General features: G+C 45.4%; 1 protein-coding gene across 2 annotated transcripts; it reads left to right on the top strand.

The window, feature by feature from the left end:
- Window positions 1-14,446: 14,446 nt before the first annotated feature.
- On the top strand, window positions 14,447-58,600 carry VPS35 (VPS35 retromer complex component). Of its 2 annotated transcripts, none has more exons than XM_073560815.1 (17): window positions 14,447-14,582; window positions 21,270-21,368; window positions 27,959-28,055; window positions 28,335-28,458; window positions 29,562-29,744; window positions 30,093-30,306; window positions 30,402-30,485; window positions 30,889-30,998; window positions 31,533-31,629; window positions 32,286-32,434; window positions 36,000-36,207; window positions 36,283-36,438; window positions 51,819-51,941; window positions 52,899-53,078; window positions 54,645-54,884; window positions 56,132-56,275; window positions 57,218-58,600. In XM_073560815.1, exons 1-17 carry the CDS (start codon window positions 14,580-14,582, stop codon window positions 57,395-57,397), a joined length of 2,391 nt encoding a protein of 796 aa, XP_073416916.1. In that variant the 5' UTR covers window positions 14,447-14,579; the 3' UTR covers window positions 57,398-58,600. The 2 variants fall into 2 exon arrangements, with proteins under 2 accessions (XP_073416916.1, XP_073416915.1); XM_073560814.1 differs by lacking the exon at window positions 14,447-14,582 and adding an exon at window positions 15,186-15,221.
- The last annotated feature ends 13,489 nt before the right edge of the window (window positions 58,601-72,089 follow it).

Below are 72,089 nucleotides of genomic sequence, written 5' to 3'. Positions count from 1 at the left end.
GTATGGGCACACGTCGGGGATCGGAAGGGAAGTAGTGACGTTTTGGAATGCAGACATTGATGGAATGGTCTGCGGGTGTCATGTTGCCTTTGGAGAGCCCCTAATGTACCTAAACAGTGGAAACTCCCCACAAATGACCCCATTTTGAAAACTAGACTCCCTAAGGAACTTATCTAGATGTGAGGTGAGCACTTTGAACCCCCAAGGGCTTCACAGAAGTTTATAATGCCAGGGCATGAAAATAAAAAAATTGTATTTTTTCCACAAACATGATCAATTATTCCCCAATTTTTTTATTTTCCCAAGGGTAACAGGAGAAATTGAACCCCAAAAGTTGTTGTCCAATTTGTCCTGAGTAAGCTGACACCCCATATGTGGGAGAAAACTACTGTATGGACACACGTCAGGGCTCGGAAGGGAAGTAGTGACGTTTTGGAATGCAGACTTTCATGGAATGGTCTGCGGGTGTCATGTTGCCTTTGGAGAGCCCCTAATGTACCTAAACAGTGGAAACTCCCCACAAATGACCCCATTTTGAAAACTAGACCCCCTAAGGAACTTATCTAGATGTGAGGTGAGCACTTTGAACCCCCAAGGGCTTCACAGAAGTTTATAATGCCAGGGCATGAAAATAAAAAAATCGTATTTTTTCCACAAACATGATCAATTAGTCCCCAATTTTTTCATTTTCCCAAGGGTAACAGGAGAAATTGGACCGCAAAAGTTGTTGTCCAATTTGTCCTGAGTACGCTGACACCCCATATGTGGGAGAAAACTACTGTATGGGCACACGTCCGTTCTCGGAATGGAAGTAGTGACGTTTTGGAATGCAGACTTTGATGGAATGGTCTGCGGGTGTCATGTGCGTTTGGAGAGCCCCTGATGTACCTAAACTATTGAAACTCCCAAAAAGTGACTCCATTTTGGACACTAGACCCCCCCACGGAACTTATCTAGATGTGTGGTGAGCACTTTGAACCCCCAAGTGCTTCACAGAAGTTTATAACGCTCGGACGTGAAAATAAAAAAATCATTTTTTTCCACAAAAATGATATTTTTGCCCCCAATTTTTTATTTTCCTAAGGGTAACAGGAGAAATTGGACCCCAAAAATTGTTTTGCAATTTGTCCTGAGTAGGCTGATACCCTACATGTGGGGGTAAAACACTGTTTGGGCGCATGGCAGAGCTTGGAAGGGAAGGAGCACCATAGGACTTTTTCAACTCAGAATTGGCTGGAATTGAGATCAGACGCAATGTTGCATTTGGAGAGCCCCTGATGTGCCCAAACAGTGGAAACCCCCAATTCTAACTCCAACCCGAACCCCAACACACCTCTAACCCTAATCTCAGCCCTAACCCAAGCCCTAACCCTAGCCCTAGCCCTAACCCTAGCCCTAACCCTATCCCTAGCCCTAATGGAAAAATGGAAATAAATACATTTTTTTAATTTTATTATTTTTCCCTAACTAAGGGGGTGATAACGGGGGGTTTGATTTACTATTTATGGCGGTTTTTATTTTTGGCAGCTGTCGCACGCTAAAAGACGCTTTTTATTGTAAAAATAGTTTTTGCATCAACACATATTAAGAGCTATAATTTTTCCGTATTTTGGCCCACCGAGTCATGTGAGGTCTTATTTTTTGCGGGACGAGTTGACGTTTTTATTGGTACCATTTTCGGGCATGTGACATATTTTGATCGCTTTTTATTCCGATTTTTGGGACGCAGAATGAACAAAAACCAGCGTTTCATGAATTTCTTTTGGGGAGTGCGTTTACACCGTTCCGCGTGCGGTAAAATTGATAAAGCGGTTTTATTCTTTGGGTCAGTACGGTTACAGCGATACCTCATTTAGGTCGTTTTTTATGTTTTGGCGCTTTTATGCAATGAAAACTATTTTATATAAAAAATAATTATTTTTGCATCGCTTTATTCTGCGAGCTATAACTTTTATTTTTTTGCTGATGATGCTGTGTGGCGGCTCGTTTTTTGCGGGACAAGATGACGTTTTCAGTGGTACCATGGATATTTATATGCGTCTTTTTGATCGCGCGTTATTGCACTTTTTGTTTGGCGGTATGATAATAAATCATTATTTTTTGCTTCGTTTTTTATTTTTTATTTTTTAGGGGTTTGCTAAAGGGGTTAACTAATGGGCCAGTTTTATAGGGCGGGTCGTTACGGATGCGGAGATACCTAATATGTGTACTTTTATTGTTTTGGGTTTCTTTTATTTTCAAAAAATGAATTTATTGGGGAATATTTTTTTTTTTTTTTTACTAATTTATTTGGCGATTTTTTTAAAATTATTTTTACACTTTTTTTTTATTTTTTTTTAACTTTATTACATAGTCCCAGGTGGGACATCACTGTCCTGTGACAGATCGCTGATCTGTCACATCACAGATCACTGTGACAGATCAGCAATCTGTCACAGGCAGTGCACAAGGCTTCCTCATGCCTGCGCTTTGCTGGCACTGAGGAAGCCAGCTTCCTCCAGGCCCCCGAAGGCCCCCGTCGCCATCTTGCATCCGGGGGCCTGGAGGAAAGGAGTCCCCCGCAGCAGCGCTGCACATTGCGCTGCCGTGGGGGGCTCAGGGAAGCACGGAGGGAGCCCCCTCCCTGCCGATGCTTCCCTTTAACTCCCGCTACACCGCGATCATGTTTGATCGCGGTGTGCAAGGGGTTAACGTGACATGAACTGCACATGGCAGGAAGTCTCTCAGGCCTGGAGACTCGGATGTCCTCATGACGATATTGGGTCTCCATGGCAGCGATCGGGACCCCGTGTTATGCCACGGTGTCTCTGATCCAAAGGCAGAGGGGCTCATGTTTAATCGCAGTGTTCGGGGGATAAAGTGCCGGAAGCGGTCCGTGACCGCTCCTGGCACTTAGTTCTGGGTGTCAGTTGTGAGAATCAGCTCACACCCGGCCGCGATAAGCCGCGCTCCCCCCGACCTCGACAGACCTCACACGGACAGCGCTCCGATCAGTGTTATTCTATGGAGCTGTTCAGATAACACCATTCTCTTCGGTATTTCGGATGAGACTCACCTACTCAAGCCTATGGGTGTGCAAAAAAATCGTTATATCATATGTATGTTTTACATCCAATTTTTAAGGACACATTGGTCTTGGAAAGTTTATTTACTGGTGAATAATAACACAGAAGCCATACGGATGGAAAAAAGTCCGCACAGACAAGATAAGGATAATTAACAGGGATATGACAAAAAGGATAAAAATTATAACTTAAAACAATGAATATGAAATTTACTAGAAAGGTTAATGGCATCATCACAGAATTCTTAGACATTCCAGTCTCTATAACTAACAATGAAATCATCGCTAAAAACTGCAGAAAACTCCTCTTTCTTTGCAGTAAGACAGTGCTCATCCTCCACATGTAAGAAATCCAATCCGTACAGTCAATTCTTGTGTAGACGATGTACAAATAATATTATGGAAAACTTCACAGAACAGGAGACGGAATTAAAAGAAAAATTAACAAAAAGAGGGCACCCAAAAAAATGAAGTCCCAGAATCTCTGAAGATACGAAGCCCCAGCGACCTGCCCGATTCTAAAGAGGAAGAAAGAAGAATAGAAAGTCCGTTCGCTTTTCTTCTAAGCACAGTCCTTTATCTGCAGCTATAAAATCAGCCGTTTATAACAAAAAATTGTCATATAATTGATAATTATCCAGATTTTATATTAGAAACGCAATCACAATAAAAAAAAAAGATAGTTCAGTGTGGAGCCGCTTTAGTGATAGGAAAACCACCTGGGTAGAAAATCCCACACCAAAAGGAAATTAGATGCGGCAATTGCCCAATCTGTACTGACGTCATGATAGAGTCGGGCCTGAAGAAGCGTCACGGAGCGAAACATCGGTGGCCACATAATGTTTCCTGCCTGCACGTCCCATCTACCGCTGCATAGAAATAATGTATGCGGGCATTTCACTTCCAGATGAGATCATGTCCAGCAATTTTGCATATTGAATAAAGAAATATTTGTTTATTTCTTTGGTTATTAATCTTTGTATTTGTTGCTGCATCAGTTCTTGTTTTTTTCTAGTGTTCACAGTTTTTTAAATAGTTAGATGTAAAGGGACCTTGAGTAGGATCTTGACATATGCTAAGTATGTTACTATGAAAAACTAAACTTTTCTTATACTAGGTTATCTGACTATGTCAAACTTAGTCCTGCAGCAGCCGATGATAACATCGCTTACACTCTGGCTGATGATGTCACAATGGTGATGATGTCACAATGGTGATGATGTCACAATACTAGGTGTCTAGTAGGTTAGGGATTCCGATGTCACTGTTCTTACTTTACCTTCAGCTGTTGGAGAGTGAAGACTACTTTTGTGCACTTAGCAATTTCATTATTATTGATATTAACTTATCATGGGACGAAAAAGGAAGTGTGGTGAAAAGAATAAGAGGAATGCTAAAAGGAGATGCATGGAAGAGAATTTTTCCCAGAGAGGAGAAACTTCTCAGGCCATTGTGCAGGATGTACCTGTTGAGAAGACAGATGATCCCTGTACATCATCTTCTAGACATCCTCCAGAGAAAAAGACCCTTAAGAAGGGGAAAAAAAGAGGAAACACATCTCCTGAGAAAGGAGATGCAATCCCAAATAACAGAGGAAGAATGGTGGAATCTGAGAGTGGAAAAGATGCTACCTCTGAAACCAGGAGCTCTCACTTACATCATGATAGAGTTGAAAATCAAAGTTGTAGAGAACAACTTAAGAGAAAGAGGACATCTGACACTGAGACCACCACAAAGAGAAGACGTGAGAATGATAAATCCATCAATCAAGCTCCAGAAGGTAAAGTCTATAGTCATTTTGTCACAGGTTACATCCATCTAATATATAAAGCTCAAAGTGTGTATGTGTGTATGTATGTGTGTGTGTATATGTGTGTATGTCCGGGATAGGCATCCGAACCGTTGCAGCTACAGCCACAAAATTTGGCACAGTCACACGTCTGGACCCCGAGAGCGTCCTAAGCTATGTTGTGAGGCAAAATTTTAACCCCGCGCGTTCGAATTCACCAAACAATTTTGCCCCTATCTACATACTGCGGGAAAAAGTGTGTGCGCGTCAAGCCCCGCCCCTCATTATGATGTCATAATGCCCCTATTTGCATACTGGGGAAACAGTGTGTGCGTATCAAGCCCCGCCCCTCATTATGATGTCACAATGGTTGCCATGGCGACGCTGATGTCATCATAGGTTGCAAGCCCTGCAGCCGCTCATTATGATGTCATAATGGTTGACTATGAGATGGAGGATGTGTGATGGGTATATGGGCACTGGACTATGGGATGGAGGATATGTATGACGGGTATATGGGCACGGGACTATGGGATGGAAGATATGTATGATGGGTATATGGGCACGGGGCTATGAGATGGAGGATATGTATGACGGGTATATGGGCACAGGACTATGGAATGGAGGATATGTATGACGGGTATATGGGCACGGGACTATGGGATGGAGGATATGTATGATGGGTATATGGGCACGGGACTATGAGATGGAGGATATGTATGACGGGTATATGGGCACTGGACTATGGGATGGAGGATATGTATGACGGGTATATGGACACGGGACTATGGGATGGAGGATATGTATGATGGGTATATGGGCACGGGACTATGAGATGGAGGATATGTATGACGGGTATATGGGCACGGGACTATGGGATGGAGGATGTGTGATGGGTATATGGGCACGGGACTATGAGATGGAGGATATGTATGATGGGTATATGGGCACGGGACTATGGGATGGAGGATATGTATGACGGGTATATGGGCACGGGACTATGGGATGGAGGATATGTATGATGGGTATATGGGCACGGGACTATGAGATGGAGGATATGTATGACGGGTATATGGACACGGGACTATGGGATGGAGGATGTGTGATGGGTATATGGGCACGGGACTATGGGATGGAGGATGTGTGATGGGTATATGGGCACGGGACTATGGGATGGAGGATATGTATGATGGGTATATGGGCACGGGACTATGGGATGGAAGATGTGTGATGGGTATATGGGCACGGGACTATGGGATGGAGGATATGTATGATGGGTATATGGGCATGGGACTATGGGATGGAGGATATGTATGACGGGTATATGGGCACGGGACAATGGGAGGGTGGATATGTATGATTGGTATATGGGCACGGGACTATGGAATGGACGATAAGTATGACGTGTATATGGGCACGGGACTATGGGATGGAGGATGTGTGATGGGTATATGGGCACGGGACTATGGGATGGCGGATAAGTATGATGGGTATATGGGCACGGGACTATGGGATGGAGGATAATTATAATTTGTTATAACTAACCACAGTTAGTTACTATGCCCGGGCAGCGCCGGGCTCTTCAGCTAGTGCTTTATATAAAGTGTTAATTTATTTTACAAAATGTAACCTAATGACATAATCGTATCCCGTGCATCTTACCGCGTACATCAGAGCTCTCCACCTTCTATACTTGGGGCTCTCCAGCCAGAACATGGTGGTAACCAGGTTCATCATGGTTCAAAGTTCATGATAGATTTAAAAAAATTGCCAATTTATTGTAGCGTTCTACATGAGCACGACTGTAAGATTAATTGTTGGTTCTTATATCTGTTTTCTGTTCTAGGTGTAGTCGGTGCTCAGACCACCGGCCCTTCAGAGCAAGTGACTGCCTGTCTTTCCCTGAAGAGTTTGATCTTTACCAGGAAGCTTGGAGCAGGCGGCTTTGGCAAGGTGATGCTGGCGACACATCAACCCAGCGGACTTCAGCTGGCAGTCAAGATGGTCAAGAAGAGGGAATTGTTGGAGTATCCTGAAGACATCCGCATAGAGAGAGATGTCCTGGAAATCACTGAAGACAGCAGATTCTTCACACATGCCTATGGCACCTTCCAGACCGCGGTAAGAGACTCCTCACGTTCTAGATATTCTCTCCTTTCTCCCCATCATGTCCATTTGCTTCCATTAGATTGTAAATTCAATCTTTGCCTGTGTAAATGAAGGGACCTGCTGCTTGCTCTGTGTGCCTGTATGCCCTGGGCGCCATTACTGACGGCAATCATTAGAGGAGTTTGACTTCGGTTTCACCCTGGACACCTCTCTGGTGTGTGCAGGCACAGAGACCTGTCTTCTGGACATACAGTATAGGTCCCAGACCCATAGTAAATGTTATCAGGATGGATAAAATCTGCATTATTTACCACCATCTTCCCTCCTCTCGCACAGGACTATGTATTTTATGCCATGGAATATCTGAGTGGAGGCGATTTGGCTGCATTTATCAGTTCCAGAGGCCCCCTGGATGTCTGCACGATCAGGTAAGAGAGCAGCCGCTCTGAGACTTCTGTGGCCGCTGTCTCCCCTCATAGTTATTAGTGGTTCCGTAGAACAATTAATGCTGATAGGATTTTTTCTTCCTTTTTAGGTTCCTTGCAGCAGAAATATTGAGTGGAATAGAGTTTCTCCACAGTCGTGGGATTATTCACCGGTAATAAGTCATTTCTTGTTTTCTACGTAGGGAAAGATTTACTATGGGAAATAGTTAACTGTGCCGGAATTGTGGTGGTATTTGGCCAAAATTCTGGTGAACATGGCGTGTTCCACATTCATGAAGTGTTTTAGACACTTTTGGGGCTCACTTGAAGAGGGGACAAGGCTTTTATGGAAATGGGAATAGTTTGATGGGAATCCATGTGGCTTACAATGTCACAACGTGCAACTAAACTGTAACCAGATTTTTGTGATAATGATTGGCTCTAAGTAATGAAACCAATAGTGGTGTAACATCAGACCAAAGCCTCTGAAGATGCTCCTAATGTGTCACACAGCCACGGTGATGAATGTGGCGCGTTTTCCGACAGCCTGGTCTATGTCTACACCAGATAGGATTAGTGACTCTGCCCCAGTGTGTAGTGAGTGGTCCTGTGAAGCCCCCACAGCAACCCAAGCACTACAGCTGATCGACGTCTGACTCACAGAACTAGTTCTCTTTCTTTTTTTAAGGGATTTAAAACCAGACAACATTCTTCTGGACGGTGATGGACACGCGAAGATTGCGGATTTTGGCATTGCTGCTATGAATGTATTTGGCTCTCAGAAGATCAGAGGCGCTTACGGCACTCGTCGCTATATGGCTCCTGAGGTGACTATGTGACCACTAATATCTCTTATTATCCACCTGCAATTCTCACTTAATGTGGAGCTCGTGGAATCACAGATCTGTCACCACAGCGCTCACATTTACTAACGTTATCTAATAGATGGACTGTGTAAGGCCCCCATACAGATTAGACTAAAGTCAGCCGAAGCGGCCAATATCAGAAGGATAAGCCTAGGGCAGCACCGTGGCTCAGTGGTTAGGACTACAGTCTTGCAGTGCTGGGGTCCTGGGGTCAAATCCCACCATGGACAATACCGTGTTTGTCTGGGTTTCCTCCCACACTCCAAAGACATAGTGATAGGGAAAGCACTGCATGTACAGCACTGCGGAATAAGATAGCGCTGTGTAAGAAAAGCATAATAAATAAAATAAACCAGTTTACTGTGTTCTGGGGCATCTCGACTTCAGACGTAGCTATCAACCAAATGATCTTTTGCCCGACATGTCATATGTATGGGGGATTAGGTGTGAAAAAACTGCCAGTAACCATGGACCACGATAGTTTTCTCTCTCCCAGGATGACCAATGTACTAACTTACTCTTCTAATCTTATATTTCCACAGATGAATAGTCAACAGACCTTTAATTACACGGTCGACCTGTTTGCTTTTGGGGTCATACTCTTCCAAATGGCCACAGGATCGTACCCGTTTTACTTTGATTCGTGTGATAAATGTGATGACCCTTGCTATCCGCGCGCCACGGATTCTCAGCTCAGGGATCTCATTAAGAGAGTGAGTAAATAGACACTTCTACCTGGAGACATAGGAAGGATAGACCAGTCAGGAGATCTGATAACACACCGTACATTTCATCACCACTGTGTTGGGTATTGGGGATGGAGGATTTGTATGACGGGTATAAGGGCACGGGACTATGGGATGGCGGATGTGTATGATGGGTATATGGGCACTGGACTATGGGATGGCGGATGTGTATGATGGGTATATGGGCACTGGACTATGGGATGGAGGATGTGTGATGGGTATATGGGCACAGGACTATGGGATGGAGGATATGTATGATGGGTATATGGGCACGGGACTATGGGATGGAGGATATGTATGATGGGTATATGGGCACGGGACTATGGGATGGAGGATATGTATGATGGGTATATGGGCACGGGACTATGGGATGGAGGATATGTATGATGGGTATATGGGCACAGGACTATGGGATGGAGGATATGTATGATGGGTATATGGGCACAGGACTATGGGATGGAGGATATGTATGATGGGTATATGGGCACGGGACTATGGGATGGAGGATATGTATGATGGGTATATGGGCACGGGACTATGGGATGGAGGATATGTATGATGGGTATATGGGCACGGGACTATGGGATGGAGGATATGTATGATGGGTATATGGGCACGGGACTATGGGATGGAGGATATGTATGATGGGTATATGGGCACGGGACTATGGGATGGAGGATATGTATGATGGGTATATGGGCACGGGACTGTGGGATGGAGGATATGTATGATGGGTATATGGGCACGGGACTATGGGATGGAGGATATGTATGATGGGTATATGGGCACGGGACTGTGGGATGGAGGATATGTATGATGGGTATATGGGCACGGGACTATGGGATGGAGGATATGTATGATGGGTATATGGGCACAGGACTATGGGATGGAGGATAACCATTATAATTTGTTATAACTAACCACAGTTAGTTACTATGCCCGGGCAGCGCCGGGCTCTTCAGCTAGTTATTTATATTATTACTTGTGATATAATAATGGATCTTATATATTTGCAGCTCTTGTGTAAATCACCAGAGAAGAGGCAGGTTGTTTGCAGCAATCTAAAAGGACATCCTTTCTTCTCGCCCATAAACTGGGAGGAATTAGAGGCGGGAAGGTCCCGTCCACCATTTACAATGACACCTGTAAGTGCACAGCGTTATTTTATTATAATGTCAGCTCCTCGTCTGTGTAATGTGATAATATGTGTAAGAAATACTCAAATAATGAGTAACAATCCTACATAGGGTAGGGCAGAATGTGTTTATCCTCCCCTGCTGGTAAATGGGTGGAATTACAGAACGTGCCAGGATGGACAGGCTTTTACTTATTTCTCGAAAGTGTAATCCTTGTTCCCAATTCTTCAGAAGGCCACTTAGTGACTAACTTCGATCTGTTAGGCTGCGCTCACACTGTGCATTTTTTTCTATGAAAAATAGCCATAATGCTCTGGACATTTTGGGGGGAAAACACAAGATAAGGATGCACTATTGGTGACACGGAGTAAAAAGAAGCCAATGTGGCTGCAACGTGTGAACACAGCTTTATGGTGCAGTTGTCGCAGATGTGGAGACCGCAGATTGCCAGGCAGCGCCAGGAGTTGACTAAGGCCTGTTTCACATTTCCGTTTTTTGACGTCAGTCCAAATCCGCCACAGTGTGAAAAAACGGATCCGTTTTTTGATGGATCCGCTTTAGCAGCCAGTGCCTGAAATTTAAAGTAACATGAGTCTGGAAAAAAGGAAAGAGAGATTTTGCTGCCAAAACGGTTTTCGGGGTTAAATGTAATGAAAGGAAAATCTTCTGGGCATGCTCAGTATAAAAAGGCGGATCCGTTGGCGGATTCCATCAATTAACGGTTGGCTACGGATCCGCCACCCATAGGCGTCCATTATAACGCATGGCGGATAGCGGTGGGTCCGTTCCTATCTGCAGTTTTAACGCACACAAAAAAACGTTTTATTGTCCGTCCACTAAAAACAGCGGACGCCCAAATTATGACGGATCTGTCAAAAAACGGATGCAACGGATGACCATCCCTCAAAATCCGCCGCTAATGCGAGTCAATGGAAAAAAAACGGACTGGCCAAAAAAAAATGGCGGATCCATTTTTGCAAAACGGCGGATTTTGACTGACGTGAAAAAACGGAAATGTGAAACCGTCCTTATTCTCACGTTGCAAGTCCTGATACATGGTGGCGATTATCGGCAATCTGCACACGGTTACCACGGCTCATCCACAATCTGTACAGCTGTCCTCGGGAGGGGACGGATATAATGAAAGACTTAATGAATTAACCCGACTGATTTGTCTTTCTTCTATAGATCCCAGTTATGGAAACCAGCGAACAAATGGAATTGCACCAAGTGATATCCGGCAATGAAGCCCAGAAACCACCTATAACCCCGGAGGAGCAGCGGCTGTTCTGTGGCTTCTCCTACACCAGCAAGAGGTGGAAGAGCACTGGAAATACGACGCAGCCCCCTCCCCCAATACCTGACTACTGGCTCAGGAAGGCGTGCACCTGGGTGTGGTCTGAAGAAAGAGGCGGGGTCTGTTGGAATCCCACCCCCGAGATCTTCCGTCTCCTCTGTTACATATCAGGGACCATTCTCTCCTGCATTCTCATCTGGCTGTCAGGCTACTTGGAGACGTAGGACCATCATACTACAGGACGGCACGGTGGCGCAGTGATTAGCGCTGTTAGCGAGCAGCACGGTGGTCCTGGGTGTAAATCTGGGACTCCATCTGCACAGAGTTTGTATGTTCTCCCCGTGTCCGTGTGGGTTTTCTCCGGGTACTCCGGTTTCCTCCCACAACTCAAAACATACTGATAGGAGACAAAAATAAAATGATTAATTATTGACCATCATCATCCTGTATCTCGCGTATTTCTGTATTTATTACCAGTGTGTGATCTATAGAAAGGTGGTAACACTGCACATTGTCATGGGTGTCATATACTATTATCCTCTACATTACACATCTGTAGGGATTGATGTCCACAGTGACGTAAAACATGGACTTCTGAGTAATTAGGTTTTGGGCCTCTAGTGGTCTGTAACACGTAAACTCACTGGCCCCTTCCTACAGCCCCCCCTATATGTTGTCATTGCTTCCTCCTGAGAACGAGGTTGTGTCGTTACTAGAACGCCGGGTTTTCTGTTACTACGTGTGCTATGAGGATTGTATTTAGCTGTATATGTACAGCGGATGTTGGTTGTGAGTGTGTGGCGCCCCTGAGGGTTCAGTCGCCACAGAGGTACTGCACCTCCTCCTGAGGTGTACTGTCCCACTCCCCAGGTAAGATGGTGACACCTGACCAGACGCTGGTACCGACACTGAGAGGGGAAAGCTGACAGGAAGTTAGGGGGAGCATCCCCTGAGAGGGGGAGGAAGGCAGAAGTTCCCAGCAGGGGGGAGCGGGGAGAAGGACTCTCGACAGTGATAATCCCCGGCGGATAGTGCGAGGACGTGTTTGCAGCTGCCTCCTGTGAGCTGGAGCTGTTAGCAAGGAAAGAGGAAGAAAGAAGGATCAGTTGTTCAGAAGGAAGATAGATAATCACGGAACGTGAGGAGGAGAGAGACTGGGGCTAGTGTGGAGCCCTTCCCTAAGTTCATTGCTCCAAGGCCGGGCGCCGGTATCCGAGGCTGTGTGTGATACTAATGATCCTGCAGCAGAAACCGGTGGAATAGAAGTTGTGACTGCTTTATTCCCACCAAAGACTTGAGACACAGTGGCAACGTTGTGTGAGCCGGGACATGATTGATGGAGTCCCCGAAGCACGCTACAGCCGCCTGTCATACGAGTGGAGTTATACTGTAAGTAACATCAAGAAGGAGGCACTTGAGTGTAATTCAGAACTGCAAGGACTTTAGATTAGCGCTAGAGAGGAGACGTTCAGAAAAGGCACATTTGGAAGGGAGTGCTAGAAGGGATAATCCATCTGCCTGGGAGTTGGCTGAGCCCCTGACCTGGAGACTGAAGCGGCCACCTGTCTGTGCCAGAAACGCGAGTAAAAGAATTGGAACTGCATTCAGCTGTGTCATTGCCTTTCTCCTGCGTCAACCCACTCAGCACTGCTACATCTCTGTGCCTAACACTGCACCATCTACCTCAACACCCATTACTACTGCCCTGGGACTACAACCTTGCCTGTGGAGAGCTATCACATCTTTGCTGCGCCCCACCATCTGTCCCAGAGGATCTGCACCGCAGCGTCGGCTTAACCCCTCCATTGCCGAGCACCACAGGTGGCGTCACGAACTACCTATAAACTCTTTACTTCATTCAACCCCTTTTACATTGGACACCCAGGGCCACGGACCGGGTCACCGCCACCGCGACACGTCCCTCTGAGACACCGGCCAGGTACCGAGTAATCCCACAGCCCTGGGGGTGATCCAGGTGCATGGAGCGGGCCCAGGAGAGGAGACCGCGTGCTACCAGGCGGCAGCGGGCTGGACACACAGCTGACTCGCTTCTCTGACTGACTGATAGCACTCTGGGGTTATGGCTCTGAGTCAGGGACGCATCTTCCTGCAGCCTCTCTGACATTATCACTCATCTCCGCATGAGGCCTAATGTCCGTCAGTCACTGATCTAGTGTATGTCTGTCCCACCAAAAGTAGAATGCAGTTACATCAGTCGCCCAATAACTTGGCAGTGCAGTAACGCCCTGACTACACGGGTGGAATCCTATAGCCGCAGGATGGCGCCACACGGCAGAGAATGATCATGACATGCGCTGTACATAGCAATGAGAGCATTCTGGGAACGAAGTGATGTCTGCAGTAAGCCGTAATAACTGTCCCAGGATGTGACCGTCCCGTCTACACTCAGCCCAAAATGACACAAATTCTCCACATTTCTAGTGACCTCAATGGGTGATGGAAGTTTTCCGTTTCTCGTCAAGCACCCTCCCCTCCTCTCAGGGTCTACAATAGGAATGCTCAGGTGCTGCCCCCCCAACATGGCTGGACTGGTCATCTGGCAATTCTGGCACATGCCCAGGAGGGCTGGTCTGGTCCGCCTTGTCGGCTGCGCTGCTGACAGAATCGGTGTTCTTCCTTTCCTCCGCCCAGGGTAATATCAGGTTCATGGGGACGGGGATGGGCCTGTGTGATGTCAATGCCAGGGCTGAATTACAGCGCCAGTGCGGACCTGCTATGTGGTCCCGGCTCTTGGGATCGGTACAGTATAACACTGTGGCCCGGTTCAGACCCAAAACAAATGCGCACGCCATTAGACGTCAATGCTCATAGTGGTTATTTTTTCATTCTCAGCTGCGGTTTAGTAGCGTTATTAGTGTATGTCAGAGGTTCCGGATACCGCGCTGTGTGCACACAGGACACACCGAGCATACACCTGACAGGACGGCTCCAGTCTGACGCGCCGGGCAGAGCTGCCGCGTTCTCATTGGTTACACTCGCCGTCTCTCATCTATGCCTCCTCCAATCAACTCACAGCACAGTTGTCTTCCGGGGAGTTGACCAATGACGAGCGCGGTTTCTTAGAGAAGGGCGGGGCACGGGACTGCTAGGTCACATGACAGGAGGGAGAAGCTGAGAGGAGACGCTATGGTGGGTTTTGGGGTCTTTGACCTCCGATGTGTCTTGTGTACGGGCTGTGGGGCCACTATGGCGGCGCAGGGCGCTGTGCTACGGTCTGTAAGGGCGGGATATGCAGGAATGACCTGGGAGCAAGGCTGCTGGGCGGCGCTGGGCCTATATTCCGGGTTCGGGGGGCCATAGCTGTGAGAGTTGTATCCAGGTGGGTGCAATATGTGAAGTCTGGCTATAATCCGGGTGTACAGCAGCAGCTATGTGCTGTACAGGGGATTTTTGTATCTATAGACCCCCATATACCATGTACACAGCAGTATATAGGGTCTATAGTATAATGCATGCAGGCTGCAGGGTTCCCTGGCTGCAGTTATTCCATATACATGTCTCAGGGCGTCTGCATACAGGTTATTAATGATTTATATTATTTAAAGGCGCTCAATTTATCCCCCTCCCCTCAGGAGTGAATGGAAGTGTCGCTGCCCTGTTTTATCTCTCTGCACTGGTGAAATGGAACATACCAAAAATTCCACATTTCGGGGGTGACACATTTATAAGGCGACCCACCGCTGTTGGAAAACTACAGCTCTCAGCTTCTGTTAAGGAGCGGGCCTCGCTGGGAGTCGCCATATTGCAATGACCAGGGCTGTGGAGTCGGTAAGCCAAACCTGCGACTCCTGAATTTCCCTTACACCGACTCCACGACTCCCACACATATTGCTTATATTTAAGTGAAAAAATTATTGTAGTACAATGTGAACATCAGACATTTAATCATTTCTATGATCCAATAATCAAGATATTTATATAGAACAGAATATATATTTATTGGAATACAACTTTAGAACACAAATCTGTAATTGTAAATATGTAATACACTGTATAATATCGATTACACACATACAGTACAGACCAAAAGTTTGGACACACCTTCTCAATCAAAGCGTTTTCTTTATTTTCATAACTGAAAATTGTAGATTCACTCTGAAGGCATCAAAACTATGAATTAACACATGTGGAATTATATAATTAACAAAGTGTGAAACAACTGAAAATACGTCATATTCTAGGTTCTTCAAAGTAGCCACCTTTTGCTTTGATTACTGCTTTGCACACTCTTGGCATTCTCTTGATGAGCTTCAAGAGGTAGTCACCGGAGATGGTCTTCCAACAGTCCTGAAGGAGTTCCCAGAGATGCTTAGCACTTGTTGGCCCTTTTGCCTTCACTCTGCGGTCCAGCTCACCCCAAACCATCTCGATTGGGTTCAGGTCTGGGGAGACTGTGGAGGCCAGGTCATCTGGCGTAGCACCCCATCACTCTCCCTCTTGGTCAAATAGCCCTTACACAGCCTGGAGGTGTGTTTGGGGTCATTGTCCTCTTGAAAAATAAATGGTCCAACTAAACACAAACCGGATGGAATAGCATGCCGCTGCAAGATGCTGTGGTAGCCATGCTGATTCAGTATGCCTTCAATTTTGAATTAATCCCCAACAGTGTCACCAGCAAAGCACCCCCACACCATCACACCTCCTCCTCCATGCTTCACGGTGGGAACCAGGCATGTAGAGTCCATCCGTTCACCTTTTCTGCGTCGCACAAAGACACGGTGGTTGGAACCAAAGATCTCAAATTTGGACTCATCAGACCAAAGCACAGATTTCCACTGGTCTAATGTCCATTCCTTGTGTTCTTTAGCCCAAACAAGTCTCTTCTGCTTGTTGCCTGTCCTTAGCAGTGGTTTCCTAGCAGCTATTTTACCATGAAGGCGTGCTGCACAAAGTCTCCTCTTAACAGTTGTTGTAGAGATGTGTCTGCTGCTAGAACTCTGTGTGGCATTGACCTGGTCTCTAATCTGAGCTGCTGTTAACCTGCAATTAACCTCATACTGTTCCGCAGAATTTCATACTGCACACCTCAGCTGCTGCAGAACCTCATACTGCACGCCCCTACACTTGAAAATAAAGCCTGCACCTTAAGAAGATGTGGTGATGAATGCAGTCTATTTACTCCAACTATCAGTTGATGTTGCTGTTACTGAAGACGAGCAATGCCTGTCCTGGGCGTCCTTTTGGGCAGCTATGAGGTGTACCTGACTGGTGCTAAAAAAAAAGGGTTATTAGTCTGTGTGCTGTCCGGCTTTCATTCTTTTTGGTACAGATATGATATGGATAGACAGATATGGATAAATGGATATATAGATAGAGTAGATTTCTAATCTGCTTTGCTATTGAAAACATTGAGCTCAAAAACCTTTCAGGTGATGCGGTTTTTTAAAAAGCTGATCTGCTTTTGCAACTGAAAAACGTATCCTCAAAAAACGCAGGAAAAACGCTGTGTGTGAATGTAGCCTTAGATCAGGAATAGAACAGTCATTTATAGGACATTTCATAACTTTCCCAAATTCCTATGAAAAAATATTCAGCACCTTCTGCATTGAACTACTGTACCCAATTATATATTTTAGGAGTCGGTCCATTTTATACCGACTCCAACTCTGACTCCACCAAAATGAGCACCGACTCCACAGCCCTGGCAATGACTGTTAAAGATATTGATTATTATTATTTTTTTACATATTGCACAATCTGGATGATGTAGGATTGACTGGTCTGGATATTATTATTATTTGTCTTAAAGGGGATATCCACGAATGACTCATAAAAACAATCTTTTTTTTTTTTTTTCATTGGTCCTGTTCCAGCGATGTGGGTGCTGCTGTTCCTGGCGGGTGACCTTATACTCAATACTCCGTCAGTGCGGAGGGACGGGCTGCAGCGTTCACGTGATAAAACTGTGTCACATCAACCACCGGAAATGGCAGCAGAGTATAAGCTTTTCTTATTTTACTATGGTGGTTAAGGGGTTAATCAAAATAGTGGACAAACCCTTTAAAGGATTCGTCCACTTTTTTCATTGTTTGTTTTCCCCATTAGCATAAAAAGTTTAATACTTTGCAAAAACTTTGCTTTACTATTTGAACAGTTTTGAGTTATTTTGTCTTTCATTTTCAAGGCTGCTTAAAAAGTGAAGAAATGGTAAAGACTTAAAGGTGATCTGTTAGCAGATTTTTGCCGCAGAGACCCTGATTCCATCGATATGTCACTAACTGGGCTGTTTGCTGTAGTTTTGATGAAATCCCTGTCTTTCATCCGCTGGAGATCATCACTAGAGGACTAGTAAAGCGTCTATCCTGTAGTCCATTCGCATCTCCACCGCTTATTGGCAGCTTTCATAGTGTACACAGAAAGCAGCCAATCAATGGTGTGGGCGGAGTTATACAGGGCTCAGCATTCAGGGAACTGATAGATCTGTAACAGATAAAACATGGATTTTATCAAAACTGCAGCAAGGAACCCAGTAAGTGACACATCGCTGGAATCAGGGTATTTGCGCATACGTCGGATAATAAAGCAAAAATCTGGTGACAAATGAGTTTTTTTTTTTTCTTCATATTTTCCTATGTTTACAATTGCAGTGTGCTGCTAAAACTACAAGTGACTTTGCAATTTACTTGTTTGTTGTCTATCAGAGCTCACGATCTTTCCTCTAGAGCTTGTAAGCGCTGCTCTGAAGGTGGCCAGCTCCAGTGATTGCAGCATCAGTGGATGCACAGTACGGGCCAGGAGCACCACAGTGATACTCCGAACTGTCAATCAGGAGGATGTGTAAAAAAAACAAAAACTTCCATTGGTTCCCCTGTTGCTCTAGCTCAGATCTTGCAATGATGTTGCGTATGTCATTTAAAGGACCGCTGCAGCCAATCACTTTCCTCATTAGTCGCACGCTTAGCAGAAAGCATCAGATAGTGAGAAATGTTGCACGTACCCACACTGCAGACGTGTCAAAAGCGTTTCCGTTCTTCTGAGTGGGTTGTTTCAGATTAATGGGAGAGGTGCAGCATTTTCTGCATGCGATTTTTATAATATCTCATACGCGGTGGGGAAACGATCTTGGCACAGTAGCAATTTGCACAAATGGCAGACAAATAACTAAAGCAGCCTGATTACGTCTGAGGACCTCTATCAATGTCCCATTGGGGCAGACGGGGTCTGTAGAGTGTCGGCCCCTGTCCCTCATGACCCCTGGGGCAGGGTTGTACTTAGGAAATCTGCCCATAGAGCCACCATCCCTGTGAGAACCAGCCTGAGCACGGCCCACCATTCCCCCCTACAGTCACTCACCTATGGGGCCTTAATACTAAAGGATAGAAGTCACTGGAGTGTTTCTATACTCTACAACAGTCACTCTAAGGTTGTGTTCACACGTATTCGTGTTTGTTTTTTCTTTTCATTGTTTTTAATGCAAATTTTAGCTGCGCTTTACATTACCAGGAAAGTCTGAGATTTCAGATTTCTCATTCACATGGCTGTTTTTTTTTTTTTTTTAAATAGTTCTTTGTATTTTGTGCAAAGCCTTGGGTTTTGCAGAGTTATGTCTTTTTTTCAGCATTTTTTACACATTGAAAGTAATGGATGGTGAAAAATGCTCAAAATATGCATGTATCTTTTTTTTTTTTTTTTGCACTAAACTTTCCTACACTGCTTTTATGCCGAGAGAGCACCTTATGCTGCAGAGAAAACGTCACGTGTGCGTGGTATTAAAGGGGTTTTCCAGGCTTTTGATTTTAATAACCTATCCTTAGAATAAATTATTAATTTATCAGCTCAGACACAAGCTGGATATATACAGAATACTGAACTGTACTAATCCTGAGTTACATCCTCTGTTATACTCCAGAGCTGCACTCACTATTCTGCTGGTGCAGTCACTGTGTACATACATTACATTACTCATCCTGAGTTACATCCTGTATTATACCACAGAGCTGCACTCACTATTCTGCTGGTGCTGTCACTGTGCACATACATTACATTACTGATCCTGAGTTACATCCTGCATTATACTCCAGAGCTGCACTCACTATTCTGCTGGTGCAGTCACTGTGTACATACATTACATTACTGATCCTGAGATACATCCTGTATTATACCCCAGAGCTGCACTCACTATTCTGCTGGTGGAGTCACTGTGGACATACAGTATGTAACTCAGGATCAGTAATGTATTATACCCCAGAGCTGCACTCACTATTCTGCTGGTGCAGTCACTGTGTACATACATTACTGATCCGGAGTTACCTCCTGTATTATACCCCAGAGCTGCACTCACTATTGTGCTGGTGCAGTCTTTGTGTACACACATTACGGTCCCTTACATGTCACCATCTGTCAGTTCTGTGCGCTCGGCCTCTGCTCCGCTGTATTATTTTGATAGTTTTTGCGTGTTTTTTGCTTTTCCTCCTCTCGGGTTCCTCGTGCCGTCTGCAGAATAATCCTGGGACAATCTTGCTGTCACAGATGACAGGCTGCACAGGCTTCTATAATGAATAATGGTTTGTAATTACCCAAACCCCAGAAATATTTAGTTGTCTTTCCTACTTCTAACCATTGCAGTCTCCGTCATGTGGCGGAGGCGGCCATTATTAGTGTCTGCCAGCCTTAGAAATATACCATATAGATCACGTATTATGACGCACGGTGCCGGACATTTTGCTTATGTTGCCCTTTGTCTGGATGGGATTGTCCCCCATGATTTTCTTACAGGCTGTTTAGATTTCTACAGACTGATTACCGTATATACTCGTGTATAAGCCGACCTCCCTAATTTTTTCACAAAAAACTGGGAAAACTTAGCGACTCAAGTATAAGCCTAGGGTGTTTAGGCCTGTGCAGATAATGCTGCACGGTGTGTGGCCCCCTGGCTGATGCTGCATGGTGTGTGGCCCCCTGGCTGATGCTGCACGGTGTGTGGCCCCCTGGCTGATGCTGCACGGTGTGTGGCCCCATAATGTTGCTGCTGCCTCCGTTACAAAAAAAAGCAAAACCACTGTATACTCCACTCCTGCTGCCCCTGCTCATCAGCGTTGCCGACTCTGGAACGGGGACAGATGAATATGGCTCCCCCCGTTCATACTCACCCCCTCCTGGCGCTCGTCTCTGCAGCCCCCCTGCTTGTTCCATGCTCTTGGCCAACTGCTCTCTTCCTGCTTCAGTGGTCACATGGTACCATTCATTAAAATCATAAATATGCGCATATTCATGAGTTTAATGAGCGGTACCACGTGACCGCAGAAGCAGGAAGAAAGCAGGGGGCCGAGAGCATGGAACAAGCAGGGGGGCTGCAGAGACGAGCGCCAGGAGGGGGTGAGTATGATCTCCGACACCCCCGCTTCCCTTCCCCCGCCAACCCCCCCCCCGGTATATGACTTGCGTATAAGCCGAGAGGGAGGGGAGGGGGGGGACTTTCAGCCCCAAGAAATGGGCTGAAAAATCTCGGCTTGTACACGGTTATATACGGTACCTATCTCCAGGATTGGCCATCCGTACTCGATTGTTGTGGTTTGATTGTCTCTGATCACAATGAATAAAACTCGCTGCTGCAGCTAGATGTTTCTTCAGTGAGGTCGAGCTGCAGTAGCGAGCGCTGTAGCCAGATGATTGGGGCGCTGTTTGGTCTGGTGTACCTTCAAAAGCTCGAATGATGCCTGAAAAGCCCTGAATGCTAGATGAGCAAACTCCCCTGAAAGAGTATCATGCCCTAATTTTACTTCTGTTCACAGCGCGGTAATAGTTGGTTGTTTTTTATTTTTCTAATTCTTGTGGTTTTTTTTGTGTTTTGTTTTTTTTTTTTTTTTTTCTACCCAGCCGACCACACAGCAGTCCCCGCAGGACGAACAGGAAAAGCTTCTGGATGAAGCAGTGCAAGCCGTGAAAGTGCAGTCATTTCAGATGAAGAGATGTCTGGTGAGTGATGAGTGCGGATGAAATATGCGACCAAGAGGGGTACATAAATTACATTACTGATCCTGAGTTACATCCTGTATTATACTCCAGAGCTGCACTCACTATTCTGCTGGTGCAGCCACTGTGTACATACATTACTGATCCTGAGTTACATCCTGTATTATACTCCAGAGCTGCACTCACTATTCTGCTGGTGCAGCCACTGTGTACATACATTACATTACTGATCCTGAGTTACCTCCTGTATTATTCTCCAGAGCTGCACTCCATGTAAATTCCATCCTGTCTCCTGTGTCTTTCTAGTGTTACAGGGCTGCTGTGACGCCGTTGAGCTGTTAGTTTCTCGGCAGTGCAGCGCTGACATTGCTCCTGTTGGCTTGCTGTAACGTTCGGTCCTCAGACGCCGTATGTGTCTATATAGTGTAAATCCACAATCGGTTGTCTTTCTATTTGCATCTAATCGTCAGCAGTGAATATGTTCTGCTGCTGTACGTGGAGCATGCTCGGCTCCCTCCGTTCACTACTATGGGGAATTGGTAAACTGCTGCGCGGTCATTCTTGGCTGTTCCCGTCTGTTTCCATTGCTTCCATTCCTCTATTAATCTGACGCATTCTGTTACATTAATTATAATTAATGGGAAGATTTCTCCAGATTTATTATTGTGCTGTAATAAACTGCTTTGCATATGAATGATTGGACCCTTGTGTGGGCGCATAGCATTTTAATTATATTTTTGGGATTATAGACAAGTGCACCTTCCTTGGCAGATTCACTGGACCTTTTGCAACGTGAAGTAAAGCAATGCCGTGCTTATTTGTTTTAATAGAGAGCAATGAATGAAATCAGAAAACATGCTGAAATTCTTGCCTGTCATATCAATCCTCATCTGCCTAATTTCCCATGGGACAGCGCCGAAAATTGCTCTCCTAATCAATGTAAATCACTGTGCGAGCGTGTGGGCTGGCAAGAGGAAATTAACCAGCAAGAGATGCAGCGAACGATCAGCCCGACCTGTCACATCCAACTCTCCAATACTTGTTTATTTCAGCATCGTTTCTACAAAACCTTAACTGCTAAATACTCTTCCTGTGTACAAGAATATCACTACTATAATACTGCCCCTATGTACAAGAATATCACTACTATAATACTGCCCCTGTGTACAAAAATATCACTACTATAATACTGCTCCTATGTACAAGAATATAACTACTATAATACTGCTCCTATGTACAAGAATATAACTACTATAATACTGCCCCCTATGTACAAGAATATAACTACTATAATACTGCTCCTATGTACAAGAATATCACTACTATAATACTGCCCCTGTGTACAAAAATATCACTACTATAATACTGCCCCTATGTACAAGAATATAACTACTATAATACTGCCCCCTATGTACAAGAATATAACTACTATAATACTGTTCCTATGTACAAGAATATAACTACTATAATACTGCTCCTATGTACAAGAATATAACTACTATAATACTGCCCCTATGTACAAGAATATAACTACTATAATACTGCCCCTATGTACAAGAATATAACTACTATAATACTGTTCCTATGTACAAGAATATAACTACTATAATACTGCTCCTATGTACAAGAATATAACTACTATAATACTGCCCCTATGTACAAGAAAATAACTACTATAATACTGCTCCTATATGCAAAAATATAACTGCTGTAATACTGCCCTATATATACAAGAATATGACTACTACAATACTGCCCCTATATACAAGAATATAACTACTATAATACTGCTCCTATGTACAAGAGTATAACTACTATAATACTGCTCCTATGTACAAGAATATAACTAGTATAATACTGCCCCCTATATACAAGAATATAACTACTATAATACTGCTCCTATGTACAAGAATATCACTACTATAATACTGCCCCTGTGTACAAAAATATCACTACTATAATACTGCTCCTATGTACAAGAATATAACTACTATAATACTGCCCCTATGTACAAGAATATAACTACTATAATACTGCCCCTATGTACAAGAATATAACTACTATAATACTGCTCCTATGTACCAGAATATAACTACTATAATACTGCCCCCTATGTACAAGAATATAACTACTATAATACTGCCCCCTATGTACAAGAATATAACTACTATAATACTGTTCCTATGTACAAGAATATAACTACTATAATACTGCTCCTATGTACAAGAATATAACTACTATAATACTGCCCCTATGTACAAGAATATAACTACTATAATACTGCCCCTATGTACAAGAATATAACTACTATAATACTGTTCCTATGTACAAGAATATAACTACTATAATACTGCTCCTATGTACAAGAATATAACTACTATAATACTGCCCCTATGTACAAGAAAATAACTACTATAATACTGCTCCTATATGCAAAAATATAACTGCTGTAATACTGCCCTATATATACAAGAATATGACTACTACAATACTGCCCCTATATACAAGAATATAACTACTATAATACTGCTCCTATGTACAAGAGTATAACTACTATAATACTGCTCCTATGTACAAGAATATAACTAGTATAATACTGCCCCCTATATACAAGAATATAACTACTATAATAATGCCTCCTATATGCAAGAATATAGCTACTATAATACTGCCCCTATGTACAAGAATATAGCTACTATAATACTGCCCCTATGTACAAGAATATAACTACTATAATACTGCCCCCTATGTACAAGAATATAACTACTATAATACTGCCCCTATGTACAGGAATATAACTACTATAATACTACTCCTATGTATCAGAATATAACTACTATAATACTGCCCCCTATGTACAAGAATATAACTACTATAATACTGCCCCCTATATGCAAGAATATAACTACTATAATACTGCTCCTATGTACAAGAATATAACTATAATACTGCTCCTATGTACAAGAATATAACTACTATAATACTGCCCCTATGTACAGGAATATAACTACTATAATACTACTCCTATGTATCAGAATATAACTACTATAATACTGCCCCCTATGTACAAGAATATAACTACTATAATACTGCCCCCTATGTACAAGAATATAACTACTATAATACTGCCCCTATGTACAAGAATATAACTACTATAATACTGCCCCCTATGTACAAGAATATAACTACTATAATACTGCCCCCTATGTACAAGAATATAACTACTATAATACTGTTCCTATGTACAAGAATATAACTACTATAATACTGCTCCTATGTACAAGAATATAACTACTATAATACTGCCCCTATGTACAAGAAAATAACTACTATAATACTGCTCCTATATGCAAAAATATAACTGCTGTAATACTGCCCTATATATACAAGAATATGACTACTACAATACTGCCCCTATATACAAGAATATAACTACTATAATACTGCTCCTATGTACAAGAGTATAACTACTATAATACTGCTTCTATGTACAAGAATATAACTAGTATAATACTGCCCCCTATATACAAGAATATAACTACTATAATAATGCCTCCTATATGCAAGAATATAGCTACTATAATACTGCCCCTATGTACAAGAATATAGCTACTATAATACTGCCCCTATGTACAAGAATATAACTACTATAATACTGCCCCCTATGTACAAGAATATAACTACTATAATACTGCCCCTATGTACAGGAATATAACTACTATAATACTACTCCTATGTATCAGAATATAACTACTATAATACTGCCCCCTATGTACAAGAATATAACTACTATAATACTGCCCCCTATATGCAAGAATATAACTACTATAATACTGCTCCTATGTACAAGAATATAACTATAATACTGCTCCTATGTACAAGAATATAACTACTATAATACTGCCCCTATGTACAGGAATATAACTACTATAATACTACTCCTATGTATCAGAATATAACTACTATAATACTGCCCCCTATGTACAAGAATATAACTACTATAATACTGCCCCCTATGTACAAGAATATAACTACTATAATACTGCCCCTATGTACAAGAATATAACTACTATAATACTGCCCCCTATGTACAAGAATATAACTACTATAATACTGCCCCTATGTACAAGAATATAACTACTATAATACTGTTCCTATGTACAAGAATATAACTACTATAATACTGCTCCTATGTACAAGAATATAACTACTATAATACTGCCCCTATGTACAAGAAAATAACTACTATAATACTGCTCCTATATGCAAAAATATAACTGCTGTAATACTGCCCTATATATACAAGAATATGACTACTACAATACTGCCCCTATATACAAGAATATAACTACTATAATACTGCTCCTATGTACAAGAGTATAACTACTATAATACTGCTCCTATGTACAAGAATATAACTAGTATAATACTGCCCCCTATATACAAGAATATAACTACTATAATAATGCCTCCTATATGCAAGAATATAGCTACTATAATACTGCCCCTATGTACAAGAATATAGCTACTATAATACTGCCCCTATGTACAAGAATATAACTACTATAATACTGCCCCCTATGTACAAGAATATAACTACTATAATACTGCCCCTATGTACAGGAATATAACTACTATAATACTACTCCTATGTATCAGAATATAACTACTATAATACTGCCCCCTATGTACAAGAATATAACTACTATAATACTGCCCCCTATATGCAAGAATATAACTACTATAATACTGCTCCTATGTACAAGAATATAACTATAATACTGCTCCTATGTACAAGAATATAACTACTATAATACTGCCCCTATGTACAGGAATATAACTACTATAATACTACTCCTATGTATCAGAATATAACTACTATAATACTGCCCCCTATGTACAAGAATATAACTACTATAATACTGCCCCCTATGTACAAGAATATAACTACTATAATACTGCCCCTATGTACAAGAATATAACTACTATAATACTGCCCCCTATGTACAAGAATATAACTACTATAATACTGCCCCCTATGTACAAGAATATAACTACTATAATACTGCCCCTATGTACAAGAATATAACTACTATAATACTGCCCCTATGTACAAGAATATAACTACTATAATACTGCCCCCTATGTACAAGAATATAACTACTATAATACTGCCCCTATGTACAAGAATATAGCTACTATAATACTGCCCCTATGTACAAGAATATAACTACTATAATACTGCCCCCTATGTACAAGAATATAACTACTATAATACTGCCCCCTATGTACAAGAATATAACTACTATAATACTGCTCCTATGTACAAGAATATAACTACTATAATACTGCCCCCTATATGCAAGAATATAACTACTATAATACTGCCCCCTATATGCAAGAATATAACTACTATAATACTGCCCCCTATATGCAAGAATATAACTACTATAATACTGCCCCTATGTACAAGAATATAACTACTATAATACTGCCCCTATGTACAAGAATATAACTACTATAATACTGCTCCTATGTACAAGAATATAACTACTATAATACTGCCTCCTATGTACAAGAATATAACTACTATAATAATGCCTCCTATATGCAAGAATATAGCTACTATAATACTGCCCCTATGTACAAGAATATAACTACTATAATACTGCCCCCTATGTACAAGAATATAACTACTATAATACTGCCCCTATGTACAGGAATATAACTACTATAATACTACTCCTATGTATCAGAATATAACTACTATAATACTGCCCCCTATGTACAAGAATATAACTACTATAATACTGCCCCCTATGTACAAGAATATAACTACTATAATACTGCCCCTATGTACAAGAATATAACTACTATAATACTGCCCCCTATGTACAAGAATATAGCTACTATAATACTGCCCCTATGTACAAGAATATAGCTACTATAATACTGCCCCTATGTACAAGAATATAACTACTATAATACTGCCCCCTATGTACAAGAATATAACTACTATAATACTGCCCCCTATGTACAAGAATATAACTACTATAATACTGCCCCCTATGTACAAGAATATAACTACTATAATACTGCCCCCTATGTACAAGAATATAACTACTATAATACTGCCCCCTATGTACAAGAATATAACTACTATAATACTGCCCCTATGTACAAGAATATAGCTACTATAATACTGCCCCTATGTACAAGAATATAACTACTATAATACTGCCCCCTATGTACAAGAATATAACTACTATAATACTGCCCCCTATGTACAAGAATATAACTACTATAATACTGCCCCCTATGTACAAGAATATAACTACTATAATACTGCCCCCTATGTACAAGAATATAACTACTATAATACTGCTCCTATGTACAAGAATATAACTACTATAATACTGCCCCCTATATGCAAGAATATAACTACTATAATACTGCTCCTATGTACAAGAATATAACTACTATAATACTGCGCCTGTGTACAAGAATATAACTACTATAATACTGCGCCTGTGTACAAGAATATAACTACTATAATACTGGTTTTATGTATGAGAATATAACTGTTTTCTCAGGACAAGAACAAGCTGATGGACGCTCTGAAGCACGCATCGAACATGTTAGGAGAACTCCGCACTTCCATGTTGTCTCCGAAGAGTTACTATGAGCTCTGTATCCTTCTGGTATATTCTCAGAGTTGATTCTTTGGTGTGTAGATAGTTTGAGCAGTATGAGATCTTTGGTTTCTGTCGCTCGTTAGAATGAAGTTGCAGAGATGAGTGTAGTCGCCGTAATGTGTCGTCCGCTGTTGACTCCACTTTGCGTTTTGTGCAGACCTGATTGTTGTGATGTCCCAGCTGAGGACAGACCCCATTAATGTGTATCCAAAACACTTAGGACTAGATGGGTTACACTGTACATGGAGTGTGACTTTAACGTGACCCACCACAGACATGGCCATCTCCGATGAGCTCCATTACCTGGAGGTGTATCTGACAGACGAGTTTGCCAAAGGAAGGAAAGTGGCTGATTTGTATGAGCTTGTCCAGTATGCCGGGAACATCATCCCCAGGCTGTGAGTACCACTGCCATCACGATTTACTTCCCTTAACCCTTTATTGCCAAATTGACTTGTATGTTAACCATAGCTGTGGGTCCGGGTGTTGAGGGGACTCTGGCTGAATTTTGTTGTTTTTCCCGAAACACTTCAATACTGTGTATTTTTGTTATATAATGTTATACTATAGCAGGTTCAAGTCCCCTAAGGGGACTAAAAAAAATATTATAAAATATATAGAAAAATAAATGACAAATTGTTTTACCCCATTAAAAAAATAAATAAAAGATCATATTGTTACGCTTCTCTCCTAAAATTCCGATCGATCAGAATATAAAATGTATAAAACCATATAGTAAATGACGCAAAGAGAAATCTAAACTTTAGAATTGCAGTAAAAAGGAATATAATTGTTATATGAACCACAATTTGATATCAATAAAAGGCAGCTAGGCGTGCTAGAATAGAGCGCTCATACAGCTCAGTCCACGGAAAAGCAGACGTTGCTGGTTTCCAAAAAATAGCAACATAAGTCCAATTTTTTTTTATTTAATAAAATTATATATTATATATTTTGTTATATTTTATTTTAGAGAGAGAGAGAGAGATATATATATATATATATATATATATATATATATATATATATATATATATATATATATATATATATATATATATATATATATATATATTTTTTTTTTTTTTTTTTCTTTTTTCCCTGAATATTTTTTTCATCATTTAATATCCCAAAAAAGGTCTATACAGGTTTATCGCCATTATTGGACTTACCTCGGTGTTAGTCATTTTTACCATACAATGAGCGACGTAAAAACTATTTTTCTTTTTTCACCATTGTTATTTTTTCTTATTTTTCGGTAGATTATAAAGTTGTTTCTTGGAGAAATGGAAACGTAAAGCCAAAAATATAGTTTGCGGCGCAGTCGAAGGGTTAATTCCCTGTTATGATCAGTGAGGTAGTAGGATGTTGTCAGCCCTCATAATTAGTGGGTGTCACAACTCTGAGACCCCCACTGACTGCGTTGTCAGGTATGTCACCGGTGTGATGGCGGCTCTGCGCTGTCTGGGGCACTTATCTGCGGTCGTGCTTTCTCTTGCAGTTATCTGCTGATCACCGTTGGTGTCGTCTACGTGAAGTCCTTCTCCCAGTCCAGGAAGGACATCCTAAAGGACATGGTGGAGATGTGCCGCGGGGTCCAGCATCCGCTGCGAGGGCTCTTTCTGCGCAATTATCTCCTGCAGTGCACAAGGAACATCCTGCCGGACGAAGGAGAGCAGACCCAGTAATGACTTTCTGCACTATTGGAAAAGTTTTGTAACTTCATAGAAAGTTGTCAAAAGTTTTAATCACTGGGGGCCCGATGTTCCCACCAGTTGCTAAAGCAAAGATACATACGCGCTCAAGCAAGCGCCGCTCTTCTCCGTCATTAGAGACTTTATCGAGTTCATCTGCTTCTCTTTTTATTGATCTTATTACCTGAACCCCTTCTGAAAGTCAGATGGGCCAAGGTTGGCAGCTGAGGGGTAACGATTGTACTTTTGGGTCGCATTCATCCTGCTTATTAGCCGCTGTCGTTTACAGGATTGGTAATCCAGATTTTGTCTGAGTTTTATGTCCTTTTCTCTTGCAGTGAGGAAATTACAGGCGACATCAGCGACTCCATGGATTTCGTGCTGCTGAATTTTGCAGAAATGAACAAGCTGTGGGTGCGCATGCAGCACCAGGGCCACAGCCGGGACAAAGAGAAGAGGGAACGCGAGAGGCAGGAACTTCGGATTCTGGTCGGGACCAACTTAGTCCGACTCAGTCAGCTGGAGGGAGTCAATGTGGAGCGGTACAAGCAGGTGAGCGCTACAAGCAGGTGAGCGCTAGCGACTTTACGCCTGCAGACTGGCGCTTCTGGGACGCTGTGATTTATGGCACCTGATTTCTCCTGTAGATTGTGTTGCCCGGCATACTGGAGCAGGTGGTTAACTGCAGAGATGCACTGGCCCAGGAATACCTCATGGAGTGTATCATACAGGTGAGCCTCCATTCATTTCTTCCTTTTGCTGACCTCTGGCTTGGTGTGTGTCCTAGGCGTCTTCCTTCAGGAGCGCACCGCTCCCTTTCCTCCCAGCTTCCTGTCAGATCTATAATGATTGACAGTTTGGACTGGGGCTTCACCCCGCTTGTCTGATCTGTACGATCTTCCATGATCCAAGCAGAGGCGGGTTTGCCTCCACAGCAGAGGAGGAGCAAATGGACACTGTATGTTCAGTTCAGGCAGGAAATTATATAAAACCATTTTTCTGCACAACTAGTATGGCTGTGAGAGTCATAGCGATAAGTCCCTAATAACACTGTATGAATCGGTTTTCATACTACAAGTAGCTATGAAGCCGAGCCCAGATATTTCTGTAATTCTCTGTTCATTGGCATTTTAGGTTTTCCCTGATGAATTTCATCTCCAGACCCTGAACCCTTTCTTGCGCTCATGTGCAGAGCTCCACCAAAATGTGAACGTGAAAAACATTATAATTGCTTTAATAGACAGGTAAGTGTCCGTCCACCTGCCGGGTGTTGGTGGTCCACCGACGGAGGGGCAGGGGGTTAAGATGGCAGAGATGTATATGACTGATCTGTATCTTGTGTTCCCATTACTTTACACAATCCTCTGTGAGCAAAACACATCAACAGCACAGACTGCTCTGCCGCTCCCGCGGCCTCCTGCCTTGTTTTTCCCTCGGCCTTCATGCCGCTCCGGATACTGCCCTGCTTGCTACTTATTGAGATTACAACTGACTTGTTCCTTCCTCCGACATAATCTTTGGGGGACTGTCAGGGGTCCTCCGTACACTTTACACAGTCAGCCTTTCTTCTAATGTGTATTGGTGGGGTTTGCCTAGTTTTCTGTCCTTACTGACAACAACCAGAGATATTTAACATGGTGCATAGTTGAAATCTAAAGCGTATCTGTAATATGGAGACCTATTGACTAGATAGCGATTTAAGCTTTATTTGCGTTAATCCCTTCAATATGTTTTCTGGCGTGACCTCACTCTGCCACTTCTCCACTTCTTTTTTGCAGGTTAGCCCTGTTTGCGCATCGAGAAGACGGGCCTGGGATCCCTGCCGACATCAAGCTGTTTGACATTTTCTCCCAGCAGGTGGCCACAGTTATACAGGTGAGGATACAAAGGGCCGGGCTAGTATTATAAAGTCATGGCATATTGCTAGGCTGTGCCATCGCTCTGTAATCGGCAGGGGTCCACCCTGAGAGTGAAGGGTCCGCAGCAGTAGGGACTGCACCCATCCTTCACCTTTACCTGTATTGTGCTTCCCTGGCCGCCTGTTTAGCAGTGAACTGCAGCCCGTCTCCATTCAAGGGAAATGGCGCCTGTAGCTCCTTGCACATCCATGTGGTTAGGAGCGCTGCTGTGCAGTGAAAACTGAGTACAGGCTGCACCACTGGCGTACTGTGAATTGATGAAGGCCATGGAGGTAATTCCACCTCTGTGATCAAAATGTGACCTAGTGGCTGTTACTTCGTAAAATGAAAATGCCCCTTTTAAAGGGAATCTGTCAACTTTGGGACGTGTATGAGGTAATAGAAATGCTACACTAGTCCTACCTGTATGCCTCATATTAATGGTCTTGTTGTGGAGAAATGTTAGATCCTGTCGCCCGCGGCGGAGTTGGGGTCTGAGTTGGCTCGTGAGTGTCATAGACACATCTTACCTTCGCCATCATATGCAGTGAACAGATGGGGTTAAAAGAATTTTCCCGTGACGGGCCTATGATGTGTCCTAATCTCTGTCCTTTCTCTTTTCGGTGCCCGCAGTCTCGCCAGGACATGCCCTCAGAAGACGTTGTGTCTTTGCAAGTGTCTCTTATTAACTTGGCCATGAAGTGCTATCCTGATCGAGTGGATTATGTTGATAAAGTGTTGGAGACGACGGTGGAAATCTTCAACAAGCTGAATCTTGAGCAGTGAGTAGATGAGAACAATAGATCGGTTTTGTAAAAAGTAAAAACCCTACATAATGCGTCCTCCGGAGCTGATGTTCCGGCTGTTAAGCAGCACGGTGTCACCTGTCAGATGTGTCCTCATTACACATCGGCAGCAGATGTGATCACGGCTCCATTAGAGCAGAATCCTCGCATCAGGAGAAGTTCTGTAACTTTCTCATAGACCGTCCTTGCTACCTCTGCTTATTTTTGGGGACTAGAGAACAGACCATTGTTTGCTACAAAGAGGACAGTCCTCTGTAAGATAATCCCTGCTGGTTTGCTACAGTGTAACAGTACAGGTAAAAAGAATCATCCTTGACTTCTGTGGGTCACTGTGGAGACCCTCTTTGCAGGTGCCCATACAATTAAGTGGGGGTTTTAGATGTAATCAACTTTCCCGAGCAGTCTTCTGATTCCTCCGACTCCTCCCAACCCACACTCGCTTCGTTATCAGGATCGTCGAGGGGGTCTCACAGGTTGGAACCCCTCCGATATAAAAACATAGGTCATCAATATCCCATCAGTTTATGGGATGGGGAATCGCCCATCCTCAGAAAATGAGACATGTAGGATCATTAGTAGCCCAGTCTTGAGCAAGGTGGTCCCAAAGTCCCCCTGTTTGCAGAGAGCAGTAGTGAGCATGTGCGACCATCGCTGCTATAGACTATGCATGGAGCAGTGGTCACACAAGCTCAGTAGTACTCCATTCATTGTAGAATTTGGGACTCCTGTTCTCGTAATCCATGACCCCCAGCAATGTGGAACAACTTCTTCATGGAGAAGGGTTGCCTTACATTTTAAGACGCTCAAAAGCACTAATGTAGGATTATATAAGGATGGCTGTCGGCACCCGGATATAGACGAGGATATTTCTGCTTCTATTAGTCCAACTCTCACCACCGTCATCTCCGCGTGTCATGTACAAGGGCACCTGCGGACCCCTCTTCATGACACAAACAAGTGTATAAATAGCTGGTACACCTCGTTCCCTCCAATGCAGCGGCTTATAGTGACGGCTGCTCCGGTCCACGGTCAGGTCTCCTGTTTTGTCGGATCGCTCAGTGTGGGAATCACGTTGTGGTTTTTTTGCTTTGACTGGAGAGGAGAAGTTGTTGCTTAGGAAACCATTCTCTTAACAAGCTGTTGTCCATTGTCCCTTTATGTGCAGCTGCTCATCAAAGGGAAAGAATTCGCTGCCCTATACAATATGGCGACAAAGCCAGAGATTCTGTGTGGGCAGAGTAATGAGCCGCACGGGATACAGGGCCGCGCTGCGTCAGAGCGCCTTTTGGGGCCGCGCTGCGTCAGAGCGCTGCCACCAAGGATTTCAGGGCCCCATACTGGCAAAATTTTCGGGCCCCCTTGAGACTCCGCCCACGCTCGGCCTCCAATCCTCGAACCTTCCACTGTCCACTCTTGGAAAAACTCCAGATCTGCACCAAGTCCTCACCAATCACACATTATCAGTTCTATTGAACGCCAGATCACATACATAGCCAGCAGCTTTTGTTTTGGCTAAAAGATTTTTTTAATCGGCCACCACGACAAGGTAGACTTTTTGTCCGAGCTCTACTCTACTCTAAACTATTAAATATTTGGTAAAATACCCAATACTCCTTTTAGGTATATTAACATTTGTTTCTTTAAGGGAATGTGTCACATACAATTTTTAAAATGAGCAATAATACCACATACATGGGATAAATACCGCCACATCATGAGCAGACCACATATTACTACCACATAGTGATCAATAATACCACATACAAGGGACTAATACCACATACAAGGGACAAATACCACCACACCATGAAAAGAACACATTACCACCACAGTGGCCGAATAATAGCACATACAGGGGACAAATACGGCCACACCATGACCAGACCACATATTACCCCCTCATAGTGACCGAATGCTACAAGACTGATCATTAATAAATAACCAATACTAATTTTACCATAAGTGCCATTATACACAGGAGCTTTGTATATACGAGTAGTACACAGTGTTTAATGTCAGTGTACACTTAATACAGTGATCACCAGTGACATTATACACAGGAGCTCTGTATATAGTGTACAGGTAATACAGTGATCACCAGTGACATTATACACAGGAGCTCTGTGTATAGTGTACAGGTAGACATTATACACAGGAGCTCTGTATATAGTGTACAGGTAATACAGGGATCACCAGTGACATTATACACAGGAGCTCTGTATATAGTGTATAGGTAATATACAGTGATCACCAGTGACCTTATACACAGGAGTTCTGTATACAGTGTCAGTGTACAGGTAACACACTGACTCACTGGTGACGTCACTAGTTGGAAGTCCTTCATCTACGCTTTTGTTCAGACCACCATCACTTCCAGCCAGGAATCCTCTCTGCAGCTAATAACAGTTATGTAGAGCAGATTCCCCAATTTTTCCCCAACCTCTACACTACGCCAGATGAAGGGGAAAAAAGTGACCGTGTCGCCCTGCACAGTAACGGGACCCCTCCACCCACATACTGAAAATGGTATCCTCAAAACTAATATCCTTTGATTGGCCCCTACAGTAATAATATCCCACATTATCGACCCCACGTGTCCTCAGATTATAACTCGTGTCTCTCCATACTTCTCCCATGTCTCTCCTTGTTTCCCCATAGTCATCCATAATGATATAATGCATCAATTAGTCATATATAGCAGAATAATGCAAGCCCATAGTAGTATAATCTACCCCATAGTCATATATAGTATAATGCAGCCCCAGTAATACTTAGTATAATGCACCCTCATGCCGGTATAATGCAGCCCTCATACAGCAACTTTACAAAAAATGGTGTCCTTCAGCTGTGGTGCGCACTATTGTTCTGGCGTATGATGGTTACGTCATACGTCGGCGATGTGCGCCCTGACGTCAGCTGCCGGCCTGTGATTGACTTGCGGCTGTTAACTGTTGCTGTGCAGGAGGGATCTCCCGCATGGCAACAGATTTTAACTGATCGTGCATTTGAGGATGCACGACCAGTTACTGAAGTGGCAGAATCCTCTTGCTGGGGCCCGGTGAACAGAATAGAGGGGGCCCGCTGCGGGCTCCCTCTGCTCGCCAGGCCCCATACACCAGTAAGAGCAGTAACGCCCTGATGGCGACCCCATACTACCTATCCCCCAGCATCAATTATCATGGGGAAGCAGAATCTGACATCCTTGATTTCAATAAATCTGATCCATGCTTTCCATAAGAAAAAAGTGTTCAGAGACGCCTGACAGCAACTTCTTCTAAGGTGTATAGTTATCTTTATAATGTGTATATTATCCCAAGTTACATCATGTATTATCCTCCAGAGCTGCACTCACTATTCTGCTGGTGCAGTTACTGTGTACATACATTACATTACTGATCCTGAGTTACATCCTGTATTATACCCCAGAGCTGCACTCACTATTCTGCAGGTGCTATCACTGTGTGCATACATTGCTGATCCTGAGTTACATCCTGCATTATACCCCAGAGCTGCGCTCACTAATCTGTGATGTACCTTTCAGCATCGCCACTAGCAGCGCTGTCTCCAAGGAGCTGACGCGGCTCCTAAAGATCCCGGTGGACACTTATAATAACATTCTGACCGTTCTGAAGCTCAAACACTTCTACCCGCTCTTTGAATACTTTGACTACGAGTCCAGGAAGAGCATGAGCTGCTACGTGCTGAGCAGCGGCCTGGAGTACAACACGGAGGTCGGATCCCAGGAGCAGGTAATGTGGGCGCAGTGCCCCCCGCCTCTCTGCCATGTCTGGACTGCTTTTCATTAACACTGGCTTCGTTGACAGGTGGACGCCATCATGAATCTAGTATCGACGCTCATCCAGGACCAGCCAGACCAGCCGGCAGAAGACCCCGATCCTGAAGACTTTGCTGATGAGCAGGGTCTCGTTGGGAGGTTCATTCACCTTCTGAGGTCAGACGACCCCGACCAGCAGTACCTGGTAAGGAACGTCCTTGTAATGGCCGGTCACTGACTAATGGAGGGCGAGGAGCGCTCCTCTCGCTGCTCTGTCCTCTCCGCAGATGGCTGCAGATAGCCCCGGCGCCGGCTCCGTTCCGTGTCATACAGATAATTACCTGGGAGCGCTGCGCTCTTATTACCGGCATCCAATATCCTAATTCTCCGCGCTATCAGCCCAGATTTAATATCCTTTATCATTTCATGGAATCACAGCAGATGCGTGGCCGTGAGACAGCGCGGCCCCCTGACACCGCCGATCATGGTGTGCATGGCGGCGTAACACCCTCTGCTTCGTCAGAATTTGTCGTGCTGCAATGTCTAGTCGCTCGTTACAGAAACTGCAACCCCAGATGTTGAGAGTTGTAGTTTCACACTGCTAGAGAACCAGAGGTTGCAGAAACTACAACCCACATGATGGGTGCTGTAGTTTCTGCAACCTGTGACTTTTATGTGTTGATGCCCTCAGGCTAGCATGGATTGTTGAGAGTTGTGGTTTCACGGCTTTAGACACTACTACTCCACTCGTCTCCAGGAACTACAACCCCTTGCAGGTGTGGATGTTTTCGGGCTGCTAAAGCTTGTGCATAGTAGTAGTTTCTTGCAGCAGTGTGCAGAGACTACAACCCCCAGCAGGTATTGATGTCCTCAGACTGACATGGCTTACGCAGAGGTATGGTTTGCAGAGACTACAACCCCCAGCAGGTATTGATGTCCTCAAACTGACATGTCTTACGCGGAGGCATGGTTTGCAGAGACTACAACCCCCAGCAGGTATTGATGTCTTCAGGCTGATAAGGCTTGTGTATAGTAGTAGTATTTTTGCAGCAGTATGTCGAGACTACAACCCCCAGCAGGTATTGATGTCTTCAGGCTGATAAGGCTTGTGTATAGTAGTAGTATTTTTGCAGCAGTACGTCGAGACTACAACCCCCCAGCAGGTATTGATGTTCTCAGACTGCCATGGCTTTGCAGACCTGTAGTCGCTGCAGAGCGTCGCTCTTGGTTTATGCCGCTGATTTGCTTCCCAGCGTTGCTGTTTGGCACAGTTAATGTGCGGTGGTAGAAGCTGCTTACGGAAGGGGCGGTGAGCGCTCCGATCCCCTCTTCAGTGTTGGGTCACAGTCTGTGCGCCGCCACCTGTCATCTTGCAGCGGTAAGGTACTGATTAAGTCGCTTCCCGAGGAGACTTGTTACTACATCGGGGGTGGTTTTAGCTGTCGACACCAACGCTACCGACAGCTCATCATTGTCATGAAAGGAAACCATTTCTCCCGAAGTGTCCTGTGTGTACGGAACAAATGGCAAGACGGCGTTCACAGCGCGTTTCATCTCGTCCGACCGGGAGGAGGGTGAAGACTCAGCCACTGGGGAGAATGGAAGAAGCGACGGGCCTGACATTGTGTCCCCCGCCGTCCTCCTGACGCGTGGCTCCACATAACGAATACACTGATTAGATGCTAACGAGTCTGTTAGGATTTCTACCGACTTAATGGGTTTTTAGGGGATGGTGAATTATTCACACTGTGTTGTGGAGAGACAGCGCTGAGACCCTGCAGCGTTCCACCCGCAGGCAGTGCCAATCCCAGGAACCTCATGTTGCATGCAGCAGTAGTCGGTCCCGCATCCTATTTAAGCCTTGTCTAAAGTTGTAGCCTATGTCCCCTGTTTGCAACTTTTCTTATTCCCATCGCAGTCATCTTATGTCTATGGCGGTGGGTATAATCCTGTGCTGTTGCTCTGCAAAAATGAACACAAATCGCTTAGACTAGGGCTGCAAAGTCAGTGTGCAAAAAAAGCGTCATGTGAAATTAGGTGTAGATGAAATGAGTTTTCATGCACCTTTTGCTTTATGGAGCGATGGCAGTATGTTGTATATTGTGTAAGTTACTTCGTGGTGCAAAATGCAATGCATACAGTGGCTTGTATAAGTATTCACCCCCCCCTTGGCTTCTTACTGATTTTGTTACATTACAACCTGTGTGTAAATATTTTTGTAATCTGATTTGTATGTGATGTATCAGCACGAAGTAGTCTAAGTTTGTGAAGTGAGAAAAATATAGGTATAAATTAAATTTCTGGTATCAAATAATTAAAAATTTGCATGTGCATATGTATTCCCCTATTTTGTGATTAAGTTCTTAAAAATTTCTGATGCAAATTTCTTAAGTCCCATGCTTAGTGACAGGACAGCCGCCTGTCTGTGTGCAATGTAAGTGTGATATGTCTGTCACTATATAAACTTTACCTTTTCTGAAAGGCCACAGAGGCTAAAACACCATTAACGAGGCACCATTAACCAAGCCCAATGAAGACCAAGGAGATGGCCGCACGGCGCCGGGAAGACCAAGGAGATGGCCGCACGGCGCCGGGAAGACCAAGGAGATGGCCGCACGGCGCCGGGAAGACCAAGGAGATGGCCGCACAAATCAGGGACAGAGTTGTTGAGAAGTATAAGTCAAAGTTGAGTTATCAAAAAAAAAAAAAATTCCCAATCTTCGATGATCCTGTGGAGCACCATCAAATCCATTATCGTGAAATGGAAAGAACATGGTACCACAACAAACCTGCTAAGAGAGGGTGCCCACCAAAGCTCTCAGCCCGGGCAAGGAGGGCATTAATCGGAGAGGCAGCACAGAGACCAAAGGTAATCCTAAAAGAATTGCAGATTTCCCATTGACACATCTCACTCAGCTGTCACTAAACTTCTATCTCTCACTTTCTCCTTTGACCTCGCTCCATGGTCTTCTCCAGCCACTCGCAAAGATGGCCACACACTGGACCTCATCTTCACACGTCTCTGCTCCCTAACTAACCTCTAACTCACTTCTTACTCTTTCGGACCACAACCTACTTACATTCTCTTCCCTCTCCTCCCTAGGTCCACAATCCCACCCCACAAACTTTCACACCCTCACAGAAATCTGTCTACACTCACTCTATGAATCCCTTCTCCCTCTTACAGACATAAGTTCCCTACACAATGCGGATTCCACTCCTGCTTTATATAACAAGACAATAGCTGCAGCTCTTGAATCTGTCGCCCCTCTCACATATACCAAAGCTTGCAAAATCGATGGACAACCCTGGCACACCAGCCTGATCAAAAAACTGAGGCTGGCTTCCAGGGTTGCTGAGTGGAGATGGAAAAGATAACACTCCAATGAGGATTTCATTGCATTCAAACAGTACCTCACTACTTTCAAGGCCACACTCGCTGCAGCAAAACAAACCTACTTCTCATCTCTCATATCGTCCCTGTCTCGCAACCCAAAACAGCTATTCAACACCTTCAATTCTCTCCTCTGTCCCCCAGCACCTCCTCCCTTTCCACTTATCTCAGCTGAAGCCTTTGCCTCATTCTTCAACCAGAAGATTGATAACATCAGAGAAAGCTTTGGCCTACAACCCCCAGAGTCCCTCCTCCTACCTACTTAGCCCTCCTCCTCCAAAACCAGCTTCTCCACCATTATTACAGAAGACTAACTTTCCGCCCTACTCTCGAGATCACAACTCTCCACCTGTGCACTTGAACAGAACCTATCCCACTTCATCCCAAACCTCACCACAGTCTTCATCCCAACCATAACCCATCTTTTCAACCTATCACTAACAACTGATGTTTTACCCTCATGCTTAATGCTTCAAACATGCCTCAATCACATACATCTTCAAAAAGCACTCGCTTGACCCATCCCCTATCTAGCTATCGTCCCATATCACTTCTCCCCTATGCCTCTAAACTACTGGAAAAACATGTCCCTTTTTGAATTTTCCTCCCCCCTCTCTTCCTGCTCCCTGTTCGACCGCTTACAATCTGGCTTCCAACCACGTCATTCCACTGAAACTGCCCTAACAAAAATCACCAATGACCTACTGACTGCCAAAGCCAAGCAACATTACTCTGTTTTCCTCCCGGACCTGTCCTCTGCCTTTGACACAGTGGACCATTACCTACTACTACAGACCCTCTCATCTCTTGGCATCACAGACTTGGCCCGATCTTGGATCTCGTCATACCTAATAGACCGGACATTCAGCGTCTCCCATTCACACACCACTTCCTTACCTCGCACCTTATCTGTCGGAGTTCCGCAAGGCTCAGTCCTAGAGCCCCTGCTCCTCTCCATTTACACCTTCGGCCTCAGACAGCTCATAGAATCTCACGGCTTGCAGTATCACCTCTATGCTGTTGACTCACAGATCTACCTCTCTGGATCAAATATCACCTCCCTACTAACCAGAATCTCTCAATGTCTGTCCACTATTTCATCCTTCTCTGCTAGATTTCTAAAACTTAACATGGACAAAACAGAATTCATCATCTTTCCCCCATCTCACTCGACTCCCCCCAACAGACCTATCCATTAAAGTAAACAACTGCTCAATCTCCCCAGTCCCACAAGCTCGCTGCCTCGGGGTAATCCTTGACTACAATCTCTTCTTCAAACCACATATCCAAGCCCTTTCCACTTCCTGCCGAGTTCAACTCAAAAATATTTCCCTGATCCGTATATTCCTCAGCCTAGAATCTTGAAAAACACTAGTACATGCCCTCATCTCCCACCTTGACTACTGCAACCTCCTGCTCTGTGACCTCCCCTCTAACACTCTTGCGTTCCTACAATCTATCCTATACAAAAATGGTGGGGGGAACAAGAGGCGCAATAGTGCCCTATCACTAGTGACACTAGAAGTATGAGCGGTATAATACAGTTCCACTCACCTATTCCAGTTGTGTAACCCACAACTGGCTTGAGAGCATATCACAGAATCAGCTGCTGCAGGACCTCCACCAACCACTCGCACGTGGAAAAACCTTCAGAAAGTTGTGGGAAGCAGGGTGTGTTGCAGTCCGCGCTGCCGAGATTCACAAATCACCTGGGATGCAAGATGTTGTAGCAGTGTACTCCTTTATTTCCTCCTACGCGTTTCGGCGCCCTTCCTGGCACCTTCCTCAGGGATCCCTGAGGAAGGTGCCAGGAAGGGCGCCGAAACGCGTAGGAGGAAATAAAGGAGTACACTGCTACAACATCTTGCATCCCAGGTGATTTGTGAATCTCGGCAGCGCGGACTGCAACACACCCTGCTTCCCACAACTTTCTACAATCTATCCTAAACTCTACTGCCCGACTAATCTACCTATCCCTCCACTATTCCCCGACCTCTCCTCTCTGTCCATTCACTGGCTCCCCATTACCCAGAGACTCCAGTCCAAAACCCTAACCATGGCATACACAGCCATCTACAACCTGTGACCTTGTCTCCCGGTACTTATCTGCACGCAACCTCCGAACCTCACAAGATCTCCTTCTCTACTCCCCTTTTATCCCCTCTTCCCATAATTGTATACAAGCTTTCTCCCGTGCATCACTCCTACTCTGGAGCTCGCTACCCCATCTTATCAGACTCTCGCCTACCGTGGAAACCTTCAAAAGGAACCTGAAGACCTACCTCTTCCGACAAACCTACAACCTGCAGTAACCACCAAACCACTGCACGACCAGCTCTACCCTTGCCTATTGTATCCTCACCCATCCCTTGTAGATGGAGACCTCGTGGGCAGGTTCCTCTCTCCTCCTGTACCAGTTGTGACTTGTAGAGTTTAGCAAAACGGGTCGGTCAGATTCAAAAGTCACCGACTTTCGCCAAAGTCGGGTTTCATGAAACAAAACCCGACCGCAGTGTGAAGTTGGCCATGCGGTCAGCGACCCAAGCGTCAGTCGGGTTTCGCCGAATGCTTGCACGTGACTTTTTTCAGCCAATGAGAGAAGTGTAGCGGGAGTGGGAGAGATTTTGCCGCCTCTGGGGTTAAAATTCATGCCGTGTGTTTACAGTCCTCCACTCACTGCCGACTTTTCTCCCCATTGACTTGCATTGGGTTTCGTGTTTCACGACTTTTCCCTATAGTTGGCCGATTTCGTTTAACTCTACTTTTGAGAAAGTCTGGTTTCATGACTCGACCCTAAAAAAGGCAGTCGCTCATCTCTAGTGACTTGTATTGTTTAAGATTATCGTACTTGTTTTTTATGTATACTCCTTTTCACATGTAAAGCGCCATGGAATAAATGGTGCTTTAATAATAAAGAATAATAATTTCACAAGCGGTGACTGGAGTATCTGTCCATACGACCACAATAAGCCGTGCACTCCATAGAGGTGGCCTTTATGGACGAGTGGGCAGAAAAAAGCTTTTACTTACACAGGAATTGTAAGGGATGTTTTGAGTTTGCCAAAAGACATGTGGGAGACTTCCTGAATGTATGGAGGAAGGTGCTGTGGTTACAGGAGACCAAAATTGAACTTTTTTGCCACGAAGGTAAATGTTTTATCTGGTGTCAAACCAACACAGCTCATCAACTGAAGAACACCTTGCCCACAGTGAAATATAGTGGTGGCAGCATCAATATGTGGGGATGTTTTTGCGCAGCAGGGACAGGGAAAATTATTTGAGTCGAGGGAAAGCGGGATGGTGCGAAATAACGGATATTCTTGAGCAAAACCTGTTTATCTGTCAGTGATTTGACACCGGGACGGAGGTTCAGCTTACAAGATAACACACAGCCTACTGCTAAAGCAACACTCGAGGGGTGTAAGCGGAAGCATGTAAATGTTCTAGAGTGGCCGAGTCAAAGCCCAGACCTTAATCCAATGGAGAATTTGTGGTCAGATGTGAAGACTGCTGTTCACCAGAGGAAACCATCTAAGTTGAAGGAGCTGGAGAAGTTTTGCCTTGAGGAATGGGCAAATCCCTGTGGCCAAATGTGGAAAGCTCATAGAGACTGATCCAAAGTGACTTGCAGCTGTAATTGCTGCAAAAGGAGGCTCTACAAAGTACTGACTTTAGGGGGGGGGGATACTGATGTATGCTGAAGTCTTCACTTATTTTGTCCTATTTTTTCTTGGCTTCACAATAAAAAGAAAACCAAACAGTTGTAGGCGTGTTCTTTACGTGAACTGATGTGAATCCTCCAAAAAAAAAAAATCTGTGAAAAATCCAATTTTGTGAGATGGCAAAACATGAAAAAACGCCAAGGTGGTGAATGCTTTTGTAAGCAACTATATGTGAAGGATGCTCAGTCGCGTGTGGTAGTTATTCTACGGTGCTTTGTGTCATAATTGCACATCTGCCATCGTGCACCTGCTATTGATCCCTTTGCGGTAGTAGTATGTGATGGTTGCATTGCTGGCGGTCTAGCCTCCGCCTCCTGCTGTTCTGCTGCTCATGAGATCAATGCTCCACTGTTTAATCCTGCCGGGGTGTCGAGGGGCCTCTTCTGTAAATGCGAACTGATTCATTATCTTATTACTTATTTAATTAGCTTTGAGCTAACAGGAACAACCGTGCAACAAGTGGGAATTTCTGTACACAAAAAAAAAAATCCTCTACTCGGACCGTGCCGTAATGGATTCCTATGTTTTCCTTTTCACTTTACATTACCGCGCGTCTCGCTTTCCTGGATCAATCGGGACCACGAGGGTCGGCTCCAAGCCTATGTCTTCTGTGTGCGAGGAAGCTGCTTTCCTTATTCTTTCACCGTTAACCCCACAAATAGAAATTTCGTACATTATCTCGCCTCTCTGAAAACCGAAATAATGCAAAACCTTTCAAAGCTTCTGAAACCCGTCTGTGAAGTGTCCCCGGGAGCCGCTGGCTTGCATGCCTAATTGCTTCATTTAGCACATGCTTAAGACGCATAGTTGCGGGGTTAATTTCAGAGAAGCCTCCTGTAGTACGACTATGGGGGAGGGAGCGGATCTGTTTGCCCATTATTCTTCTATTAATCTCACAATGGTTCCCTTTTTTATGGCGAATGAAAAAAAAATAATATAATAATTTTTTTTTTTCTTCTGGGGAGAAATTACAGCGCACTTGGCACAATGTGGGACTGTTAATGCTAAAGTCACGTTTGTTATATTCTCTTCTAAAAGCTACAAGAGTGTCTACTTTGTGTTGGCTGAGACTTCCTGCTGGGAGAGGGGAGAGGGAGGTGCTGCTGCTGCACAAGCGATCACTGATCTGTTACTGCAGTCATTTTACGCAGAGAAATCCAGTCTTGTAGTTTTGGCAGTAAATTCTTTCACAAGGTTACCTAGTCTAAATGTATCTTGCTATATTCCATTCTTGATGGAGTGCTACGTGCTGTGACTGGGAGAGGGGGTAGAGCTGCTGCTTCACAGTCAATCACTGATCTGTTGTGGTTTTGACATGGAGAAATCCAGTCTTGTGGTTTTGGCAGGATGTTCTCTCACAAGGTAACTAGTCCTAAAGTATTTCTTTATATTCCGATCTCCGTGATGAAGATTCACATGCTGCGACTTCCCGCTGGTAGAGGGGAGAGAGAGCTGCTCTGCAGCCGATCACTGGTCTGTTACTAAGGTTATTTATATGTAGAGAAACGCTAACGAAACTACAAGACTGTACGTTCTGCAACAACCTATGTAGACCAAGATCGGAATCTCTATACTCCACGTGCTGTGACTTTCTGCTGGTGGAGGGGGGGAGAGCTGCTTCACAGACCCAGAATATACATAGATCAATACTTCAAGAAAACAAGTTTTGTAGTTGGTTATTAGAGGAGAGGACTTGCTGTGTATGGTTTTTTTTTTTTTTTTTTTTTTTTTTTTTTTTTTCTTCTGTACTTCTTACGGAGCTGCAGGGTCATGTCTATTTTCTACTGGTAACAATCAGTTCCTATTAGTTTGGGTTTGCTATATTACAATCTCTAGTTCCTCCCGGGGGTCATTATCTCTGCCGTCAGACTCGTTAATTATCCTCCGTGCTCCTCCCTTTTGGAAGGTTAGTGGCTTAATGGGTAGCTGTTGGTTCTGGTGTCCCGAGAACGATCCGAGTCCAGCTCCTGATAAAAGAACTGTGCGGACATGGTTCATTATACCGCTATAATGACTCACTGCAGCGTAATGGGGAAGAGCCAAGAGAGACAACGAGGAAAGCCATAGATACTAATGGAGGCACCCGATAAGTCAGCATGACATGCCGCCTGTCTGTAATGGTCATTAGGAGTTCTGCTCTGAGGGGGTATTTAAAGGGATTGTTCAGAGTAAGAAATAATTGATGTGATCTGGTACTGTAGCCTTTCTCTATTCTGATTTCTATGTTTAACCCCTTCACGACCTTTGACGCCACGTAGGCGTCATGAAAAGTCATGCCAGAACGACCCATGACGCCTATGTGGCGTCATGACTTTAAAGCCCCCCTGCGGGTCGGGTGACCTAGGTCACTGAAAGGTCACCCGACCTGCAGATACAGGGGGCTTTGTTCTTCGCCACAGGGGGCGTGGCTTTGCCCCCACGTGGCTACAATCGCTCTGATTGGCTGTTTCACTTTTAACAGCCAATCAGAGCGATAGTGATATTTCATCAATGAAAATTGATGAAATGTTACAATCCAGCCATGGCCGATGCTGCTGTAGCATCGGACATGGCTGGAGACACCGATTCCACCCCCCCCCCAACACCGGCCATCGCCCCCCCCGCCACTGAATGACAGCGGCGATCTGCCGCCTCGGTCATCATCTGCCCCACTCCCATTCCCTCTGCTCCCCGCCAGCTTCCGATATCCCCTTCTCACCTCCCCCGGCACCTTCTAAGTCCCCCTGTCGCTCCCGGTGTCCGGCGGGTCCGGTTCATGGGCGCCGCCATCTTAGAAAATGGCGGGCGCATGCGCAGTGCACCCGCCCGAATCTGCCGGCTGCAGATTCCATTCTTTCATTTTGATCACTCTCACAGTGATCAAAATGAAAGAAAAAGTAAATAAACCCCCCCGATTATCACCCCCATAGGTAGGCACAACTAATAAAATAAAGAAAATATATATTTTTTTTTTTCCGTTAGGGTTAGGGTTGAAAAGAGGGTTAGGGTTGGAATTAGGGTTAGGGTTGGAATTAGGGTTAGGGTTGGAATTAGGGTTAGGGTTGGAATTAGGGTTAGGGTTGGAATTAGGGTTAGGGTTGGAGTTAGGGTTAGGGTTGGAGTTAGGGTTAGGGTTGGAGTTAGGGTTGGAATTAGGGTTAGGGTTGGAATTAGGGTTAGGGTTGGAATTAGGGTTAGGGTTGGAATTAGGGTTAGGGTTGGAATTGGGGTTAGGCTTGTGGTTAGGGATGTGTTAGGGTTAGGGCTGTGGTTAGGGGTGTGTTGGGGTTAGGGTTGGAGATAGAATTGAGGGGTTTCCACTGTTTAGGCACATCAGGGGGTCGCCAAACGCGACATGGTGCAACCATTGATTCCAGCCAATTTTGCGTTCAAAAAGTCAAACGGTGCTCCCTCCCTTCCAAGCCCTGACGTGTGCCCAAACAGTGGTTTACCCCAACATATGAGGTATCAGCGTACTCAGGAAAAATTGCACAACAACTTTTGGGGACTAATTTCTCGTGTTACCCTTGGGAAAATAAAAAATTGGGGGCTAAAAAATTATTTTTGTGGAAGAAAATGATTTTTTTCATTTTCACGTCTCTGCATTATAAACTTATGTGAAGCACTTGGGGGTTCAAAGTGCACACAACACATCTTGCATACGTTCCTTGGAAGGTCTAGTTTCCAAAATGGGGTCACTTGTGGGGGGTTTCCACTGTTTAGGCACATCAGGGGCTCTGCAAACGTAATGACGACCGCAGACTATTCCATCAAAGTCTGCATTTCAAAACGTCACTACTTCCATTCCGAGCCTTGACGTGTGCCCAAACAATGGTTCCCCCCCACATATGGGGTACCAGCGTACTCAGGACAAACTGGACAACAACTTTTGGGGTCCAATTTCTCCTGTTACCCTTGTGAAAATAAAAAATTGCGGGCTAAAAAATCATTTTTTGAGGAAAAAAAAGATTTTTTTTTATTTCCACGGTTCTGCGTTATAAACTTCTGAGAAGCACTTGGGGGTTCAAAGTGCTGCTCACCACACATCTAGATAAGTTCCTTGGGTGGTCTAGTTTCCAAAATGGGGTCACTTGTGGGGGGTTTCCACTGTTTAGGCACATCAGAGGCTCTGCAAACGTAACATGATGCCCGCAGACCATTCGATCAAGTCAGTATTTCAAAACGTCACTACTTCCCTTCCGAGCCCCGACGTGTGCCCATACAGTGGTCATCCCCCACATATGGGGTATCAGCGTACTCAGGACAAACTGGACAACAACTTTTGGGGTCCAATTTCTCCTGTTACCCTTGTGAAAAAAAAATTGTGTGCTAAAATTCATTTTTTTTGAGGGGAAAAAAATGATTTTTTAATTTCACGGCTCTGCATTATAAACTTCTGTGAAGCACTTGGGGGTTCAAGGTGCTCACCACACATCTAGATAAGTTCCTTGGGGGGTCTAGTTTCCAAAATGGGGTCACTTGTGGGGGGTTATTACTGTTTAGGCACACAGGGGCTCAGCAAATGTAACTTAATTATGTAACGTAACGTAAAATGTAACGTAATTAGGATTGCCCGTGAAGCATTCAGAATTAAATTGGAAAATAAATTGTCACATAACTCCAGAGAAGTGTGGGCTGGAATGAAGCTTTTGACTGGGTTTAAGGCAAGGTCAGATCAGGGGGGTGGGGGGCTGATCATGGCTAATGAAATGAATGTTTTTTTCAACAGATTCAACAATAAATGTGCCATGTCAACAGAGGAGAGGGCCGGGGAGAGACGAGCAATATCAACTGGGGGGAGGAAGTCGGAGTCTTTCTTGATCTACGAAAATGATGTGAGGGAACAGTTTAGTAAGCTGGTCATGGGTAAAGCAGCAGGGCCTGATGGTATCTGTCCACGTGTCCTCAGAGTGTGTGCGAATCAGTTGTGCACTGTCTTCCAGCACCTGTTTAACTGGAGCTTACAATCACAGAGAGTACCAGTTCTATGGAAGACTTCTTGCCTGGTGCCGGTTCCCAAGACTACCTTCCCGAGCTCCCATAATGACTATAGACCGGTGGCCTTAACATCGCATGTGATGAAGTCCTTGGAGAGAATTGTACTTGCCTACTTGTGTCCGAGGGTGTCTGCTTTTACGGACCCCCTTCAGTTTGCGTATCGGCAGAGTCTGGGGGTGGACGATGCTGTAGCGTATCTACTACAAACAGTACATTCCTTTTTGGACAATGATAGAACCACTGTGCGTGCCATGTTCTTCGATTTCTCCAGTGCATTCAACACCTTACAGCCACTATTATTACGTAAAAAGCTGGTTGAAATGGCGGTTGATGAGGGACTAGTGAATTGGATCATTGATTATCTGTCGGACAGGCCACAGTTTGTGAGGTTGGGGGCGGCCGTATCGGATAGTGTGCGGAGTAGTGTTGGAGCCCCTCAGGGAACGGTGCTGTCGCCATTCCTTTTTACGTTATACACAGCTGATTTTCAGTATAAATCAGACCTTTGTCACCTTCAGAAGTACTCTGATGACTCAGTGATAGTCGGAGGTATTGAGAGAGACCGGGGGGAGGAGGAATACAGAAGGGTGGTTTTGGACTTTGTTGACTGGTGCCAGGCTAACCATTTAGAACTCAACGTAAAGAAAACCAGGGAGCTGGTGTTGAGTTATGGAAGGTGCATGAAGGATTGCTTACCTATCACTATTGATGGTCAGGATGTGGAGATGGTGGAGAATTTCAAATATTTGGGGGTTCACCTGGACAGCAAGCTTGATTGGAGGTGCCATATGGAGAAGGTTTGCAAGAAAGGGATGAGTAGACTTTACTTCCTAAGGAAGTTAAGGTCGTTTAATGTGTGTAGCAAAATGCTTGAAATGTTCTACCAATCCATTGTGGCGAGTGCAATCTTTGATGCAATTATATGCTGGGGTAGTAGTGTGCGCACAGCTGACGCGAATAAGCTGAATAAACTTATCAAGAAGGCTAGTGCGGCGGTGGGTCTACAACTCAGGACTTTCGAGGAGGTATTAGAGGATAGAATTACTAAGAAATGCAAGGCTATAATGAGCAACAATACACACCCGCTCTATGAACTGTTTGCGAAGCAAAAGAGCACATTCAGCAAGCGTCTACTCCAACTAATGTGTAAAAAGGAAAGATATAGAAAATCGTTTGTTCCGACAGCTGTGGGGATGTTTAACAAATGTATAAGTGTAAAGCATCCCAAGACTAAATGAAGTTCAAAGTGTATGGGGGGGAATTGGTGAGTTACAAGTACCAGTCTATCCGCATCTGCTGTCCATATAGACTTATTTTGTAAAGTGTGTATTGTTCTTGTAATGTTCTTGATCTTTGTTCTGCTGCTGTAATACTGTAATTTCCTCCGGGATCAATAAAGTTTATCTAATCTAATCTTTAACGCCCGCAGACCATTCCATCAAAGTCTGCATTTCAAAATGTCACTACTTCCCTGCTGAGCCCCAACGTGTGCCCAAACAGTGGTTCCCCCCCACATATGGGGTACCAGCGTACTCAGGACAAACTGGACAACAACTTTTGGGGTCCAATTTATCCTAGTACCCTTGTGAAAATAAAAAATAGCCAACTAAAAAAAAATTTTTTAGGAAAAAAAAAGATTTTTTTATTTTCACTGCTCTGCATTATAAACTTCTGTGAATCACCTGGGGGTTCATAGTGCTCACTATGCATCTAGATAAGTTCCTTAGGGGGTCTAGTTTCCAAAATGGGGTCATTTGTGGGGGAGCTCCAAAGTTTAGGCACACAGGGGCTCTCCAAACACGACATGGTGTCCGCTAACGATTGGAGCTAATTTTCATTTCAAAAATTCAAATGGCGCTCATTCCCTTCTGCGCCCTGCCGTGCACCCAAACAGTGCCCCCCCCCCCCACATATGGGGTACCAGTGTACTCAGGACAATCTGGACAACAACTTTTTTGGTTCAATTTCTCCTGTTACCCTTGTGAAAATAAAAAATAGCGTGCTAAAAAATCATTTTTGAGGGAAAAAAAATGATTTTTTATTTTCACTGCTCTGTTATAAACTTTTGTGAAGCACTTGGGGGGGTTCAAAGTGCTCACTACACATCTAGATAAGTTCCTTAAGGGGTCTAGTTTCCAAAGTGGTGTCACTTGTGGGGGAGCTCCAATGTTTAGGTACACAGGGGCTCTCCAAACGCGACATGGTGTCCGATAACTATTGGAGCTAACTTTCCATTCAAAAAGTCAAATGGTGCTCCTTGCCTTCCGGTCCCTGCCGTGCACCCAAACAGTGGTTTATGACCACATATGAGGTATCGGTGCACTCAGGAGAAATTGCCCAACAAATTTTAGGATCCTTTTTATCCTGTTGCCCATGTGAAAATGAAAAAACTGAGGCTAAAAGATAATTTTTGTGAAAAAAAAGTACTTTTTTTTTTTTTTTTACTGATCAATTTGAGAAGCACCTGGGGGTTCAAAGTGATCACTATGCATCTAGATAAGTTCCTTGGGGGGTCTAGTTTCCAAAATGGGGGTCACTTGTGGGTGAGCTCCAGTGTTGAGGCGCACAGGGACTCTCCACGACATGGCAAGCGCTAAATATTCCAGCATATTTTCCATTCAAAAAGTCAAATGGTGCTCCTTCCCTTCTGAGCCCTGCCGTGCGCCCAAACAGTGGTTTTTGACCACATATGAGGTATCGGTGTACTCAGGGGAAATTGCCCAACAAATTTTAGGATCCATTTTATCCTGTTGCCCATGTGAAAATGAAATAATTGATGCTGAAAGAAAATTTTGGTTGGAAAAATTAAAATGTCCTTTTTTTCCTTCCATGTTGCTTTAGTTCCTGTGAAACACCTAAAGGGTTAATAATCTTCTTGAATGTAGTTGTGAGTAGCTTGAGGGGTGCAGTTTTTAGAATGGTGTCACTTTTGGGTATTTTCTGCCATATAGACCCCTCAAAGTGATTTCAAATGTGAGGTGGTCCCTAAAAAAAAAAATGGTTTTGTAAATTTTGTTGTAAAAAATGAGAAATCACTGGTCAACTTTTAACCCTTATAACTTCCTAACAAAAAAATATTTTGCTTCCAAAATTGTGCTGATGTAAAGTAGACATGTGGGAAATATTATTTAGTAACTATTTTGTGTCACATAACTCTCTAGTTTAACAGAATAAAAATTCAAAATGTGAAAATTGCGAAATTTTCAAAATTTTCGCCAAATTTCTGATTTTTTCACAAACGCAAAAATTATCGATCTAAATTTACCACTAACATGAAGCCCAATATGTCACGAAAAAACAATCTCGGAATCGCTAGGATGCGTTGAAGCGTTCCAGAGTTATTACCTCATAAAGGGACACTGGTCAGAATTGCAAAAAATGGGCAGGTCATTAAGGTCAAAATAGGCTGGGTCATGAAGGGGTTAATGGTCTTTACATTTCTTTCTTTCTCTCCTTTTTTTTTTTTTTTTTTTTTTTTTTTTTTTTTTTAAGATCCTCAACACTGCTCGAAAGCACTTTGGGGCAGGCGGGAACCAGAGAATCCGTTTCACGTTACCGCCTCTGGTGTTTGCAGCGTATCAGCTCGCTTTCCGATACAAAGAAAACGCCAAAGTAGTAAGTCGTCTTTCCTCCTTTGCATCTATGTCACTTATTAGGAAAAGTGGTCTCCAGATTATGGGGTCTGCACATTGCTGCTGCTCGGTTGTGTCGGGGTCCGGAGAGCCAGACGTAAGTCTGTGGGGCTTATACGTCACCGATCTGTGAGATTGGTAAACAGACCCACAAGAGCTTCACAAGTCAATGTGGTGGTCTCATTCCCGGACCCCCCCCCCCCCCATGGCATAGAGTTTTCCCACTGATACCCCTTGAAGGGATGGTTTCTCTCCATAAATAATGGATCATTATCTATTTGCATTTCATCACCATTTGCAATATCTCTACTTGCTGTCACTGAATACAGATATCAGGATTTTCAGCCTTTTTTCCCCAACATTAAAAGTATGTGATAACTAGTCTCAGTAGGGGTCAGTCAGGTTCTGAAAATGGGGGGCTCTGACATGCCCCAACAGAATGACGTGCCATTGATAGTCATTTTTTATGGATCTACTGCCTATAACTGAGCACTTTACTTGGATCCCGCTTATTCCAGTGTGGAATGTCATAGCCGCGTTGAGATCGGTTCGGACCCTCAATGATCTGCACCTTTTCTCCTTTCCAGGGACTGTTTATATTGAGACCACCCCTTTAAGACTTTTAAAGGGTTTATCGGGGGTCAATTTGCACTTGTGATTGGTCTAACAGCAGATAGTACAGACAGACTGTAACCCTCATTTGTAAGGAAGCATTAGGTCTGAGATAGTGTTTCCATTCATTGACAGCAAGCAGTAATCTATAAAACAGAAATTGATGCAAATGATATAAAAATAAATTAATAGACTAAATTACTCTGGAAAGTTAAGTGCCGACCCCTCTGAACGCCATCATAGAGGCCACATGGATTGCCACCCAGCTTTCCCAGGTCTGGATACGAGTAGGTAATGGCGTTTATTTCTCTGTTCTCGCCCCGGGCAGGATGATAAGTGGGATAAGAAGTGTCAGAAGATCTTCTCCTTCGCTCACCAGACGATCAGCGCCTTAATTAAAGCCGAATTGGCCGAGTTGCCCCTCAGACTCTTCCTTCAAGGGGCTTTGGCAGCTGGAGAAATTGGATTTGAAAACCACGAGACAGTGGCCTATGAATTCATGTCTCAGGTAATGATCCACCTGCATCTGTCATCTGTGTCCCCCCCCCCCCCCCACTTGCTGTCACTCCGCTGGTGACCGCGCCATCTCGCTTTTCAATTATCAGACGTCATCCGCGAAGATTGCTGCATCGCAGACACTGACTTCTACATGGCGGAGGCTGATCGAGGCCTTTAACCCTTTTTAATAGCCCACACCATTATTAGCTGTTTACTGGTCGTGCTGGTTAAACCTTAATATTTATTATTATTATTATTATTATTATTATTATTATTATTATTATTATTGTGTTTTTTTTTTAATACTTTTTGTGCCTTTATCATCTTTAACTCTGAAAGACAAAAAACTTAAAGGTGTGTAAAGTATAAATGTGCCGACGGGGCTTATTTATTATTATTATTATTATTATTATTATTTATTATTGTTACAATATTTTAATTTAAAAGTAAATATAAAAATGTGACACAAATGTTTAAAAATTTTAAATAATTCTAAAACACAAAAATGCTTAAAATGGATAATGACAAGAATGGTTTAACTTTTTTTTAAATATAAGAAATGGTAAAATATTTTATTTTAACCTATTTTGTTGTTTTTTATATTTATAGCAAATGGTTAAAATATTGTATTATAACCATTTTTGTTAAAAAATCATTTTTATAATTCAATTGTGTGTGTGTGTGTATGTATATATTAGTGTGTGTATGTGTGTGTATATATATATATATATATATATATATATATATAAGTGTATGTGTATATATATATATTAGTGTGTGTGTGTATGTATATATATATATATTAGTGTGTGTGTGTATATATATATATATATTAGTGTGTGTGTGTATGTGTGTGTATATATATATATATATATATATATATATATATATATATATATATTAGTGTGTATGTGTGTATATATATATTAGTGTGTGTGTGTGTGTGTGTGTGTGTGTGTGTGTATATATATATATTAGTGTGTGTGTATGTATGTGTATGTATGTGTGTATATATATAATTAGTGTGTATATATGTAAAATATTGACATTTTTAATATTTTTATTTATTTTTTGTCATCCTCATCATTTTCTTTTCCTTAACTTTACAGTTCACAAAATGAATCTACATTTGCTGCCGTTGAATGGAAATCTTTCGTCCTCACACAGCTGAGAGTTTGCCACCGTGTATTAGTGCAGCAGCGCATGCGCTCCTAACTTTCATACATTGCCGTAAACCTGTCGGCTGTGTGAGCTGGGCTAGGTCCGGGTTTCAGCCTCTGAATGTAAATACCAATGCTTCCAAGACTAGCTGCAAGCGGAGGTATTGAGAAATGTGACCTCTGTACCCCCCTCTGCCTTGCTAATATTTCTCAGTTCATACATGGTGATAATCAGTCTGAATACGTAGCGCTGCAGTGTAAAGCATGGGGGTAGGGACAGAACAGCAGCCTATAAGGAGACTGTGAGGCTTTCTGACTGCCGGAGGCGGCTGCTGCGTTACAGTCCTCGATGCCAGTTTGCCTTGAGGTATACGGTATATACTTATGATGGTTTAAGCTCTATATCTGATTGACAGGCGTTTTCACTGTACGAAGACGAGATCAGCGACTCGAAGGCTCAGCTGGCGGCCATCACCCTCATCATCGGTACCTTTGAGAAGATGAAATGTTTCAGCGAAGAAAACCATGAGCCCCTGAGGACGCAGAGTGCGCTGGCTGCCTCCAAGCTCCTGAAGAAGCCAGACCAGTGTCGGGCTGTCAGCACCTCCGCCCATCTCTTCTGGTCCGGGCGAAACACCGACAAGAACGGCGAAGAGGTGAGAACTAGACTGAAGGGTTTGTTTTATATTTTTTAAACAGATCCAGTTTACAGCAGCACAGAGTATTTCAGGGATCAAATTCCTTTTTGTTTTTTTGTTTTTTTTGCACCATTGCATTTTTTTTTTTTTGCAATGTCACAGTTCTCGAGTAGAAAGCACGATGAAATAGATGCTGTCCTCCAAAAGTCCAACTCCTACTCTTAAAAGCAATTCTCGTACAGCCCTGACAGACACGATACTGGACTTGGTGTGACAAGGAGATCTGTCCGTCAGCACAAAACAAGCGGTGCCGCTAATTAAGGTAGCGATCGGCTCAGGGACGGTCGTTATTTGGTTGTGAAGGGGTTAATGAGCCATTGAAGCCCACATCCCCATTTAGACAGCGGGGCCTGTACCCTCCGCGCGCCTATCACGGGCTGAATGTTTTCTGCCAGCAGGGCGCAGGACGGTTTCTGAAAAATTACAATATGTGAGTCTTTACATTCCCATCATGGCTCCTCCGTCTTTGAGCCGCGTTCTGCCCGTCATGAGTCAGTCGTCCTAAGCGTCTCATCGGCGACGGAGGAGAAGAAACGTGCGCCGAGGACTCGTGTGCCCAGGGGATGATTGTTTTACTCTGTGTCAGATAGCAGTCACCCGCTTGTACTCGGCCCTCCGACCCCCGCACCTCGGCCTTTAGACTACTGCGCTGGTCTGTGGTGGCCTCCACACTCCTGCACTGCAGGGTCTTTCTGCATCCAGCTCCGTCAGCCTTATAGCAAATAAATATAGATGTTCACCTTCACATCCTTGATTACTGTAACTTGTTAGTAATCAGTCTTTTCCCCTTTGCAATCTGTTCTGAATTCAGCATCCGGGCGCATGCTGTTATCTAACAGCGCTGGGTGCCAATGTGTCACAGAATCCAGCATAGATTTATCACCACCGGCCTGTCCTCTCCGTGGAACCGTACCCGGCCTGTCCTCTCCGTGGAACCGTACCCAGCCCATCCTCTCCACCCGGGCACCGTCCTTTCCCGGGCGCCGCACCCGGCCACCGTCCTTTCCCGGGCGCCGTCCTTTCAATAACTATGGCGCAAATCCTGAAGTCTGTTTCGTTAGGAGCAAAGGTTCTCTTTTCTATGTTCTTTGCATTTTGGAGCAGACCCTTCTCAGGAATGAAACGTAGAAGGTATCGGAGCATTCCCTCTCAATTACCGCGAATTCCTGTTTTGTGTTTTTTTTTGTTTTTTTTTTGTTTTTTAGATTCACAGCGGCAAACGAGTGATGGAGTGTCTGAAGAAGGCTCTGAAGATCGCTAATCAGTGCATGGACCCTTCCCTACAAGTGCAGCTCTTCATCGAAATCCTCAACAGATACATCTACTTCTACGAGAAAGAAAACGATGCGGTACGTGAGCGCCTCTCATCACGCCGACCTTTCTTCTCTCCCGCACCCCCTTCATTATCCTGCAGAAAGTTTTCAGGGTGGTTTTGAAGAGTCGCGATCAAGTGCCGCTGATTAGTTGGGGAGTGTAGCATACAGATGCGAGGCGTCCTCAGATCTGGGAAGAAATCCTCTAATTATCCTCCTCTGTGATAAAGCGCCGGCGTCGGGTTCACTCCATGTTTTATGGATCAGGATTGAGGTGATATGTCCGCCGTTGAGGACTGCGAGAAACGACGGTGTAATAGGGGGGTCTGCACAATACGCTCTTCTGCAGCAGGGTCGGGGGTTTGTGGTACTTACCGCCACGGTGATAATTGCTTTCCGCTTGTATGCTAATTACTTTGACATTTCTGTAGCCCTGTTGTAAACACATTTGTTGTTCTGAGGACGCAGCTTGTTTTTCTTGGAAAATCTTAAGAACTGCCAACTTCATCCGGGGTCTGGGCTCACCCGGGGTCTGGGCTCACCCGGTAGTCGTGTGCTGCAATGTATAAGATTTTGACACTATGAATTTGGGCCATACTGGATGCAGCGATCAAATGCCCCATGCCAGTTCGGGGCTTCATGTCCAGAGGGGAGGATGGTGGCTGTGGAAAGGGATAGTTCTGTGAGCAATAATCGTGGAGGGCAGAGACTGGCGTAGAGGCTCTGGAGTACAGGGTAGCGCATAGGGGTAAAAGTGGCTCAGTGTGAGCAGCACTTGGCACAATGGGCTGGGTAAAGGTCTGGTCTGGGGTCGACATTGGGCACACAGGTTTGTCTCGGTGATAATTGCCTGATATGGGAGGATTTGCAGCTATTTTCCCCGATGCCTGTGTTTTGTTTTTTTTTTTTTTCGTTTGTTTGTCTTGTGTTTTTGGACAGCCCCCTAATCCTGCGCTTTTTTTTTTTTTTTTTTTCTAGGTCACCGTTCAGGTATTGAACCAATTGATCCAGAAGATCCGTGAGGATCTTCCCAACTTGGAGGCCAGCGAGGAGACTGAGCAGATAAACAAGCACTTCCACAACACTCTGGAACATTTACGTCTCCGGAAGGAGTCGCCGGAAGCTGAAGGTCCTGTATACGAGGGTCTCGTTCTGTGAAGCGAACCCCATCAGTCCCGTCCATCGTCCTCCGCCATGTTTTCATCTTCTGTTCCTATACCTTTTTTTTTTTTTTTTTTTTTTTTTTTCCACCCACATAAATTCTGATTTTCGTTCCCCCTTCAGTGATTGTGCTTCTTTTTTTTTTTTGGCAATTTGGCCGTACTTAAGCCATGAATTGAATTATAATTCCTTTTTTCTTCCTTTTTTGGTCATAAATTTTGACAACAGTTTATCATAGACTTGTCAATTCTGTACCTCCAAATCTGCTGCATAGTCGTATTTACATCATGTAATTCTGCAGCCGCCACTAGAGGGAGCTCACTGCAGACTTATGCAGAAATTGGAGATTTTTTTATTCCCCAAAAAATTGTGTTTTTGACTTAGCTAATTTTCACAGATCAGATTTACCTAATGTATGTAAGTTAATAGCAGCTATACTTAAAGGAAATTGAAGGTCCTCAAAATCATAGAAAAGCGATGCATTTTATCAGCAGTTTGAGTCCTCTTAAAGACAGTTATTTTTGCTTTGGGAGCATTGCTATAGCATGGTTGCTTCCTTCATTGTATTAGATTGTCCCATCCGCCATCCTTTCTAACTTTATTGGATTTTCGGTGGTGCAGGAGAACTTCTAGACTATCCAATATCATTGCATATAAAACTGTATGCAGTAAATGTATGAGCGCCCCCTAGTGGTGGCTCCAGGTAGCAAGAAATTTTGTGGTTTATGCATTGGATTTGGGAGGTGAAGTAGGTGCCCGTATCTCTGGGCTGGTAGTGATAGTTACATAGAGGTCTCCGGTAATCTGTATTACTGTTGAAATCTGTCCATTTCTACATGCCACTCTTTTTTTTCTTTTTCTTTTTTTTTTTTTTTTTTTTTTTTTAGTACAGCAGCAAGTGGCCTCCCATCCCTTTTAATTCCAGCTTGTATGGGAGCCTGTCTAGGGACCTATACAATTGCAGGACTGAGGAAGTTCTGTGTTAGTGACTGGGGTTCTGTGTTGTCCGATGAGGGCCAGTACTGTGCGCAGCAGAACTCCTATATCAAAAGGCGTTCAACATAGTATACGAAGAAATTGTGGCTATCTATATAGTGTATGTATAACCATTCTTGTAAATTTTAGATATAAATGCGGTATGCACAATTATTCAGTCTCATGATTTGCACCCGTGTCATAATAAAATGCCTGTTAACCGTTCATATCAGTGTGCTTTCTATAGGATCACTGCAATGTCTCAAGGTGACATGGCTGGGGATGCGTCTCCCCTCTGCTCCATCGCCAGGTTCTCCGCCCCCCCCCCCCTCTGCTCCATCGCCAGGTTCTCCGCCCCCCCCTCTGCTCCATCGCCAGGTTCTCCGCCCCCCCCCCCTCTGCTCCATCGCCAGGTTCTCCGCCCCCCCCCTCTGCTCCATCGCCAGGTTCTCCGTCCCCCCCCCTCTGCTCCATCGCCAGGTTCTCCGTCCCCCCCCTCTGCTCCATCGCCAGGTTCTCCGTCCCCCCCCTCTGCTCCATCGCCAGGTTCTCCGTCCCCCCCCTCTGCTCCATCGCCAGGTTCTCCGTCCCCCCCCTCTGCTCCATCGCCAGGTTCTCCGTCCCCCCCCTCTGCTCCATCGCCAGGTTCTCCGTCCCCCCCCTCTGCTCCATCGCCAGGTTCTCCGTCCCCCCCCTCTGCTCCATCGCCAGGTTCTCCGTCCCCCCCCCTCTGCTCCATCGCCAGGTTCTCCGTCCCCCCCCCCTCTGCTCCATCGCCAGGTTCTCCGTCCCCCCCCCCTCTGCTCCATCGCCAGGTTCTCCGTCCCCCCCCCCTCTGCTCCATCGCCAGGTTCTCCGTCCCCCCCCCCTCTGCTCCATCGCCAGGTTCTCCGTCCCCCCCCCTCTGCTCCATCGCCAGGTTCTCCGTCCCCCCCCCCCCTCTGCTCCATCGCCAGGTTCTCCGTCCCCCCCCCCCCCTCTGCTCCATTGCCAGGTTCTCCGTCCCCCCCCTCTGCTCCATTGCCAGGTTCTCCGTCCCCCCCCTCTGCTCCATTGCCAGGTTCTCGGTCCCCCCCCCTCTGCTCCATTGCCAGGTTCTCGGTCCCCCCCCCCCTCTGCTCCATCGCCAGGTTCTCGGTCCCCCCCCCCTCTGCTCCATCGCCAGGTTCTCCGTCCCCCCCCCCCTCTGCTCCATCGCCAGGTTCTCCGTCCCCCCCCCCCTCTGCTCCATCGCCAGGTTCTCCGTCCCCCCCCCCCCCTCTGCTCCATCGCCAGGTTCTCCGTCCCCCCCCCCCCCTCTGCTCCATCGCCAGGTTCTCCGTCCCCCCCCCCCTCTGCTCCATCGCCAGGTTCTCCGTCCCCCCCCCCCCCCTCTGCTCCATCGCCAGGTTCTCCGTCTCCCCCCCCCCCCCCTCTGCTCCATCGCCAGGTGCTCCATCGCCAGGTTCTCCGTCCCCCCCACCCTCTGCTCCATCGCCAGGTTCTCTGTCCCCCCCCTGCTCCAATCACCATTCAGCTTTTCTGGTATCGGGTGATTTAGGCCCAGGTTGGTATGAGTAGTCACCATCATCGCTACAACTTCTTCCTGTCTCTCTGCTCAATTGTGTAATACAAAGGTGCCTCCTGACCTATCCATCTCTGCTCCACTTTACTGTACCAAGTAGCTTCCAAGCTTCCCAACGTATTTGACTCTACTTCATCATTGGACTCTGCTACATCAGCAATGAGTTACTCGACATACCCTGCCTTGCTGCAACGCTGCAGAGAGTGTACTGCTTCGCTTTACTCTGCTACATCTCTGAACCTTCTCTGCTGTGCTGTTCCACTTTTGCCTCATTAATCTCTTTTCCCTGAGTCTCCCACTGCTCCTCTAGTTGGCGTCCATCCATTACAGCTCATCAGGACTGAGCTTCCCGATTCCACCTGACTAGGTGAGACGTAACGCGAGGACTGGGCGACCCCTGACGTAAGGAAGAAGTGGCAGATACTCTGCTGGGATCCTTCCCTTTCCTGTTCACTAGGAAGTTCTGCATCGCTCCAGCAGACGCATCCTCAGGTCTCACCAGAAGGGTTAAGTCCTCGCTGAGAAGGGATTTGCCTTATTTTTCGGAGTATAAGACGCACCGGACCATAAAATGTGTTCAGTTTTTTGAAGGAAAATAGGGAAAAAAGTATGTGTCAAATGGGGGTCCGCCTTAGTCCGGATTCAGCTTACCAGGGGGGATCGGCACAGGTCAAGACACTAGGATGTCCTTTAAACTAATTTTGGCACTTCAAACACAATGATACACACTGGGGTAAAAAGATATCACTAATTATCCCCAAAGGAAGCGAACCAACTAAACATATAAAAAATACAATTTACTCTGTCGCCTCATTGGGGGACACAGAACCATGGGTGTTATGCTGCTGTCCACTAGGAGGCGACACTATGCATAATCTGAAAAAGATTAACTTTGGCTCCTCCTCTGCAGTATACACCCCTGGACGGCGTCAGCCTTCTCCAGTTATTGCTTAGTGTCGCAGGAGGCACACCTAAGAATTTTTTTTTACTCCGTTTTTTTCCTGGATTTTTTTCCAAAGGACTACAGATGAAGAAAAGCGGGTCTCCAGCGAGACTCCCGGCATGGCTCCCTCCTCGGTCCCCCATTAGGGGTACCCGGTTGAGGTCGAGGTGGCTATTCCCCATGTCGCTCCCTCCCCAGTCCCTCGGGTCCTGGTTCGAGGTCGAGACCCCCCTCCTTCCCCAACCCCTTTGGGGTCTGGGTTGAGGTTGAGGCGAGGATGAAGACCCCCTGATGGTGACAGACGCACCCTCCCTAATCCCCCGCAGGGGGCATTAGGTTGAGACGCCTCAGGTAGGGTCGGAGAACAGGCATCATTCCGCAGCTTCCAGGGACCCCAGACCAGCTGAGGGATCCTGTTGGGGCCGGGGGAGGGTGCGGACTGGATGGCACAGCAGAGACAGGGCTTTTCTGCGTCCCTGTCTCTGCAGCAGCAGCGGCTCCATAGCGCTCCAGGGGCCCCCCATACAGGAACCGCTACCCCCACCGCTATCCAGTCGACCATTCTGGGGGGGTTTGGTACAAATCGGCCCCCCCCCCCCCGGACTACCGCGCCGCTCTGGAGCCCTCCTGGGCATCAGGCCACTAATTTAGACCACTCTCCGCCCCCTCCTCCCTCTCAGAGTCCCGGTGGCCATTTTTTTTGGATGAGATCCAGGAGAGGAGCATCACAGCGGTCTCCGGGGGGCACAGAACTAGGATCTGTCGGCGCTGGACCTAGGGGCACACCGGTGGGGTAAGCTCACAGCTGGGTTCTCATACTCAGCTGTGAATCCATACTTGCTATAAGGCTCTCTGTGGGTTCCCTCTGCGTAGCCACCCCTGTTCGATCCCTAATAGCCAGCCTCTGTGCACTATGCCGGGCTCAAGGAAGAGAACCAGGCAGGAATGTTTCTATGCATTCTGCACAGCCTGCAAAGCCACGCTCCCTAGTGGCAGCACGTATCCGCACTGCCGGGACTGCATCCAGAACTCTGGGTCAGAACCCCAGGGAGTCCCTACTGACGCTTCAGTGTCACAGGCCACGCCGGAATGGGCAACTCAGATGTCACAGTCTATGACACAGTCCATAGACAACCTAACTGCTACATTACTGCAAGCTCTGCAGAGTCGGGCTCCGGCTATGGACGTTACACAGCAAACGGACAGCCTGTCTCAGGAACATGCTGCTTCCGACTCTCACAGACGTAAGCGGACCCACAGGTCTCGATCACCTGAGTCGTCCTATAGCACAAGGTCGTCCCCCTCCAGGGAGAGACAGCGTCATTCCAGGTCTCCTAGGCAGTCCCCGGTCACAGACAGACAGTGCAATTTACCACAGAGATCCCCCACCACTGAAGACCCCCGCCCCAGGTCGCCCTCCAGGGATCACCTTAGCGAGGCACAGGATTCGGAGGGCATCTGTGACTCCGACTCAGATAACGAAACTGAGAGGTCCGTGGTACCTTCTCCCCCTAGCAATACAGCGCTAGTTGAGGACATAATCTCTGCAATCCATCGGGTGCTAAAAATTCCAGAGTCGGCCCCGGAAGTCCCAGAACATAGGATTTGCTTCGAAAGTGTTCAGAAACCACCTAAGGTCTTCCCTAATCACCATGAGTTTGAGAAAATACTTACCAAACAGTTTGCGCAGCCTGAGAAAAAATTTGCTAATCGCAAATATTTGGAAGCGAAGTACCCCTTCCCACAGACAGACACCAAACAATGGACAGATCCACCTGAAGTTGACCCCCTGGTTTCGAGGCTAGCAGCGCAGACCTTACTCTCTCTGCCAGATAGCTCAACTCTCAGGGACGCAGCAGACCGGCAAGTAGAACGCATGGCTCGTTCTATTTTCGAAGCGGCAGGCGCCTCTCTGGGCCCTGCGTTTGCTTCAGTTTGGGTGGCCAAGGCCATCCTGGCTTGGGCCAAAAAACTACAGGAGGGTCTTCAAGCTTCAAATCCCGAACTCTCGGACCAAGCGGTCCAGATAGCAGTGGTAGCAGACTACATGATTCATGCAGCCCTGGATTCCGCAAGAGGTGTAGCGGGAATAGCATCAAACGCCATCACGATCCGACACATCCTCTGGCTGCGAGAATGGAAAGCGGATGCGGCCTCAAAGAAGTCCCTCACGCGACTTCCGTATCTTACTGGAAGACTTTTCGGCGAAAAGTTGGACACAATGATAGCCAATGCCACTGGGGTAAGAGTACCTCTCTCCCTCAACTAAAACCGAAACGCACGTTTAAACGAAGAAACCAGACACGATTCTGATCCTTTCGGAATTCCTCGGGCTGGTCCGTATCGCGCCCAGCGCAAAACCGTAACCGCTCTCCACGCAGGGACAACCCACGGACGCAGCAGCGACCGGACAGGTCTTGGCAGTCGAAAGCAGGCCAAGCGAAACCCAAGGGAGGAAAACCTCAGAACTTCGCTTCATCATGACTCACGAACTCCGGAAGACACCCCACCAGTAGGCGGCCGACTTTTACTCTTTCAGCAAGTCTGGCTGCCTATTACAGAAGACAAGTGGGTCAGGGAAATAGTGTCTTCCGGATACAAGATAGAGTTCACTTCCGCTCCACCGAACCGGTTCTTCCTTTCTATTCCTCCAACACTACCAGACAAGGCTCGTGCTTTCCACCAAGCGGTCTCCTCTCTACTTCAAGCAGGAGTTGTGGTGCCGGTTCCCACGAACGAGAGATTCCGAGGGTTCTACTCAAATCTGTTCGTAGTCCCCAAGAAAGGAGGCAGCGTCCGACCCATACTGGACCTAAAACAGCTCAACAATTACGTACGGGTCCGTCATTTCCGCATGGAGTCCCTCCGGTCCATCATTGCATCCATGGAGCAGGGAGAATACCTTGCCTCCATAGACATACAGGATGCGTATCTGCACATACCAATTGCCCCCGCCCACCAAAGGTTTCTCAGGTTCGCGATCAACCAAAACCACTACCAGTTTGTCGCCCTTCCGTTCGGACTCGCCACGGCTCCAAGAACGTTCACCAAAGTCATGGCGGCCACCATGGACGCTCTGCACTCAAGAGGCATTCTAGTCATCCCGTACCTGGACGACCTCCTCATCAAGTCTCCCACTTTCAAAGACTGCGAGGTCAGTGTCTCAATCACAATAGACACACTGAGTCGCCTGGGATGGCTAGTCAACCTACAGAAATCGTCGACTATCCCAAGTCAGACTCTAACATTCCTGGGAATGTTATTCGACACCTCCAGGGGCCTGGTGCTCCTTCCCAAGGACAAGACACTGGCCATCCGTCTGGGAGTTCGTACACTCCTTCGCAGTCCTTATCGATCTCTCCGGTTTGCCATGAGAGTCCTCGGCTGGATGACAGCAGCAATAAAGGCAGTGCCATTTGCCCAGTTTCACCTCAGGGTCCTTCAACTAGCCATACTCAGATCTTGGGACAGGAATCCCTTCTCCCTCGACAGGGAGTTCAGGTTGACGTCGTCAACCAGGAGGTCCCTGCATTGGTGGCTCAAACCAACCTCGCTTACACGAGGGAAGCCCTTTCTCTCAGGACAATGGAAGATCCTGACTACCGATGTAAGCCTGACAGGCTGGGGGGCGGTGCACCTACATCACAGGGCACAAGGCAAGTGGTCACCGAGGGAAGTGACATTGCCCATCAATATTCTGGAAATCAGGGCCATCCTCTTGGCACTGAGAGCCTTTCATCACTTGCTTGCAGCCTCGCACATACGGATACAGTCGGACAATGCCACGGCTGTGGCATACGTGAACCACCAAGGCGGGACCCGCAGCGCCCAGGCGATGAGAGAAGTGGCGCATATCCTCCACTGGGCAGAAGACACGAGGTCGGTACTTTCTGCGGGCCACATTCCGGGTGTAGAAAACTGGGAAGCCGACTTCCTCAGCAGGCAAGGAATGGACTCGGGGGAGTGGTCTCTCCATCCCGAGATTTTTTACCAGATCTGTCAACGTTGGGGAACCCCGGAGGTGGACCTAATGGCATCCCATCTCAATACCAAGGTCCCCAATTTCATGGCCAGGACACACGACCCGCGGTCACTCCGAGCGGATGCACTGGTCCAGGACTGGTCCCAGTTCCGACTCCTGTACATTTTTCCACCCCTCCCCCTGATCTCCAGGGTCGTGAGGAAGATCAAGCAAGAGGGAGTTCCAACCATCCTCATCGCACCAGACTGGCCCAGACCTACATGGTACGCCGACATCGTTCAACTTACAGCAGACGTCCCCTGGCGTCTACCCGACCGTCACGACCTTCTGTCTCAAGGTCCGTTCTAACACCAGAATTCAGGGGCTCTCAATTTGACGGCATGGCCCTTGAAACCTGGATTCTAACCCAGGCAGGTTTTTCACCGGCAGTCATTGCAACTATGATCAGGGCAAGGAAGCCTGCCACCGCCAAGCTCTATTATCGTACCTGGAGAGCTTTCTTTTCTTGGTGCGAATCTCATGGACAAGTCCCACTCCCTTATTCCCTCCTGAAGGTACTAGGTTTTCTTCAATCGGGCCTAGAAGCCAAGCTATCCTTAAGCTCGCTTAAGAGTCAGGTGTTGGCGCTTTCAGTCCTTTTTCAAAAGCGCATTGCTATTAAACCGCAAGTCAGGACTTTCATCCAGGGAGTTTCCCGATTGGTTCCTCCCTACAAACGTCCGCTGGATACGTGGGACCTCAATCTGGTCCTGACAGCATTGCAAGCTCCACCCTTCGAACCTCTTAGAGGCGTTTCACTCTCCATTCTGTCTCAGAGTGGTTTTTCTAGTGGCGATCACCTCGTTACGCAGAGTGTCGGAATTGTCAGCACTTTCCTGCAGACGGCCTTTCCTAGCCTTTCACCAGGACAAGGTGGTTCTCCGCACGGTACCATCCTTCCTTCCGAAGGTTGTGTCCAACTTTCACCTCAATGAGGAGATTTCACTGCCATCCCTTTGCCCGGTTCCGGTTCATAGAGTGGAGAAGGCTCTGCATACGCTTGACCTCGTCAGAGCATTGCGGATTTACGTGTCCAGGACTGCACCTTTCCGGAAGTCTGATTCCCTCTTCATTCTTCCGGAAGGTCGCAAGGGGCTGCCGGCTTCCAAGGCTACCCTTGCCAGGTGGATCAAGTCCACCATACATGAGGCCTACCGACTTTACAGTTCCCCTCTTCCAGTCGGTATCACGGCACACTCTACAAGGGCAGTAGGCGCCTCCTGGGCCATTCGACATCAGGCTTCGGCACAACAAGTGTGTAAGGCGGCCACTTGGACTAGCCTACACACGTTTACGAAACACTACAGTGTTCATACCCAGTCCTCAGCGGATGCGAGCCTGGGTAGACTGGTTCTGCAGGCGGCAGTGCCCCAAATTTAGGGACCTGCTAGCACAAATTCGTCCATTGCTTCCCACCCAGGGACTGCTTTGGGACGTCCCATGGTTCTGTGTCCCCCAATGAGGCGACAGAGTAAAGGAGATTTTTGTGTACTCACCGTAAAATCTTTCTCTTAGCCTCTAATTGGGGGACACAGCTCCCACCCTGTTGCCCTTATGGGCCGTTGGTTACGGTTGAGTTCTCATATTGTTCTTTGAGCTCGTACATAGTAGCCTTCTTACAGGCATGGTTATGTTATTTGGTTACGTTCCTCCTAATGCTTTGGCGCAAAACTGGAGAAGGCTGACGCCGTCCAGGGGTGTATACTGCAGAGGAGGAGCCAAAGTTAATCTTTTTCAGATTATGCATAGTGTCGCCTCCTAGTGGACAGCAGCATAACACCCATGGTTCTGTGTCCCCCAATTAGAGGTTAAGAGAAAGATTTTACGGTGAGTACACAAAAATCTCCTTTTATTGAAAATCAAAATATTCCAATTTCTATAAAAATTACAGAATACATAATTTACTCATAACATACCCCAACGGGGAAAAATGCACAGACCATAAGCACGGGAAAGAATCCTTCTAAAAATAATGTGTGTGTATATATAGTGTGAAAAAACACATCAAAATGCATGAAAAAGGTACCTAATATCCCTGCATAATTTATGGAATAAGACAAAATACCGATATCATATCTAATTATAATAACCCTAAAAAAGGGAAGTAATCTGATCTTGCCGTTATTAGACGGCACTCAGGCATGTAGTATACAATCGCATATCTCACTCTATATATAATAATTCAGGTAAAATAACCTTACATAATTTCAGAGATAAGACACAATACCGGTATCATATAAAGCCATCATATCAACATAATGAGGAAAAAGCAATCCAACCCCGCTGTCATAAAGCGGCAATGCGACATACGCTTGAATAAACCTATGACACCCTAAATAACATGGTAGAAAAACTATCCAATTTGTAATTACCTTGGACCAAATTATGGTGATGTTAGCAATCCTGTGCAAAGATCCCCGCGCCCCGACGCGCGTTTCGCCCTCTAGCTTCTTCCGGGAGCGTACCTTAGCCTAGTTAGGGACTTCTTTTTATATCCACATACGGCCAATCAGTGAGCTGAATCCACCATCATGTGACCCCATACTTCCGAGAGTGCACAGTGCAATATCCGACGTGAGAAAATAATCAAAGTGCTCAGAAGACATTACGGCGCATGCACCAGTCCAGAACGCCCCGGAGCCATGAAACTACTTCTTGGATATGCGCTAAATGACCCACACGAAATTCATATGGATCATTATGACAGTGCTGCAAGAAGTACACGGAGTGTCGACCATGCATGCGCACTATCTTCAGATGATAACTAACCAACAAGGGCATAAATTACAATTATAACTGTAATAATTTTTTATACCGTGCAAACAGTGAACAATACTATTTTTATATTTAAAATACAAGTGCTAATATAAACAATTGCTCTAATAATATAATCAGTGCACTTGCCCAAAGTAATAAATAAATGTAGTATTAATGAAATACCTAGTATTAATATATAATAATTACCAGCCAAAAAATATAAAGTGAAAATCAATAAAAATAAAGATACTGATTAATTATAATTTATAGTGCCCATATAAAAATGGCCCATAATATGGCAACTTACATGATAAAAATGCAATCAATAAACTGCAGTCCATACTTGCCATACTACAAATACATAATACATACAATCCAGATATACATCCATCAATCTCTTACTACAACACATATAAATCTAATAGCTTTATTATGTATATAAAGACATTTTTTCCTTTATTCTTCATTTCTTGTTCTTTTTTTCTTGATCGGCACAGGTGCAGGAGTAGTCGCGGGGTTGTTTGGTGGTCCAGGCTGGTGTGGTGGCCTCCTGGAAATCCCAGGCTGGTGCGGTGGGGCTCCGCGGGCGTTTTGCGACAGATGCGGCGTGGTGCTCCTCTGTGAGGTGGTCGTGGTGCTCCTCTGTGGGGCGGCGGGCTCCGCCAGCATTTCATGAAAGATCTCGTTGCCGATATCTGAATCTGAGCATTTTCCCGGAGGCCACCGCATCGCAGTACTGGATCTGCAGGGGCCTCTTGGTTTTCACAAAATGCTGACTGAGCACCACAGAGGAGCACCACAGCCGCACCGGCCTGGGAAGGGAGGCTGCATCGCCCGGAAGTGTCGAACCGGGATCGCCGCCATAGTATTTGGAAGAACATTCCGACCATAAGACGCACCCACTTTTTTTTTTTCCCCAAAATTTTTTGGAAAAAAGTACGTCTTATGGTCCCAAAAATACGGTACCTAAAGTTGGGTTCAGATAAAGTGTTAAAGCCCAAAGTTTAGGAGTTTTCTTATTCTCCTGTTATTGATACCAGATTAAAGCAAACAGTCCCTTTAATGTCTAATCTGCGCTTCACACACAGAAGCCAGCGAACGCCGCCATCTCTCCTTACAAAGGGGCTGACATTTTCCGCGGATCCTTCGGGTCGTCTTACCTGAACGATTTGGTGATGGGAGAGAACGTGCCTGTCTTGGATCACTGCGACCGGCTCAAACAGTCTGTTTCATCTGTATTACTTCAAAAAAAGGAATAATCAAGTATCAGATTGAACTCTGTTCTACGCCGGGGATGACTCCAGGTCATACGCAGGAAATTGAATCTGTGCCGCGTCTCCTATCTCCTCTTATTACTGACAGGAGTAATTCACACCGAGCCGAGAGGTCTCCGAGGAGAATGAGACTGTTCTGTGGCCGATCTGCAGGTGATTCTTCTATCTCATCCCAATCATTGTACTTCATAGTATATGAAAGCTGCACCAGCAGAATAGTGAGTGCAGCTCTGGGGTATAATACAGGATGTAACGCAGGATCAGTAATGTAATGTATGTACACAGTGACTGCACCAGCAGAATAGTGAGTGCAGCTCTGGGGTAAAATACAGGATGTATCTCCGGATCAGTAATGTATGTACACAGTGACTGCACCAGCAGAATAGTGAGTGAAGCTCTGGAGTATAATACAGGATGTAACTCAGGATCAGTAATGTAATGTATGTACAGAGTGACTGCATCAGCAGAATAGTGAGTGCAGCTCTGGAGTATAATACAGGAGGTAACTCGGGATCAGTAATGTATGAACACAGTAACTGCACCAGCAGAATAGTGAGTGCAGCTCTGGGGTATAATACAGGATGTAACTCAGGATCAGTAATGTATGTACACAGTGACTCCACCAGCAGAATAGTGAGTGCAGCTCTGGAGTATAATACAGGATGTAACTCAGGATCAGTTATGTATGTACACAGTGATTGCATCAGCAGAATAGTGAGTGCAGCTCTGGAGTATAATACAGGATGTAACACAGGATCAGTAATGTATGTACACAGTGACTGCACCAGCAGAATGAGTGCAGCTCTGTTCAGCTCTTGCTCATTCTGGTAATTGTGGGTGTGTTCGCTGCTGATCTTGCTGTGCGCTCCTGAGCTTCAGAGAACCACCACCTCTCTACCCGGGAACCTGCCCTCTTTCCTACCCAGGCAGACAGTAGGTTTTCTGGGATGAGCAATGGAGCCAAGTCCCAGGCTTCTGTTTCCCGGTCCAGGCCGGCGGGGAGCAGGAGAATCCAGCAAGCGGCCTGCTCATCAGAGGACTCGGGGGGTGAGACGCTCCACCAGTAGTCTCGGCAATGTGACTCCTACTCCCCCCGGTCTGCAGAGACCCAGAGAAGCCATAAAGCTTCCAACATGGAGGAGAAACCTGCAAGCGTGTAAGATGGCGGTCCTTCCGGAGGAAAGCTGAGTGCTCACGTAGGTGAGGCCTACCTTACTGAAGAAGGTTGGGGCTGCAGAGACCCCTGGAATCTGTGTCCACCTATGGCTCCCGGGTCATGAGCCACTTCCGTGAGTATGAAGAAGCAAGCAAGACCCTGAGGAGGCTCTGGGAGGAGCGTCACTGCACAAGCTCCAAAGCTGCAATTTTCTCCAAACCAAGGAAGACCCAACTCCAGGCAGAGGTAAAGAGACCTTAGTTTGAAATAAATGGGCTGGAAGCTTTTATTAGAGAAAAAAGTGGCCCATTTAATGAAAAACTACTGAATGAAGACTGATTCAGAGATATGGCTGACTCTGAGGAGGGGGAGGAAGACCCACCTGGCAGCCTACAAAGTCACCCGCAGGCCTCGTGCCTTCAGAATTTCCATCTTAGTGACAATTTACTGGAGTAAAAGAAAAAGGCAAAGACCACCAAGCCAAAGCCGCAAGAAGCGGTAAGCTATGAACATGCCCCCCTCCCTGTAAGAATTGGCTGCAGGGTCAGCTCGCTGTATAAGCCCTGTTGCCGAGGCTGGGTTCTGCTGTGGATCCGGTGCAAAGGTGCGGGGAGAGTACAGAGCACGGTAGTGAGGCGCAGAGCTCGTCTCTGCTTGTAGTAGCGGGATTGTAACAGCAGGTACATCAGCCAAGAGGTGGTCACTGGTCCGGTTGCCTCCCTGGTGGTGGCAGAATCCGTCAGGAGTTATGCTACTGTCACCTCTGGGGGAAATGGGGCATCCTCCTCATCTTCGGGCTCTGGTGACAGCATGTTGCAGCGGCATCTCCCGGAGGCTCTAAAGAAGGGGGAGAGATCACTAATGGTAGAGGGTCGAGAGGTTGCTCTATCCTTCTGGATAGAGAGGCATGGCCTCGGGGCCTTCCTAGAGCAAAATGGGTGAAATACTGTGTGGTCCCTCCCGACAGCTGGGCCGGGTGGTAAGAATGTGGTCCGTCTTCGGTGGAGCTGCAGTGATGCATGTCCTCCAAGGTCTAAGGTTGTGGAGCTCCTGCTGAAGATGGGCTTCAAGGCAATTGACATCTACGCCTTGATACATCCCTATTCCACACCGGAGTTTAATGTCCGCTTTAATTTGGCAAAAAATGAACCCGGCTGACAAGACTTTGCCGTTCAGGCGGTGTCTCGCCAACACCAAGTCAAGAAAGTGACCGTGATGACTTGTAACGAGTTGCTTTCTTGTTATGACATCATGATGTGGTTTGGCTGATATGGAGTGGTGGTGGAGATGCCGAGGAAAGACCGCTATGAGTATGGTATCTGGTCAGGGGCCTGGACGTTTATGGTAAAACTTAAGCGTTCAGGTGGTACGGTTGCCCACATTCCATCATCTGCCTTCCTGGGTAGGGATCGTATCCAGGTCTTCTACCAGGGGCAACCGAAGCTCTGTCACAGGTGCGGCAACCCCACACACTTCAGTGCAAACTGCACTGTGCAGAAATGTGCATTGTGTGGGGATATCGGCCATCTTGCTGCATCTTTTGTGGAGATTAGGTTCCACCTGTGTGGTGACTTAGGTCACCCATTCAGCCGTTGTCCTCGCTCCTTCGCTAATGCAGTCGTGACCCCGGTGGGAGAAAGCCGTGAGGCTGATTCTGCTGGGGAAGGGACTAGCAGGGGTGAGGGAGCTGAGGGGCCAAGGAGGAAAAGCAAAAAAGACGCCTTCCCAGCTGAGGAAGGCTAGACAAGCGCAGACAGGATAGGGAGCTGGGCGAGCCCCAGGCTACTGCGGTGACCCCTGTCCTGGATGCCAGTCTTGCTGCTGAGGCCCCGAGGGAAGAGGTTAGGAGGAGCCACAGAGAGGAAAGTGCCACTTACTCAGAATCCTACCATTATGAAAGTATGGATGAGGATAGTATCCAGTGGCTAGAGGACAAGCATAAGCTCGGCACCAAAAAAGAAGAGAAAGAAGGGAGATAAAACCTCCCGCTCTGACCAAG

Source organism: Dendrobates tinctorius, unplaced genomic scaffold, assembly GCF_039654945.1.
Source record: "Dendrobates tinctorius isolate UK_male_01 unplaced genomic scaffold, ASM3965494v1 ptg000307l, whole genome shotgun sequence".
NCBI lineage: Eukaryota > Metazoa > Chordata > Amphibia > Anura > Dendrobatidae > Dendrobates > Dendrobates tinctorius.
Note: the sequence above shows the minus strand (reverse complement) of the source record. Positions and strands in the feature narration are given on the sequence as shown.

Bases quoted from the DNA above. Each gene is read 5' to 3' on its own strand.
- VPS35 (XM_073560814.1), top strand. From the start codon at position 15,201: ATGACCAGGGCTGTGGAGTCG. The intron at 28,056-28,334 runs GTATCCTTCTGG...GACCCACCACAG, and splicing joins GAAGAGTTACTATGAGCTCT to ACATGGCCATCTCCGATGAG. The intron at 29,745-30,092 runs GTAATGACTTTC...TTTCTCTTGCAG, and splicing joins GACGAAGGAGAGCAGACCCA to TGAGGAAATTACAGGCGACA.